This window comes from Mustela putorius, unplaced genomic scaffold (genome assembly GCF_011764305.1).
Source record: "Mustela putorius furo isolate JIRA1106 unplaced genomic scaffold, ASM1176430v1.1 tig00003834_pilon_pilon_pilon, whole genome shotgun sequence".
Taxonomy (NCBI): Eukaryota; Metazoa; Chordata; class Mammalia; order Carnivora; family Mustelidae; genus Mustela; species Mustela putorius.
Window position 1 is genome coordinate 67,641,352 of NW_025421987.1, and position 72,089 is coordinate 67,713,440.

The following is a 72,089-nucleotide window of genomic DNA, read 5'->3' on the forward strand; positions in this document are numbered from 1 at the left end:
TTTAAAATTTTTATGAGGATGACATACAGCTGATCTCCCTTTAATATTGATCTGGTTTTGTTTAGAAATGAAACATTTTACTTTGTTCTCCTTTCTAAATCTGATGAGAACTGCAATATGTGTCCATGAGAGGAGTGAAATGCATTATCTGTGGGACATGTGAAGTCTATATTTACTCTCCAGAACTTTTGTGAACTATTATTGAGCTTGGATCTCTGCCTGTGCTTCAAGTTGCCAGGAGTCTGAGCTCCAGATGGGGAGATCATGGGACATTACTATACTTTGGATTAGGATTTCAGAGCATTTTACAGTAGCTTAAAAAAAAAAAAAAACATGACACTGTAACCGTTGCACTCATAAAACATGATAGACAATGAATTTTTCAGAAGAATGCCCTGAAGCCTAGGAAGGTATAATTATTTGCACCATTTGGTACAAGTGTGGGTGAGAGAATTTACAGTGCTTTGTCTTCTGAGTATATTTGTTTATGTACCAAACTAAACTAGATATACTATTTTTAAGTACCTATAATTTGAACAGGAAAAAAGAAGGCCGTACATATCTGAGTGGGAAGAAGGATGGGTGCACAAGCGAGAAGCTTGCCTCCTGAGTTTGAGCCTAGAATTGCTAAGAATGGGACTATGTCTTAGAGAATTGCAAGGTGGAGTGTCTGGATGCAGATCAGGAGCAATTCTGCCATCTGGACGCTTTAATTCCCTGCAGCTAGACACTTTTAAAAAGCTGTTCATCCCTTACGGTAAACTTAGCATTTCTGCTGTTCTGGCAACAATGCACTTGGAGTCCAGGCTGCCTTTGGCTATTAAGTTATTCTTGTCAGATTACCTCTTGTCCCAGACAGGCTGGAGCCTGTGGAGTGGGGTTCATACTGGGTACAGCATGCAGGGATCCTTGCCAAGGTCAGATAGAGCTGGGTACCACTCACAGTTGCATTTTCTGGAGATGTGGGAGCAAGTAAAAAGTAACATCTTGGGGAGAAACCACAATTCTGTGCAAGAAAAAGTTTACAACCAAGCTTCTATGAATGGGGGAGTAAGAGAAGTAAAATTAGGGACAGAGATTGAAAATCTAATTATCAAGCAAAAGAATTGAGACTGGGAGAAAAATGAAAAGAGCATCTGGTGCTTAAACACAGATTGTGGAGCAAAACCTTCAGACTGAAAGAGTAGCATTGGGAGCTTTTAATAGGGCACTCATGGCCTCAGGGATGGAGGGAAAGGAAATCCTCTAAAGTAGAGATAATGTCTGGATAATTTGTACTTCAAAATATTTAATTTAAAAATATTTAAATAATCTCTTCTATTTTATGCTTATGGAAAACTATGATATACACATGCATATATATATGTGATAGTAATGACAAACATATATGATGATTATGAAATAAATAGATATGGAAAGATATTACAAATATGTTATCATAAAATCTCTGACTTAAAAAAGCATTGGTTTATTTAGGAAGTCGCATGAGTGAATGATTTCCAGCTGTGAATAGGCAGTTAGAATCTAATTAAAAACAAAAAAATAATTATAATGAACAGGAGACTTGAGATATTCCAAAATTTGCTAGCTCTACCATGAAGAATTGCATATGATAAGTATACAGCACATCTGTTTATCTAATTAATTAAGGATATTAAAAAAGTGCTTTGAATTATAGAGAAATTTTCATCTTTAAGACATACAATGTTTGAGTATTTTAATTGATTTGTTCCCTCTATCAGTCAAGATTTTTAATTGTCAACCTCAGATATTGGCTTTGGCTAATTTAAACAGAAAGGAAATTTAACAAAGGAAAACTTGGTAGCTCACGCAAACTTTGGTACATGTCCAGAATCAAGTTTGAATGCTATGTAGCCAGGAGTAATATCTAAAGTTGCATCACCTGGAGCACCTAACTGGCTCAGTTGGAGGAACATGGGACTCTTGATGTTGGGTCATGAGTTAGAGACTCATGTTTGCTGTAGAGAGTACTAAAACAAAACAAAACAAAACAAAACACTAAAAATAAAAGTTGTATCACCTAATAGTCCTTTACCATAAAGACATAAAGAGTCCTTTACCGGTGTTCTTGAGAACAGACCCTGCAAAGTGCACCTCTGTCATCAGTGCTCTGGATGTCGGGAGTGTTGCTAAAACCACTGCCAATACTGCCACCTGTGTGTGGTAGAGCTGCCTTCCCTAATGCAGTCCTCATGAGAATAGCTTCCTCCTGTCACTGCTTTTTGTATTTCTAAGTTATTAGGTACAATAATTGGTGAGGTCCAGGTCATGCATCAATATCTTGACAGCTGTTTTGCCTAAGAAAGCAAAAGATCAGCAGTTTACTAGTCAGTAGTGGAAGTGGTGGTGATTCAGTCAATGACTCTAAGGTCTCTTAATCATATACACAGATATGACTTAGCTATTTTAATATGGTAGAACTAAGAATCTAGTTCTTTTTATTAAATATATAATAAATGGATTCATTTTTTAATAAAAAAAGTAGTAACTATGTTATGATGACAGAAATTTTGAGTCTGGAATGGTGATCACCAGAGACTTTGAAATATAAATAATATGATGTGGGTACAATCTTAGAAGATTGACATGGTCCTCTAAATTTGTAAAAAAAAAAAAAAAAAGTCCATAATTAAAAGACATTCCTTCTTCCTGACACATATGGTTATTGGATTTCTCTAGACTCTCTAGACTCTTTGTAACTACATACATTACTGGCATAATGTTATATGTCTGAGAGCTGCAGGTCACTGAATGACCTCTAAAATAAAAAGACCCACACAGGCAGAAAAAACTTTCCTTCAAAGAGAAAGTTAAAAGTACTGATATTATCTTTTTATATTCTTTTTTGTACGTAAGATCTAGTAATATGATATAATAAAATAGAATGATATTCTATATAGAATGTATCCACATAAATAATATGTAATTTAATGTATAATATTGTATATTAAAATAATACAATGAATTTTAATGTAAAAATCCCATATATTCATACTAAATAAATAAACAAAACATCAAAATTTGCTATAGTCAACCAAGAAAAGGTTTTCTCTTGATATCAGACTATCCACACTTAACTTTTCTGACTCAACTTATGGACACATCTGAATTTAATTTTTTTTTAATTTTTAATTTTTTATGAACTAGGTAATATATTTTTATCCCCCAGGGTACAGGTATGTGAATCACCAGGTTTACACACTTCACAGCACTCACCATAGCACATACCCCGCAGTGCCCATAACCCCACCCCCCTTCTCCCAACCCCCCTCCCCTCAGCAACCCTCAGTTTGTTTTGTGAGATTAAGAGTCGCTTATGTTTTGTCTCCCTCCCAATCTTATCTTGTTTCATTTATTCTTCTCCTACCCCCTTAACCCCCCCATGTTGCATCTCCACTCAACAGATGAATGGATAAAGAAGTTGTGGTACATATACACAATGGAATACTATGCAACCATCAAAATAAATGAAATCTTGCCATCTGTGATGACGTGGATGGAACTAGAGGGTATAATGCTTAGTGAAATAAGTCAAGCGGAGAAAGACAGCTATCATATGATCTACCTTATATGAGGAAGTGGAGATGCAACATGGGGGGTTAAATTTTTTTTTAAAGATTTTATTTATTTATTTGACAGATAGATATCACAAGTAGGCAGAGAAGCAGGCAGAGAGAGGAGGAAGCAGGCTCCCTGCCGAGCACAGAGCCGGATGCGGGGCTTGATCCCAGGACCCTGAGATCATGACCTGAGGTCAAGGCAGAGGCTTTAACACACTGTGCCACCCAGGTGCCCCTGATTTTAATTTTTTAAAATGTTTTGAGATAGTTTGTTCTTATTAATGATAGAGCAGGATAAATGATAAATGTCATGAGCTTTATAAAATTAGTACTTATTTTCTTCCCAGAGTCTATGTACTTCCCTAGGATAAGCAGAAATGTTATTTATCTTGACAACTCAGGGTATTGAGTCTCACACATAAATACCTAGCTAATTTTTGTATAAAAAATAAACCTTAAGGTTATCTGGGTGGCTCAGTCATTAAGTATCTGCCTTTAGTTCAGGTCATGATTCCACGGTCCTGGGTTTGAGCTCCACATCAGGCTCTCTGCTCAGCATGAAGCCTGCTTCTCCCTCTCCCACTCCTCATGCTTGTGTTCCCTTTCTCGTTGACTCTCTGTCAAATAAATCTTTAAAAAAATATTAAAAATAAAAATAAATAAATAAACCTTAATTTATACTTAATTTAGGAGTTAATATAAAGTTTGATAGGGAAACATTAATTAATTCATTATATTAATATCAATAAACTTATGCATTAAATATCTCAATATTTAATTTTAATCAAGAGATTAAAATATTAAAATTATAACTTCTAGAACCATTAACCTCAATTATTAAAAAAAGAAAAACAGTGTTACCTATCAGGAAATTACAGGATTTAAAATGTAACATCAACTACTTGATTCAAACTATAATCATTTAAAACCTGTAAATTTAACCCAGAAACAAAGGATCATGTATTCATGGAGCATTGTCTCACTCTGCTTGTAACTTATATTACAAGGAAAAAGGAAACAGGAAAAAGAAACAAACAAACAAACATATTTTAAAGGTTATTACTGGAAAGCAATGCCAACAAACATCAGTGTTGATTTAGAAATTTATGCACTCAACATGGGAGTACCCAATACATAAACAATTAATAAAATATTAATAATGAACATAAAGGAACTAATTGATAATAATACAATAGTAGTAGGGGATATTAACACCCCACTTATATCAATGGATAAATCACCTAAACAGAAAATAAACAAGGAAACAATGGCTTTGAATGACACACTGGACCAGATGGATGTTACAGATATATTCAGAACATTTCATACTAAATCAGCAGAATACACATTCTTTTCAAGTGTGCACAAAACATTCTCCAGAATAGATCGCATATTAGGTCACAAAACAGGCCTCAACAAGTACAAAAACATTGAGGTCATACCATGCACTTTTTTTGACCACAACACTGTGAAACTAAAAGTCAACCACAAGGAGAAGTCTGAAAAGATTACAAAAAAATGAAGATTAAGCAATATGCCACTGAACAATGAGTGGGTCACCAGGAAATCACAGAAGAAATAAAAAACACATGGAAACAAATGAAAATGAAAACATAATGGTCCAAAATATTTGGGAGGCAGCGAAAACAGTCCTAAGAGGGAAATATATAGTAATGCAGGCCTACTTCAAAATGCAAGAAAAATCTCTAACACCTAAAGGATCTAGAAAAAGCTTAACACTTAAGGGAGCTAGAAAAAGTATAAAAAACAAAGTCTAAATCTAGTAGAAAGAAGGAAATAATAAAGATTAGAGCAGAAATAAGTGATCTAGCAATAAAAAAAAATATGGATCAATGATGTCAGGAGCTGGTTCTTAAAAAAAAAAATGATAAAAATGATAAACCTCTAGCCAGACTTATCAAAAAGAAAAAGACCCAAGTAAATAAAAGCACAAATGAGAGAGGAGAAAAAATAGCCAAAATCACAGATACACAAACAATTGTAAGTGAATATCATAAAAAATTATATGCCAACAAATTAGACAGCCTTTAAGAAATGGACAAATTCCTAGATATATATATAAGTTACCGAAAATGAAATGAGAAAAAAATAGAACACTTGAACAGACTGACTGCCAGAAAAGAGATTGAATCACTAATCAAAAGTCTCCCCAAAAAACAAAAATTCAGAGCCAGATGTCTTCATGGGAAAATTCTACCAAACATTTAGAGTTAATACTTATTCTGAAACTATTCTAAGTCATAGAAAAGGAAGGAAATCTTCAAATACATTCTACAAGGTCAGTAATACCCTGATATTAAAACAAGATAAGGACACCATCTAGGGGTGCCTGGGTAGCTCAGTGGGTTAAAGCTTCTGCCTTCAGCTCAGGTCATGATCTCAGGGTCCTGGGATAGATCCCCACATTGGGCTGTCGGCTCAGCCGTCTTCCTCCTCCTCTCTCCCTCTCTGCCTGCTTCTCTGCCTACTTGTTATCTCTGTTTGTCAAATAAATAAATAAAATCTTTAAACAACAACAACAAAACAAAACAAACAAACAAAAAAAGACACCATCTATGGGTGCCTGGGTGGCTCAGTTGGTTAAGTGACTGCCTTCAGCTCAGGTCATGATCCTGGAGTCCTGGGATTGAGACCCCCATTGGGCTCCCTGCTCAGCAGAGTCTGCTTCTCCTTCTGACCATCCCCCTTCCCATCCTCTCTCTATCTCTCATTCTCCCTCTCTTTCAAATAAATAAATAAAATCTTAAGTAAAAAAGACATCATCTGGAAAGGAGAATTACAGGCCAATATCTCTGATAAACATGGGTAGAAAAATTCTCAACAAGATACTAGCAAATTGAATTCAATAGCACATTAAAAGAATTATTCACAGTGATCAAGTGGGATTTATTCTGGGCTACAGGAGTGGTTCAGTATTTACAAATCAATCACCATGATACAGCACATTAATAAAAGAAAGGATAAGAACGCTCTGGTCCTCTCAATAGATGCAGAAAAAGCATTTGACAAACTATAGCATCAATTTTTGATAAAAACTCTCAACCAAGTATTCTTATAGGGAATATACCTCAACGATGAAAAACCCACAGCTAATATCATCCTTAACATTGAAAAACTGAAAGCTTTTCCTCTCAGGTCAGGACAAGTTAGAGATGTCCACTCTCACCACTGTTATTTAACATAGTACTAGAAGCCCTATCCTCAGCAATCAGAAAACAAAAAGTTATGAATGGTATCCAACTCCACACTAAAGCACCAGAATTTCACTATTTGCAGAAGACATGATTTTCTCAGAAAACATAATCCCACCAAAGAACAGCTAGAACTGACACATGAATTCAGTAAGGTCTCAGGATAGAAAATCAATGTACAGAAATATGTTGTATTTCTATATGGCAATAATGAAGCAGCAGAAAGAGAAATTAAGGAACCAATCCCATTTACAATTTCACCAAAGACAGTAAGATACCTAGGAATAAACCTAACCAAAGAGGTGAAAGACCTGTACTCTGAAAAGTATAAAACACTGATGAAAGAAATTGAAGATGACAGAAAGAAATAGAAAGACATTTCATGGTCATGGATTGGAAGAATAAATATTGTTAAAATGTCTGTACTGCCTTAAGCAATCTACATGTTTAAAGCAATCCCTATCAAAACATCAGCACTATTTTTCACAGAAACAGAGCAAATAATCCTAAATTTTTGTGGAACCACAAAGGATGCCAAATAGCCAAAGCAAACTTGAAAAAAAAAAAAAAAGAGCACAGCTAGAGACATCACAATTTTGGACTTTAAATTATATTACAAAGCTGTAGTCTTCAAAACAGTATGGTACTGGCACAAAAAGAGACACAAAGATCAATGGAACAGAATAGAAAACCCAGAAATGAACCCACAATTATTTGGTCAATTAATCTTTGACAAAGCAGGAAAAGAATATCCAATGGGAAAAAGCTTATTCAACAAATGATTTTTGGAAAACTGAACAACAACATGCAAAAGAATGAAACTGGACCATTTTCTAACACTAAACACAAAAATAAATTCAAAATGCATTTAAAGACCTAAATGTGAGACCTGAAACCATAAAAAGCCTGGAGGAGGACACAGATCATAACCTCTTTGACACTGGCCATAGCAACTTTTTTCTAGGTTTGTCTTTTGAGGCAAGGGAGACAATAGCAAATAAACTCTTGGGACTTCCTCAAAATAAAAAGCTTCTGCATATGAAGGTAACAATCAACAAAACTAAAAGTCACCCTATGAAATGGGAGAAAATATTTTCAACATCTCTTATAGAGGGTTAGTATCAAAAATATATAAAGAATTTATAAAACTCAAAATGCCCCCAAAATAATCCCATTAAAAATGGGCAGAAGACATTTTAAATATTTTTCTAAAAAAGACATACAGGGGGCGCCTGGGTGGCTCAGTGGGTTAAGCCGCTGCCTTCGGCTCAGGTCATGATCTCAGGGTCCTGGGATTGAGTCCCTCTCTCTCTCTCTCTGCCTGCCTCTCCATCTACTTGTGATTTCTCTCTGTCAAATAAATAAATAAAATCTTTAAAAAAAAAAAAGACATACAGATGGCTAACAGGCATGTGAAAAGACGCTCAACATCACTCATCATCAGGGAAATACAAATCAAAACTACAATGTGCTTATCACCTTACACCTGTCAGATGGCTAAAATCAACAACACAAGAAACAACAGGGGTTGGTGAGGATGTGGAGAAAAGAGAACCTTCTTTCACTGTTAGTAGGGATGCAAATTGGTGCAAACACTCTGGGAAACAGTATGGAGGTTGCTCAAAAGTTAAAAATAGAACTACCCTATTATCTATCAATTGCATTACTAGGTATTTACCCAAAGAATACAAAAATAATAATTCAAAGGGAAAAGTACACCCCAATGCTTGTAGCAGCATTAACTACAATGGCCAAATCATAGAAACAGCGTCCATCCACTGATGAATGGGATAAGGAAGTTGTGTGTAGGGGAGCCTGGGTGGCTTAGTCAGTTAAATGTCTGCCTTCAGGTCAGGTTATGATACCAGGGTCCTGGGATCCAGTCCTGCATTGGGCTGCCTGCTCAGCAGAGAAACTGCTTATCCTTCTCCCTCCCCCCCACTTCTGTCCTCTCTCTCTCTCTCACTCTCTCTCTCAAAGTAATAATAAAATCTTTGAAAAAAGATATATACATATATATATCCATATATATATGTATTCCATCATATATATATATATATATATATATATATATAGAGAGAGAGAGAGAGAGAAAGAGATAAAATAGAATATTACTCAGCTGTTAAAAAAAATGAAGTCTTGATATTTGCCAAGATTTAGATGGAGCTAGAGAGTAATATGTTAAGTCAAATAAGTCAGTCGGGAAAGACAAATCCATAATTTCACTCATATGTGGAATTTAAGAAAAAAAAATAAAGAAAGGAAAAACAAAACAAAATGGGGAGCAGACTCTTCACTCTAGAGAATAAACTCATGGTTAGAAGAGTGGAGTGGGTGGGGGGATGAGTTAAATAGGAAATGGAGATTAAAGAGGGTACTTACTATGATGAATGCAGGTGTCATATGACGTATTGAATCTCTATATTGTACACCTAAAACTAACATAACACTGTATGTTAACTAACTGGAAATTAAATAAAAAATTTAAAAAATAAGATAATCTCAGGATTTAGAATGTCACAGCAATTACTTGATTCAAACCATAATCATTCCTACCTCAAAATTTAACCCAGAAACAAAGGACCAATGTATTCATGAACATTGTCTTTCTCAGCTTGCCTCAGGGCTTCTCTGCTCCATTCGCACCTTATAGAATTACATTTAAATGAATAGAAATGAAAGAGAAAAAAACATATTTTAAAGGTCATTAGCAGAAAACAATGCCAACAAACATCACTATTGATATATGCTTCTGGTGACCAAAATCCTATATTCTTGCAAGGCATAACTAAACTCTATCCATCTTGGAAGATTATTCAGCCCATTTTATAATGTGAATAGGAAATGTTGGGTACTCAAATAAACTCTACTGACAAAAAAAAAAAAAAAGGTTGAAATCTATAAATAATATTTAGTTTTTAACTTTGGCTTAAAATAGACATATTTATTTATTTTGATAAAGTATTTTTTTCCCTTTCTTTCTTTCTTTCTTTCTTTCTTTCTTTCTAGATAAGCATTATGCCCAACTTGGGATTTGAATTCATGACCCTGAGATCTAATAGAACAGTCTACCAAGTAAGCCAGGCAGATGTCCCTAAAATTTAACTTTTTTAAAAATTTTTAAAGATTTTATTTATTTATTTGACAGATAGTGATCACAAGTAGTAGGCAGAGAGGCAGGCAGAGAGAGAGGGGAAATTAGGATCCCTGCTGAGCAGAGACCCTGATGTGGGGCTCGATCCCAGGACCCTGGGATCATGACCTGAGCTGAAGAAGCTTTAACCCACTGAGCCACTTAGGCGCCCCTAAAATTTAACTTTTTAAACTAAATTGTCTTGTTCTTTTTTAAAATTATGTTAGTCACCATAAAGTACATCATTAATTTTTGATGTAGTGTTACATAATTCATTGTTTGCATATAATACGCAGTGCTCCATGCAATGAGTGCCGTCCTTAATACCCATCACTGGGCTAACCCATCCCCTTACCCTCCTCCCCTCTAAAACCCTCAGTTTATTTCCTGGAGTCCATAGTCTCTCATGGTTCATCTCCCCCTTTGTTCCCCCCCTTAATTTTTCCCTTCCTTCTTCTAATATGCTCCATGTTAACCAAATTGTCTTCTTTATATATTACACATTTTATATGTTATGTATATATATATATATATATATATATATATATTCTTTTGTATATTACAACTATGCTTAGAATATTCCAAAGTATAACTGAAATGTTCACAATGGATTAATATCATACATTTAAATAATTAAAAGTATGATATTCTATTGGAGCCAAACATATTATTTTGGCTTGATGGAAGACATTTACAACCCTCGTTCAGGGTATTCTATTAAATCCCATTCTATGATTTCATAACTATGATGCTTCAAAGCATGGTGATATATGTGGATATAAACATGGTGATATAAACACTTCAGGGGGGTTCACTACTGTCAATTTAATTCCTACACCAGAAACCTCTTGTTAGTAGTTGTGATTCTTCTAATGGGTGTGATTAGTTTACTTAAAAAATAAAGTTTAAAAATCGGATTGTTCTATCTGAGGTGGATCTTCTCTCTTACTTGAGTTCATAACTAACAGTTTTAGCGGGTGACAAATGACAGCATTGTTTTAGCAAATATTTGCATTCATATCAGGGACACAAAGTCTCATAATTGGCTGATACATATATACTATTAAATTGGGTTCTTCATCAAAACATGAAATTTATCTTAATAGTATAGTGCAAAAGTGCCATTTGGATTTAAGAAAGGTAGAAGCTAAAAGTAGACGGATTAATATCTTTAGTTAGCAACATTCAGATACCTGAAGAAACTGAATCAACTATCCAACACATTACAGTGAGGCAGAAACAGGTTTTGTTTTTTTTATTTTTAGTTTTTTTTAAAGATTTTATTTATTTATTTGCCAGAGAGAGAGAGAGAGATAGCGAGCGAGCACAGGCAGGCAGCGTGGCAGCAGAGACAGAAGGAGAAGCAGGCTCCCCGCCAATGTGGGACTCCATCCCAGGACGCTGGGATCATGACATGAGCCGAAGGCAGCCGCTTAACCAACTGAGCCACCCAGGCATCCCCAGAAACAGGTTTTAAATAATTCCTGTCACCAAAACAAGAGTAACATTTGAACAAGATTGAGGTAAATGGTTTAAAATTTTAATGAAAAGTAAAGTTACACAGCAGTAATGATTTTGTAGCCCATAGATTTTAGTCTTAGATCAGTTCTCTATACAGACAGGTGAAAGGGACCCTTATTGTGGACCCCATGCTTTAAAGGCATTGTATGTCACAAACACATTTGCAAAAATAAATGATGTCAAATATGGACGACACTTGAATTCAGATCAGCTCTAGCATATCGTGTATTAAAATCATAAACATCTCCTCTCATTACCAACATCATTACACCCCAGGAAAATGTGGATCCACAACTTCAGAGCAAAAAGTGATAGAACTAATGCATCAAAGTATGTAGGTTGTGCTGCTACTGAGTTTGGAATCAGACACTCCTTGTGAGTGTAGAGGGTTTGAACTACAGAAGCATTTAGGTAAGAGAAAAGACAAATTTATTATCCAATTTTTCTTCTCAGCAGGATGAAATTGATTCTTATGAAACAAAACAAAACAAAATGTCACTTTTCAGTTAAACTTAATGTTCATATTCCTGCTTTCTTTTGTGTTTGCAGTTTGTTGGTCTGGAGAGACTCAGAATCATGTGTGCAAAGTGACTGAGAAACATTTTGCCTTATTGTACAAATTGCACAATACTGAAAATTGAGTTGATAGATGGATCAATCTAGATAAAGGATTGAAGAACTATGATACTGATTCTTAATATAATCATCTACTGCACATTGAGCATTAGAGTTGTGAGTAGTTTCATTTCTTACCAAAACATGTAGTAAGACTTATAATTGGATTTTCGAAAAGTAAATTTTAAATATTCAATTTTAATGATTTTTACTTTAAAATGCATACTCATTAAAAATCTGAATTTTGAAATTTAATTTGGATAGCTTGTTTTGAAGAAAAATCTGAAGAACATATAATTTTATTTTTAAAATTCTTAAGCTTACTTTATATTCAATTTATATATTTTAAAACACAATTATATTTTATTTTCAACTCATTAAGATCATTATTGTTAATCGTGCTTTAGTCAGCTTTTCTCTTGTCTTTAGGGTCCTAACCTCTTTTTCATACTTGCTGTTATAGAATCCAAACTACAGAGACCTCTCCCTCTCCTTTTTCTTAAAACGTTTATTTTTTTTTATTTTTTTAAAGATTTTATTTATTTATTTGACAGACAGAGATCACAAGTAGGCAGAGAGGCAGGCAGAGAGAGAGGGGGGAGCAGGCTTCCCTGCTGAGCAGGGAGCCCGATGTGGGACTCGATCCCAGGACCCTGAGATCATGACCTGAGCCGAAGGCAGAGGCTTAACCACTGAGCCACCCAGGTTCCCCTTAAAACGTTTATTTAAGAAAACTTGCAATTGTGAATTTTTCTCTGTCACAGTTGAGATGTAAATCTCTTTTAAAAAATCTCTTGCCAATATCACAACCTATGACTTTCTCAAGGACCTGGGAACCACATCTTTGAAATGTAATCATCAAGGAAGTTAACACCCTATCTTCCAGTCTCTGTGGGAGGATAGGGGCCCACTTCCTTTGGCATCAAGCTGTAGAACTACCTCTTAGTGTGAATATATGCAAGAGTTTACTTCTCTTTTGGGTAAGGATAATTAGCACACACAGTTAGCCAAGATCTCCTTTCCCTTACCCTCAGCTCTTTAGGACTCTCTAGCTCTTTGTTTTAGTGAAGTTGAGTACAGACTTTGTTTTCCTCTTACCAATTGTAAAAGCCTTGAATAAAATTTTCCTTGCCTGTTTAACTGTGCAGTGCAGTTTTTGCTTTGACATAATCATTATGAGCCCATACATGAACCACAATAATTAATTTTAATTGTATTTGATAAATTTGATGATTACAACCTCATTATTTTATTTTTCATTTTGTCATAATGAAGTTCTATTCACCAAGATAGAAAGCACATTTTACTTAAACTTGTTAGCATGATTTATGTTTTTAAAAATTTACACATGTAAAATGAAGTCCTCATGCAATCTGAAAATACTAGATATGACTCCTTCAGAAAACATCTATGATCTTTTATGTATGTTAATCTATGGATTTGTTGGTAACAGTGTCATTAGAAAAGCCTGATCTTGAAGGATAATTTAAGAGCCATATGTACAATTTATGTAAGGGGATAAGTTTTGATTTATCCAGAAGTTATGGACAGGTGTGTAGCTTTATTGCTGAGGAGGACACCTACAATGGACTGCTTCCCTGATCTTCACAAAATGAGCACATTAAGAAATAAAGCTCTTTTTTTTATTCAAAAAAAAAAAAACCTGTGGTTTCAGCACAAAAGATGCACACTACAGTACATAAGTTAATTTGAATAGTTTGAATATTAAGATTTGTCCCATTCTATTTTTTTTTTTTTTTTTTTTTTTTTTTTTTAATTTTTTATTTTTTATAAACATATATTTTAATCCCCAGGGGTACAGGTCTGTGAATCACCAGGTTTACACACTTCACAATAGCCAAACTATGGAAAGAACCTAGATGTCCATCAACAGATGAATGGATCAAGAAGATGTGGTATATATACACAATGGAATACTATGCAGCCATCAAAAGAAATGAAATCTTGCCATTTGTCCCATTCTATTCTTATCAAAACGGAAATATTATATACTTTGTTCAAGTCAATTCTCCCCATCTATTGGTATTATCTGGATTTCCTCCTAAAATAGTATCAATATTATTCCAATGTCCTACCCAGAGAACTTTTTTGGATGTAAGGAAGATTAAAAAAAAGAACAAGGAGATCTTATAGACATTCAAGCAACTCAAAAAATGGAATATGACATATCATATAATGGAGGGAGTTATTACATCATTCCTTTCATATAGTTAGCCTTTGAAAATTACTCATAATAACCATTGCTCAAGAATGCATATTTTTTGTTAAAATTGAAGCTCATTAGTGTGATTCACAAATGTTAAGATATTAGGTTGTGCTCTAGTGACTAACATACATCACCGCATAGGTATAAAACAGAAACAAGGAAAACCAGGCTGTCTTTCTGGTATATTATGGAAAGGATTCCACTTCCAATACAGATATTAGTAATTTTGATGTGGGGTCATTGAGCACAACAGTCAAGAAAGAATTCTTGAGACATTTTACAGTACAAAAGTGTGCTTTTTGTTATAGCACAGGGACAGGACGTATGTCCAAAAAGTGTGGTGCTTTGATTGTGAAGAGTTACTGATACCGTAGTTTTTAAGTTCATGGGGGGCTAGAGATAATGGAAGTCTCTCAAGAGATTTCCGTATGTTAAAAGTTATAGCATCCTGAAGGTCTGGCTATTGTCAAGGTAAGGTTCCTTTTAGTCTCTAGTAAAGCGTTAATATTAAGACAGCTGTGAGTTTCTTGGAGAATATCACACTATGCATTTCTCCAGTGTTTGTCAGTGGGCTACAAGTTGTAAGGAAATTTAATTTGATCTACCTCTGTTATTATTTTCATAGTATTTAGCTATAAGAATCATTTTTATACTATTAATGATACATTCCTTAGATATGACTGGTTAAGTATATTGCACATTTATACAGAACTTCTGGTCCATAGAATAACTTATAAAACAATCTAACACACTGCATTTCAAATATTTTCTATGTGGATAATGTGTTTCAGAGTCAGTTCTAACAAGAAAATCATGCATTTTATAGAAACTTTCTTTAGATCACCATATTAAAAATGGTTTCTTGGTCCCAGAATATTTTTCTAAAATTGTGGTCCCTCAGGGTCTTAACATAGATTTCAAAAATTTGCATAAACTTGGAATATTTTATTATTAAGCATAAGATGCCTGATGACATCATGGAAGTGGTATCAGCTTCAACCAAACTTATATTCAGAGGGAAACCTTTGTAAAAAAAATAAAATAAGATGCCATTAAAATCACAAAAATGTCTTCAAGTTCCTTTTAATTTAATTGTCTTCCTATCAGTGAGCCTTTGTGAGTATCTAACTCTTTGCAAATTCCTGGCTAGGCCACAGGAAAAGAGAAAGAGGTGTAGATCTTCTGTACTGTTCTGTCGTTCACCAATTTTCTGTTAGAATGTTAAGCCTCCCTGGGTTAACAGAAGATGTTTTAGCATTAAACCTCTGTATGTTTGGAGTTCATCCTCTTTGTATTCACAACATCTTCAAAATCATGTGAGAATTAATGCCCATGTTATACCACAGAATTCTAAAATAAAAATTATAATGACAAATATATGTGTCAATGCAGTAATCACTTCAGAAGGAAAATATAAGTAGACATCAAATAGCTGCTATTATGCCTGTTGAAAGATTTACATATATAGAAAAAAAAGGAATATAGTGTGAGAGTTGAGCACATTTAATATAGTGTGGTCTAGCTTATATGAATTCTCCCTGCCTGTTCCCTGATCTGTAATATGGAAATAACAGTAATTTTGTTTTGGTAGTTTTGTTGTGAGGATTAAAGTAAGTAATACATGAAAAATAGTAGCAAAACGGCCTGGTGAAGCTATTATGTTATGGGTATTTCATAATGTGTTGTAATATTAATGAAACTGTGGCAAGTTATTCAAAGTAGAAAATAAAAAATAATTATGTCTATTACGTATGATATTCTTTGTTGATAGATGTTGTTGTTGATAGATGTTGTTGTTGTAGATAGATGATGCTCCCATTGTTAAGCATCATCTTAAGTACGGTCTGTGGTCTCAAAATGAAGCTATGAAAAATTTTATTCTGTATGTCTTTAATTGTGACTTTTTTTTAAGATTTTATTTATTTATTTGACAGACAGAGATCACAAGTAGACAGAGAGGCAGGCAGAGAGAGAGAGAGAGAGGGAAGCAGGCTCCCTGTCGAGCAGAGAGACTGATGCGAGACTCAATCCCAGGACCGTGAGATCATGACCTGAGCTGAAGGCAGCGGCTTAACCCACTGAGACCCCAGGCACCCTAATTGTGACTTTTTGATATAAGCATTTTAATTCATGGCATTTTGAATTGTTCTCCACTTCCTTTAACTGCAATTGAAACTAAATTAATATAGAATTCTTCCTAATGGTGTCACCTTACCAAAAGGGTTCTCCCATAAATAAAATACAGGAACACATGCCACATCTGCACAAAGGAAAGGAGTTAAAGGAAGTAGAAACTGTACATGACTTACTGAAGCTGAAAGTCCCCTCAATTTCATGACTATTTGAGCATGAAAATTGCTTAAAAATATTTATGGTTTCAAATGAATAGATTCTACTTGGGGATGTAAGTTGAGGCCTAGGGAACCTTAAAACTTACTGAAGTTTATAACTAGCAGGATCTGTACTAGAAGAAAAATAAGGTTCTATGTATTTATTCTGAAAGTTTGATTTAATAAACAATGCAGAAATTTGAGAATAAGTGTTAAAAATATTTAGGTTTGAAAGAGCTATCTTATATTTACATTTGGCATGCATTAAGTTTATTTTGTAAAGAGGCACCTGGGTGGTTCACTTGGTTGAGCATCTGCCTTCAGCTCAGGTCATGATCCCAGGGTCCTGGGATCAACTCCCACATCGGGATCCTTGTTTGGTAAGGAAACTATTTCTCCCTCTGCCTGATGCTCCCCCTGCTTGTGCTCTCTGTCTCTCTGTCTCTGTCAAATAAATAAATAAAATCTTTAAAAAGTAATTTTGTAAATATCATTCTTCAAGACAGTGACACTGAAAATGTATTACACACACAGACACACACACACAGAAAGACACATATTCTCTTCATAAATAATTGCCAAACATATAACTAGAGTTAATAACAATGAAATAAAAACATGGGAGATTACGAGAGGCAGGAAATATAAATACAAAATATTTTAAGATTGTTTCCAAAATATGAAAGTCATTGGAAAATGCATAATGTAAGGCCTTATTACCAGTGATAATTACCCAGTGAAGAGTGTCATTATTAAGCAAATAAAGTATCTAAAGACAAAAGGCAGTTGGTTTGAGTACTATCACATGATCTCTCACAATAACAACATAAAACATCTAAACAGAGAGAAGCAAAATCGGTATGCAGAATGTCTATTATGTAAGCATGGTATACATGCATTAACTTGTATACAAGGAGTCTTTAATTCATAAATATTGTTGTACTGGTGGTCAGGAGAGGAGAGAAAATATCCCTATTGAATTTCTCTATAATTAACCTCTTATTAATGGTGCTGATATAACAACTCTATAATGCTAGACATGGAAGAAAACCAAGCAATACATTTGGCTTCAACCAGTCAAACAAGAGAGGGAAAAATCACCAAAAGAAATAAATTATAATTCTTTGGGTGGCATAGAAAACATGGTTATAAATCCTTATACAATAAAGATAGCATACTATGATACCTTTGTTTAAAAATGTGTATGTCTCCATTACCTTTAAGGGGTAACTTTGCTGGACATAGAATTCTAGAGTTTCTTCTTCTTCTTCTTCTTCTTTTTTTAACTTTATTTATGCTACTTGCTTCTTGTGTGTATGGCTTTTTTTTTTTTTTAATTAACTTACAGTGTATTATTTGTTTCAGGGGTACAGGTCTGTGATTCATCAGTCTTATACAATTCACAGCACTCACTATAGCACATATCCTCACCAATGTCCATCAACCTAGCCACCTCATCCCTCACAACCTCTTCTACTACAGCAACCCTCAGTTGGTTTCCTGAGATTGAGTCTCTTATGTTTGTCTCCCTCTCTGGTTTCATCTTGTTTCATTTTTCCCTACCTTCCCCTATGACCCTCTGTCTTGTTTCTCAAATTTCTCATATCACTGAGATCATATGATGATTGTATTTCTCTGATTGACTCATTTCGCTTAGCATAATACCCTCTAGTTCCATCCACATCATAGCAAATGGCAAGATTTCATTTTTGGTGGCTGCATAATATTCCTGTGTGTGTGTGTGTGTGTGTGTGTGTGTGTGTATCTCACATCTTCTTTATCCATTTATCTGTTGATGGACATCCAGGTTCTTTCCATAGTTTGGCTATTGTGGACACTGCTGCTAGAAACATTGGGGGTCATGCCCCTTTGGATCACTACATTTGTATCTTTGGGGTAAATACCCAGTAAGGCAGTTGCTGGGCCATAGGGTAACTCTATCTTCAACTTTTTGAGGAACTTCCATACTATTTTCCAGAGTAGCTGCACCAACTTGCTTTCCCACCAACAGCGTAAGAGGATTCCCCTTTCTCCACATCCTTGCCAACACTTATCATTTCCTGACTTGTTAATTTTAGCCATTCTGACTGGTGTGAGGTGGCATCTCCTTGAGGTTTTAATTTGTATTTCCCTGATGTTGAGTGATCTTGTCTCCTAGCAAGAAGTCTGCCATAATTCTTATTCTTGTTTCTCTATAGGAAAATATCTAGATTATTTAAAAAATGTTCTCTTTGACTTTGGTTTACCTGGTGAATTCTTTTTTCCTGGAGGGTAGACTTTTAATATGAAAGCTCTGGATTTATTTTTCAGTGATTGCTTTTCCTCTTTTCCTGCCAAAGACATGAAGGGATCTTTCTCAAATTTTCCCAGTGAGAAAATGGTAAGCGTCCTGGAGATAAATCTCACTAAACTGTGGCAAAACCCCTAAAAGTTTTCTTCCAGAAAACTAAAAGTCTTCTTCAAGAAGACTGGAAGTTACATCTCAATGGGCAAAGAAAAATTAAAATTGTAAGTTACTAAAATAAATGTCCTAACAAAGGGATATCAGAAGTATATTGTCAGGAAGGCTCTTTAAAGTTAGTCAAGCTGCAGGGAAATTTATCTTGGTCAAGGGCTAGACGTAAAAAGGAGTTCTGGTGCTTGAAGTCAGAGAAATCCTGAGTTCAAGAGTGAGGGAAAGGAGAGAAGGTCTTTTAAGGATACTATGGAATTTTATTGGGTCGCCTTCAGAAGTCTTCTAGAAAGGCAAATAAAAAAATGAACATTCAACATGGATGGAACTAGAGCGTATCATGCTTAGTGAAATAAGTCAAGCAGAGAAAGACAACTATCATATGATCTCCCTGATATGAGGAAGTGGTGATGCAACATGGGGGCTTAAGTGGGTAGGGGAAGAATAAATGAAACAAGATGGGATTGGGAGGGAGACAAACCATAAGTGACTCTTAATCTCACAAAACAAACTGAGGGTTGCTGGGGGGAGGGGAGCTGAGTGAAGAGGGGTGGGGTTATGGACATTGGGGAGGGTATGTGCTTTGGTGAGTGCTGTGAAGTGTGTAGGCCTGGCGATTCACAGACCTGTACCCCTGGGGATAAAAATATATGTTTATTAAAAAAAATAAACATTCTTTATTACTTTAAAGACAGTTTGTTGATTTTTATTATTTAAATGTGAGTTCATTTAAGGACTAAGTCACAAGGACTCAGATACTTATTCCTTATTTGTCTATTTCAGAATCTGTGGCAGATTTTGAAATGAAAAGAGAGACAGAGATTGATTGATTGATTGATTGATTGTTTTGTGGGTATGCTGACTAACCTTCCCATAAACCCACCAGGATTCTCTTTCTTTTGTTATCTGAGCTACTTTACCATTCCTAAATTGTAGATTGTTGATAGCAATAATGATATCTGAATTATTCTTTCTGACATGCATACAAGTTATTTATTTCTGTTTTAGGGAAATTATTTCTACCTCAACCTAATTTTGCATCTATGCATAAGTTCTTTTTAGCATCCTTTATCTCTCTCACTGTGTGTGCATTTGTGTGTGTGTGTTTGTGTATGAAAACTTTGGATTCTTTGAACCAGCTTTGACATCTTACTAGTCTCCTCAATAATTAATTAGTTAAATAAAATCTTTGACGAGTTTTTTTTTTAATTTTTATTTTTATCAGAGTCACAGTTATACCCTTTAAAATTAATGCTTTAAGAGTTTACAAGTAAAGAGACACAGGAAAATATCAGACAGCAAAAATCGAGAATATTCAAAAAGTTTCTCATGAGTTAAAGGAATATGAACTACATTAAAATCAAAATTCTTGTATTAGAGTTCTGGAAATCAAGGGGTACAGTATAAATTGTGAGAAATAATAATTATGAGCTAAAATTCTTTATGTTGAGAAAATCTTTCTTTGATTTAAAAATGTACAGGTTTTAAATGAAAATTAGTTAATAATTTTAATGTCATGATTCTTGAGAAAACATTGATACAGAAAGCTCAGACTACCCCAACACAAAGAATAAAATTTTAAATTCAAATTTTGACTTTTAAAAGTCATAAGAAAAAAATTGGATGAATAAATTTAGCCTTATGTCTTAAATACTTTAAATAAATTTGTCCTGGTGTTTTGGTATTTTGGTATTTTCATCATAATTCTTTATTGTTTCAACTTCAAATGTAGATGTGGATGAAGAAACTTTTCAGAAAAAGATCGTAAGTGAATTTTTAAATTGATCAATAGATTATTATATGATTTTTAAAATATCATCATTAAATGTTAACCTGTCAAAACCCACATAAATGAAACTAAAACTACTCTAAATAAAGTCTTAATATAAAAATCCACATAGGGCTCCTGGGTGGCTCAGTGGGTTAAGCCGCTGCCTTCGGCTCAGGTCATGATCTCAGGATCCTGGGATCGAGTCCCGCATAGGGCTCTCTGCTCAGCAGGGAGCCTGCTTCCTCCTCTCTCTCTCTGCCTGCCTCTCTGCCTACTTGTGATCTCTCTCTGTCAAATAAATAAATAAAATCTTTAAAAAAAAATCCACATAAAATATTGGCTATCTTAGTTGAAAGTACAACTTATAGTAAAATAACTGTACATGGTTGGGCTAGATGTTCACTTTTAAGTGAACAATAGCATACTAAAGAACCTAAAGATTATGAGGAATTAATAAAAATTAGAGTCTGGGCCAGAAGCAATAGTAACATAGCAACAGAAATATATTGTTCTTGGACAGATTTATAAATCTTGAAGTACCATTTAATTCACTAAGCTGATAATTATAGTGTGCTTCATGTAGTGACAATCTGAAGGAATTAATTTAGGAGAAACTAACATGTAGCCAAAATATCCTGAAAGTGTACTTAGTCATATGATTTTTCAACTAAGTTTAGCAAATTAAAACCATAATGCAATATAACTATATCCTTATTAAAATGACTAAAATAAAAAATATTAACTACACCAAATACCAGTAAGGCTTTAGGATTCAAATAGTGGCAAATAGCCTACATAGCATAAGGTGTTCATTTCTTCATATCATTTTTCAATAAAAGGACAAAGGCTTCTCAGGGAAATGACTAATTTAGGGCTGGAGTAGGAAAAATACAAGAGGAGCCTATAGCAAACTGAGGGCTAAAATGTAGGGAAATGCTAAATAAGTAAAGAATACTTAAAATGCCCCCGTAGCCAAAGCTGAAACAACTTAAGTATAAGATAAGAATAGTTTTGTATTAAAGCCCTTAGAGTAAAATAAATATCCATGAGTATATAATGATATAAATAAATGACTCAGCAAATATATATATATATATGTATATATATGTGTGTGTGTGTGTGTGTGTGTGTGTGGAAAATAACAAATTTTTCTTACAGAAAATTTTCAAATAAAATTGTAGAAGAGTTGAAGAAAATAGAAATTCACCATGAAAACACCATTGTAAGAACTGACAGACAGGCAAGATTCACTAGTAACTACTAAAATTAATGGAATAAACTTAAGGGAAGGTGGGATATTTACATAGCCTTAAGCTATCTCTCCCAGCATATTAATTTTTGTGATGATTTTAACACATGTCTGCAAATTCTTTGATACTCCTCCCTCTTGAAGATAGAGTTTAGTTCCCATTCTCTTGCATTTGGGCTGGATTTAGTGACTCTCTTCTGATGCACAGAGTATGGACAGGAAAACAATAGTAACTTTTACAGTGGAGAAATCTGACAGGTACAACCTTAACCAAGAGATCAAGGTTAATATTACCAATAGTCAAGATACAAGATATCATGTACTTTCTGATATGATGTCATGAGAATAGCATTTCACCTATGTGACATTATTCCCCCAAATCTACAAATCCATTTAATCATGAGAAGACATCAGCCAAGCCCAAACTGAGGGATATTCTGCATTTTTTCTGACTACTAAACTTCAATTATGAAAGAAATTGTCAAGTTCTGACTGAGTAGATTAAGGAAACCTGATGATGAAATGCAATATGGTATCCAGTTGGTTCATGGCTCAGAAAAGGACATTAGTAGAAATGTTGGTGAAATATGAATAAAGATTATAGTTTTGTTAATACTACTGTACCATTGTTAGTTTTAATAAGGAAATGCATATGTAAAATGCTACCTTCAGAGAAAGCTGGGTAAAGGGTATATAGCAAGTACCTGTACCCTCTTTGCAGCTTTTCTTTAAATGTAAAATGATTTCATAACAAAGAGTTCAAGAATATAAACAATCTAATTCATATCCTAAGACATTGAACAGGCATCTTTCTTTATATTTTGTTTGTCACCTCTGTTTATGACTAAATAATGCTTTATTAGTTAACACTCTACAAACATAGATGTCTTACTCAATTACCTAGCTCACATAGAATGTGTAATGGCCACATAGGGATAGATTTTGTTCATTCCCTCTTTATCTTGCCATTTTTCAGCATATATAAATTTGAAGTTTAGAAAAACTTCATCTGAGTAAATAACAGAATGTATTTTTGGCGCATAAGAGAAAGCAATACATCTACAGAATGTTCATGTTGGTTTGCATGGGTATGTGGTACTTTAGTGCATGCTGTGAAATTAGCTGAGTTACTACAAAAGGTCATCTATCATCATTCAATATGAAATGTGCAAATCTAGAATTAAAGAGTCTTACTTAAAATTTACATGGGAATATATGCAGGGATTGTGATGTTTTCTAAATAATTTCAGTAACATCTACTTACTATTTTAAATCAATTTTTCATGGTTATTGGTGAGATTATGAACATTTTCTGTCCAATGGGATTACCTCTGACAATAACATAAATGGAAAAAAAATGGACTGGCCTAATATTAATGTGACCAATACCATATAACTTAACATATTCTGAAATTTTCTAGTTACTCTTGAGAGAGGGTGTTTAATAAATGAGTATGCTTAGACAATAAATGAAAAGAAATCCTCTTTCAGGTAACATGATTTTTTTTCTCTAGTGTTTGATGTAGGATGATGAGCCTAATCATATGCTAAAAAAATATACACCTCTTTATAAAAGCACAAATGGTGAACAAATCAGTGTGGTCTTCCTTTCTGTAGAATTCATGTCTAGTGGACAATAGAGATGAAAGAGAAATTAAAAATTGTGTAATTGTAAAATTAATACAATTTTGGAAAGAGCTAGCAGAACAGGAGGAAAACAGGGCTATAATACTTTGAGGAAGTGGACCCGGGAAGCCTTTTCTATGAAGGTGTTAATTAAGCAAAAACATGAATAGTGAAGAAAACCCAGAATGCCAAAACTGCTCCAAACAGAGGTTAGAGTATGTGCAAAATTCTTCAGTGAAAAGAGCCTAGAGTATTTCAGGAAAAAAAAAAAAAAAAAAAAAAAAAAAGACAATGTATATAAATTGTAGTATGTAAAGGGAAAGTGTTGGTAAGGAGGTCTACTAATTAATTTATTTATTAGGTCTTTCATTCAACGGATATTCATTCACTAGTCACCCAATTTTTGGAAAAACATGTCTAATACACCCCTTTGAGGGGCACTTGGGTGGCTCAGTGAGTTAAGCTTCTGCCTTCAGCTCAGGTCATGATCTCAAGGTCCTGGGATTGAGCCCCGCATCAGGCTCTCTGCTTCTCGGGGAGCCTGCTTCCCCTCCTCTCTGCCTGCCTCTCTGCCTACTTGTGGCCTCTCTCTCTCCCTGTCAAATAAATAAATAAAAATCTTAAAGAAACAACAACAAAACAACAACAACAACACAAACAAAACACCCCTTTGAAGGACTTATGATATGGTGGGAAAGAAGAACAGTAATCACATAGTCACACAAACAATTAAAAACACAGCTAGTTGATGACCAGATCTTATGAAGGAAAGGCTGTTTTGGGACCTACAGTAGGAGTATTTGACAGAGGGACATTAGGAAAAGCTCTAGGGAAGTGGAAATTGTGCTGATATCTTAAAAATTAGTACACTTCATTTGGTGAAGCCAAAATAAAAGCTTTTTCCAAAGGGAAGAATAAAGATATATAATGAAGATACAGGAAATCCAATGAAATAAAATACAGGAAACTGAAAGATAGATAGAAAAGGCAGACATAAAGAGTAGAGTGAGGAGAGTTTGTATGACAGGAGTGAAGAGGAAGGTTGAAGCCAGGCCTTTATGGCTTTGTAGGCCTCAGCAAAGAGGTCCATTGTTATGGTAAGAGCAATAGGTAGTCTTTCTACAAGAGCAATTCATATGCCCTGATTAAAGTTTAATAAATTTTAGTGTATAGTACAGAGAAAAGGTAAAAAGGGTATATCATGGGTGCCAGTAGACCATCAGGGAATATTGAAATATCTTTTTGCAAGATGCAATGGACATGCTAAGGTTGCAACAGGGAATTTGGAGAAAGGTGGTAAGACTCAAGATAAATCTATTTGAGGGGGGTAGAATAGGTAAGCATAGAAGATGATCCTATGATTCTATTTTAAACTTAGTGAACAAAAAGACCCCATTCATCAAGAAGGGAAAGTCCGAGGGTGAGGGGAGTGTAAAGCAACATGTATAAAAAGCAAATTAAAAGTTCTGATTTGAGTTGACTGTGAGACAATACAGTTCAAAATTTCTCAGTTCACACCCTCTTTTTATTTCTCAGCTCAAATGCCACCTCCACAGAAAGTCTTCTGAAAATTCTATCTAAAATAATTCTGGCATCACTATAACTACTTAAAAGTCTATGACATTTCCTGATATCATGTTATAAACTTTATTGTCATTTTCCTCCAGTAGAGTTTAAACTCTGTGTGGTCAAGTACATTGTCTCCTTTTTAAAAAATATATAAAATACCTAGCACAGGTATAGTTAGTATACTTATACTAGTATAGGTAGTTATATGGTAGGTAATTGAAAATATGTGAGTGAATAAATGAATGAATGGATGGACAAATGCATAACAAGTAAGTGTAATTGGATAGCACAGTCTAACTTTCAGGTATAGAGAGATATCTTCTTTTACACAAAGGTAGAAAAATAGCCAACAACTCTGTAACCAGAACTATACCAACAGAACAGTTATTGCCTGTGTTTGAAAGGGACTTAGATCAAGTGAGTAAGCAAAGGTGAGAAATGTTGTTACTGTTCCTACAAATTAAATTCACAAGAAGAAGAAATGATGATTTAGTCCTAACTGTAATGGCATCACTATTTCTATAATTTGGGTTTGAGTTAAATTTCTGTAATTCAGTTTAGGTTAAAGTAATGTGTATGACTTGGTCTAAGACTCTAATGAGCCAAACAATCTTGTGGAAACCCAAATTCTGGGTTTCTATTGGATGGACTTTATAACTGGAAAGGGACCCCTTGTTTCTCTAAGAGTCCTAAAATGGAAAAAAAAATGTGATACAAATACAATACCAATATTTTACCCAATGAACAAGAGAACAGTAATCTGTACAGATAATTTGGGCCAAAATTCTGGCATTTGAAGGTAAGAATGCTTATTTATTAGTGGTAACAAAATTAAAACGGGCAAGCTTTCTGATGTTTTTTGGGGATCATGTAACTAAAAGAACTGATCGAACGGTATTGTTGTACTATACACTTGAACATAAAGGTCGAGCAAACAAAAATTTTAACAGAATTTTGTAAATTCTGTACCTGAGATGGCCTATGAAAGTAATCATTAGTGGAAAAAGAGGAGACCACACTTGGATCTTCTTGACCAACTTGGCAGGAGAGGTAAGATAATCAGAGTCTTGAAAGATCAATAGGAATCCACTGAAGGGAAACAGTGTAGAGCTTGCAAAAATTCATGGAGGCATAAAAATCTTACACACTCAGAAAGTCTTCAAATATTTGTCAGTGTAGATGTGTTTGAGGGATAGCTTGATGTGAGTCTAAAAAGATAGGAAAGCACTGCTTTGAAGGGTCCAGCATGCTCTGTTAAATACAATGGATTTACGCTTGACAAAATATGGTGTCATCATTCAAGGTTTCAAAATAGCCTGGCAGGATTAAAAAGTTCTTCTTAAATATTGCCATTGAAGCAGTCTTAATGGCAGAAGAATTAAATTAATCATACCTTAATCCTTAGGGATCTAGTAGGGGAATCCCAGAGTTTTGACTGGTTTTATGGGGGAATATGAAGTTCAACTTTAAAAAATAAATTCATGTAAATAGTAAATATTCCAATCTACTGCATAAACAGTATATTTGCAGATTTTTACAAATTATAACACTTAAACTCCCCTGTAAAAATTGTTCTGAAGAAGAGTTGAAAGCCCCAGGAAAAAAGGCCTCAGTTTATCACCTGGCACTCCAATATGTAACTACTGGGGGAAACAAAGACCAGTTTAAAACAGGACCACAGTATCAAACTGTATCAATTTTGTATCAGTAGTGCGTTTTGACATGTGAAGATTTTTTACTCCCAAAATATGGCTTCTAGAGTGCTGTCTATAGATTTGATGGTATTTTGTAAAATAATATGCTTTGGTATTTTCATTAACTCATAAAATATACCATATGATTGTAAAAAACAAACAAACAAACAAAAACCCCCTAAACAAACAAACAAACAAAAAAACAGAACCACACATTTAACTTGACAAACACAAAAAGAGGTATGCTTAGGATGTTGGTAAAAAAGCTATAAATAAGCATATGTAGGCAACTGAAACCAACATAAAACAAAACAGAAATAACAAAGACAAAAATGTTTTTGCTACCAAATTAACACAGGAGCTATTGTGTGTGAAAAAGCTACCTGATTTGAATATTGTATCTATATATCCCTATGCCATATGTGGAAAATTACATTTTAGAGATGCTTTCTTTAAAGTCTTTAATTTACTTAAAGCTATATTTTTTAAAATTGATGAAACAATATTTTTTAATTGTATGAAACAGTCTTTCTCTCTACTGATCCTATATTATATTACAAAATGTCTTTGAAATTTTAACTTGCCATGTTTACATTTCAAGTACTTCTAAATTCTTAACTTTGAGGAGCATGCAGTCATAGCTAATGGCTATGCCTCCATTTTTACTGCAAATACTAAAGTAAGGGGTGTCTAACAAAAGCCCTGTTATACTTCTTTTTGCAATTACATTTCTCTTTCCTGAGAAACAGAAAATGTATTGAAAAATAGTAATAAATACACAGTCTCATTTTTGCCACACTCTTCTTCTATACATGAAGAGTTTTTAAATTCTCCATAATATTTAATTCAAATTTAATATTTTATTCAAATTTATCTGATACTTGAGGTTCTATGTAGGTCTGAAGTCTTGTGATGTTAAGATATATCTATATTATATATAATGTGTTAAAACACCTTTGATTTAATGGCTGAGAAAGAAATCCCAAGCAGTGTAAATGAATATCACCAAGTATAAACAGATGTCTCACCCATCATCAACATTTTCTTTTGATTAGGGTAATGTCATGATCCTCATCTTCTAATCACCAAACACTATACTCTCCACATACCTCATACTGCTATCTACAGATTCTTGCATGATATTTTTGCAGATACCCTGCAAAGTTGCTCCAGACCAACCCTTACATACTCCAGAATAGTCCTCTCATCCCATCTGATTCACAGAAAACATACTTCTCACCTTCTTATTTCTAAGTTTAGTTTTTTGGGACAAGTTCCCTCCTTTGTATCATATCCCTTGTAGCAGAATTTCATGGAGGTATGCTTGTGTGTCTTCATGCATATGTACATGTGGAAACAGTGAGAGGGGGATTGTCGGGTGCAGCCTCACTTTGCTTCCAAAGCAACATCAAGATCAAAAAGTCTACCCACCATCTGACTTTTCCACATTTGAATCACTCATGCTAATTTCCATTTCAGGAACCTCTTTTCTTTCTAGGAGTCCAGGATCATTCACAGACACCCTTGAGGAATCAGGAGCCTAAGACAAGTTCAGATCTAGCAGGGTGTATTAGTTATATAAACAAACAATTGCATCTGAGATCATGAACATTATGTCAAAAGTATTTGTTGAAGGAAAAAAAAAAAGATTCATTTGTTAAGAACCCAAGTAAAGGAGAAACAAATTTTGCCCACAAGAATTAAGATTTATTTTTAAAGCATCATTTGACATTTTATAAAATGAAACAGTAAAGGGAAAGAAATGAGGGTGGTGGGAGGGATAAGGTGGCTGGGTGGCGGACGTGGGGGAGGGTATATGCTATGGTGAATGCTGTGAATTGTGTAAGACTGATGAATTACAGACCTGTACCCCTGAAACATATAATAAATTATATGTTAATAAAAATTTTTTAAAAAATCAGACTCTCAAAAAAAAAAAAAAAGGAAAGAAAGGAATACTAAACAAATAGAAGAGCAAAGACACAAACAGGGAAATTTGTAAGTTTAGAGAAATGGTTCTCAAATTGGTCCACAGCCATCAACATCACATAGTAATTTAGAAAGGCACATTATCAAACCAGTCCAGATTTCTTGATTCAAAAACTCCAGGAACAAGGATTAGTAATTTGTGAATTAATGTGATCCCCAGATGATTTTGAATCATGGGGAAATTTGAGAACTACAGAGTCAGCCTAAAAACAGTCACAACTTCATATATAGTAGTCTCCCCTCCTGAAAGCGGGATACGTTCCAAGACCCCCTGCAAATGCCTGAAGCCATGGGTAGTACAAAACCTTATGAGTACTATGTATTGTTTTGTTCTTTTTCCTATACATACATACCTATGGTAAAGTTTACTTTATAAATTAAGCACAAGAAGAGATTAACAACAATATTAATTGAATAGAACTATTATAATATACTGCAATAAACTGCAATAAAAGTTATGTGAATGTGTTTTTCTCACTCAAAATATTTCATTTTATTATACTCACCCTTGTTGTAATGATGTGAGATGGTAAAATGTCTATGTGATGAGATGAAGTGAAGTGAATGACATAGGTATTGGGAGAAGACATTAGATAACTATTGACTGTCTGAAGATGAATTAAAAGGAGAATCAATCATCTATTCCTGACTGAGGTTGACCAAAACTAACAAAAACATGGAAAGTGGGACTTTGGATAAGAGGGGGCAACTGCAGCTTAAATGTAGGCTATAAGGATGTACTTTGAAGACAGGTGTGGATTTTACCCAGCAGGCAATTAGAAGATATTTGATGTCTTAAGCATAAGACTGACATGTTTGTAACAGTTTCAAACTCATAACCTTGATGACATCATAGATGTTTAGTTAGGCTGGTGAAGAAACAAGAGCACCCATTGGGGAATGAATAAAGCTTGAACAAGAACAAAGGCAGAAATGATGAAGGGTACAGGATAGACAAAAGAGAAACTAGAGATGTAGAATTTCCCAGAAAATGTGTAGTCTTTCAACAGGATTTTCTGGAGACAGCTATAAATTAAAGAAAATCAAATACAGGAAATTATAAGAACCTGAGCATGTCTGATGGAGGGATAAGTTTGCTTGAAGGAGTTTTGTGCTACCCTACAAAGCAAAACTGACAACTTCCACTAATAGCAATGTGCAATGTGTAATATGGAGAAAACAAACCAGAATCGCTGTCTTGCGCTCTGACATTTTCCAATCTGGACTGATGATATATGGAGCTTCCTTTCCATGATGTCACATCTTGCTTTCTGTCCATGCAATTCTAAATGTAGTATCATTGTTTTCTTTTAGTGGGAACCAATATTTATGCATCTATTTGACCAAGAAAGATAAAGTACTCAAACATGTTCTCCGATGCAGTAATGTAAGTGCCAATTATTAAATTGAGGTAGGTGAGAAGAAAAATATAACTAAGTTATTCTACTATCTAATAGACCATTGTGTTACTGAAATGTCTTTTTTAAAAACTGTGACTTGTTTGGTCATCATTTAACTCTAAAAAGACAAAAAGTTTCATTTTACCCTCATTTCAATTTTCTCATGCAGTGTGAATCATTGACAAGACATTTTGGTGCCATCCAAATAAATTCATTGTCAGTATTTGGACCATATAATCTAAGGATGCACTTGCATTTCATGAGTGTAACTATTTTTGTCACAAAAAGATTGAGATTTCGTTTATTTTTTCCTACCCACTTCACAAACATTTGCTCACATTAGAAGCTTCAGGAAGATTCTTTAAAAGTCATTGCCTTGCCCACAAGTTGCGTCCCTTTTCCTTTTCCCTTCTGTTTCTAGCTGAAATGTGGACAAGACAACTGGAGCTTCAGAAACTATATGGTAAATGAGACTACATTGAAGATGAAAATCATAATGATGAAAAGTAAAGATAAAAATGAAGTGGACCCTAATTATTATGATGCTTCCTCAACAGATCTGGATTGTCTAAGCAGCCCTCTTCTTACAAGAGCAAAAAAATCTTATTTTAGTCATAGTTATTGGGGTTTTCAATTATGGGCAGGAATGCAGACTGGGGATACATTCAAATTAGCCATAAGATGGTCTAGTGTATTTGTTTCCACTATTTCTTCTTCCCTTTTTTTTTTCCTTTTTTAAGATTTTTTAAAATTTATTTTAAAGAGAGAGAGATTGAGGAAGCATGAGTATAGAGAGGGGCAGAGGGAGAAAGAAGGAGACTCTCAAGCAGACTCCCTACTGAGAGAGCCCAGTGGGTGGGTCTGGATCCCACCAGTGAGATCATGACCTGAGTCAAAATCAAGAGTCTGCAGCTTACCCAACTGAGCCACTCAGGTGCCCCTCCACATTCTTTTTTTTTTTTTTTTTTTTAATCATACTCAGTCAGGTATTCTGGTATCTAAGTACTTTATAGTATCTTTCTTTATCATTAAACATTATATCATAGGTATCTTTCTATGTCAGATTATTCCATATCACTGTTTACAGTTTCACATATTCATTGTAGTTTATTAAACAACTCATCCATTGCAGAATATTTCTCCCTTTTTGTCACTATTGTTAGAAACAGCACCTGAATGTATCAGATTTTCAAATTCTAGTCAGCACTGTGTACTATGAAAAAATAACAGTAACTAATTGATTTAAAGCAATTCAATCAAATGACGGTAATGAAGTGAATGTCAGATAACTTTTTCTATACAGAAATGCAGTATCTTGAGTGAGTCCTCTAAAACCTGGCCAAATATACCTGGGACAGTAAGAGTGGTAAGCACAAAAAACGGATGACCATGATTGTGTGATATGAAGACTCAATCATGATTTTGATGGTACAAAAGCTCATTTTTACGCTTGTAGGATTCCACCAAATACTGGAAAACAAAAAAAGAAATATTTAGGTGAGACTGTTCAGACACAAATTTATTATCTTGTGTTATTGCTTACCATATTATGTATGTTTTGAAGCTAAAATAGCCTTAATTTGCACAGGATGTATTAAATCTTTTGTTTGTTTTGATAGTTTAAATGTAATGGATAAATCACTTTGCCAATCGTTCTTGGTTTCAGATTTTTTTCATCACTACACTGGCTGCCTCATACACATAATGTGATGCTGCAAAATGAGAAAACTGACAAGCGAGTAGAACAGACATAATTGCTTGAAATTTAACTTCAGAAAGCAGAAAAATTTCCCCAAACTTCAAAAATGTCGACTTCTTTTGGTACATCATTTGTTGTTATACTTGCTTTGTTTTGTTTGAAAAAAGTAATGTGTTTTATTTGTGCCAGTATCATTTTTTTCTGCCATTGCAGTGTGCACATCCAGACAGATGCAAACACCTTTCAGTAAGGCTATTTTAACCACTCCAAAAAAAAAAAAAAAAAAAAAAAAAAAAAAAAAAACGGATCTTTCTCTGATAACACCATACTACTAATAACTAATGCCACTGATGTGGTCATCAGACAACATTGCTTTATGTTATTTATTTTATGTTAGTTTATTATATGGATTCCTTTTATTATTATTTACCCTTTGTGTTGTTATTTAACATTCTGTTATTTTTTTTTATATAGAAGTGTGTTATATTTATATTTCAAGCATTCAGGGAAAGTCTTGATGACCAGAGGGTTGTATATGATGAAGAACTTAGGGCTTATAGTGGATATAATTTCTCTAAAGTTTGCTTAGATCTGAATACAATCCCTAATTCTTAATGCTTTGCTCTTTCTCTTCAATGCATTTAAAATTGTTAAAATAATTTTTAATGTTGAATTATGTGCCTCCATCTGATTGTAAACTCCATAAAGTTACAGATTTTGTTTTCTACATATTAATTATCATAACCCAGTAATTAGCATAACATTTGATACAAAGCAGGCAATAAGTATATATTTTTTTCAAATAAATGTATAAATGATGGGAAAATAAGGGGCAAAACTATAAGGAACTAATGCAAAAGATAAGAAATAAAACAAATGTCATAGAATACAGATGAGATAAAGTTTGTCTTTATGTCTATCTTAGTGGAATGTGATAATAAAATTTCCCAAAGCTGGAAATTTAGAAATACTAGTTTTGTATTACTGGACTTCTAATTTACCCTTTAAGTTGAGCGTTCATAGGAACACAATAAAATAGCTTCTTTTTCTTCCAACCAAAGCATACATTTATTAAATAGGGTCCTGTTTGATTTTATATTTCAATAGTATGCAGAGCCATATGGAGATACAGATTCAGAGAAGTTTGGCAGTAAATGTTTATTAATAAGTAGATGAATTTGGGGGTACCCAGGTGACACATTAGGCATCTGACTTAGTTTCAGGTCAGTTCATGATCTCAGGGTTGTGAAATCGATCCCCATGTCAGGCTCCACATTCAGCTCCGAGTCTGCTTGACACTCTCTCTTCCTCTCCTTCTCTCCCTTCCCCCGTGTGCACACTTGCTCTTTCTCTCTCTAAAATAAATGTCTTTAAAAAAAATAAGTAGATTGGGATGGCAGGGTGCCTCTGTCAGTTAAGTGGCTGCCTTCAGCTAAGGTTATGATCCCACAGTGCTGTGATCCAGTCCCACATCGTGTTCCTTGCTCAGCAGGGAACCTGCTTCTCCCTCTCCCTCTACCTGCAGCACCTCCTGCTTCTGCATGTGCATGCGTGCCCTCTCTCTCAATCTCTAGCAAATGAATAAATAAAATCTTAAAATAAAGTAAAATAAAATAATAAAAAAATAAGTAGATGCATTTTCTTTCTGATTGAATTAGTAAACTGCTGCAATCTTCATTATAAAAGTACTACTGTATGCCCTATTTATATATATAATTTCTACTGCTTCTGATGGTGTTTTACCTTTAAATTTATTTGAGAAATCACAGTTTGGTATTTACATATTTTCATTGGATCCATACTAGTGTTGTCTTAGGCACCTTATTGTTTTTGTAAACAAAGTTGCCAATAGTGGAGTGAATGGCACATCCTGAAGAAGCATTTGCAATTTAAAATTATTTAATAATGAATGATAAAATATCTTTTCATGGGGATTATATTATTGTGATCATGCTGTCTCCAGCAACACAGTATTAGTTCTGATAACCTAATCAATCTCTGCTGTGAAAGTTAATATACTTAAGTGTTACAAGGATATATCCTCTTTGTGCCTTCTTTTCTTGTATTTACAAAGCACAAATCTGAAAACATAAAAGAAACTATTTATGCCAAATTGATATCTGGAAACTTCTAATGGTTTCCAACATTGCCTTTCAAAGTTGACTCGGTAGTCTTTTTTTAGTCACAAGTACTAAGTTGTATTATAGTATTCATACACAGCTGTCTAGGCATCGTTTGGCCCCATAGCATACCCTGGTATGAATAAGCAAATTTTTCCAAACTCTGAATTTCTCTTCAATAACTAGCTGGATGGTCTTGTGGAAACCGAATTTGTGATCTTGGTCTAATGAGCACAAGATTGTAATCCAATGAGCCAAAGAGTCTTAATCATCACTTTCCATTCTTACATGGATTTCTCTAATGCATTTACTCTAGATAGGGCTGGCCACATTGAACTTCCTATGGAAATAATTGGCTGTTAAAAAAGGAAACACTGACTGATATGTTCCTTACATGTTTAAGACACTATTTGTAAATCTTTCGTGGAGTTTGACAAGTCTTCAAATAATAAAAATGAATCAGTTTATCATGGAGTCTCTATGTATTGACATATTAATGGTGTAAAATACACAGACAGAAATAAAAGTTATTATTCATAGTCTCATGATTCAGTTTTACCATACGAACCAAAATAATAATGGTGATGAAAAGCATACAGATCTCACAACTAGAGAAACAGTGAAAAATGAAACTGACATAAAATCACTCTACTCTTAAGATCTATAGCAGCAGTTTAAGGCAGTATTATGAGTGAGTATGGTACTTCAGATATTAAAGTATTCTAAAACGTCTTCATGATAGTGTAGGCAAACATAAAGAGGGAAAATGAAACAACAATAAGACAATGATAAAACAAGAAAAGTTATTTTCTCCACAGTCACTTGATTTTTTGTTCCCACACATGATAAAATCAAAGCATATATCTATTGAATTTTATAAAACCAAATTTTGAGTAACATAATTGTCCAAACATTTGAAAAGTGAAGTAGGAGTTTAGGACTTCAGGGAAAATTTGGGTTGAGGAGCTAAATAATTCTAATGGGACAAAAATTTGAGTTGAGAAAATTTCATTTTAAGTTTACCCTATTCGAGAAACAAATCAAGCACTAAAAAGTCTTCTTAAAGTAATAAAGTGAAGAGACTTAGACATTTCCCAAATATGTCATAGGAATGCCATTCATAATGTGTGAACTAAGGTCAGAGGCAAGCTCCATTTCAACTGGCTTTAGTGATATCAAAGTCAGTGTTTTCTGAAACAACTATTTTATGGGGGCGCCTGGGTGGCTCAGTGGGTTAAGGTCATGCCAGGGTCCTGCAATAGAGCCCCACGTCGGGATCTCTGCTCAGCGGGGAGCCTGCTTCCTCCTCTCTCTCTGCCTGCTTCTCTGCCTACTTGTGATCTCTGTCTGTCAAATAAATAAATAAAATCTTAAAAAAGAAATGAAACAACTATTTTATGAATGAACCAACATTTTGTGCTACTGATGTTTCTTTCACTGCATGTGACCCAGATTCCCAAGAGAAATATCAAGAATTAAAGAGGTTTTTTTCCCAGATTATGAAGAAAATGAAACCAATTTATTTGTGCTGGTGACCAATACTCAGATGACATCAATAATGGGGTGACCCCAGAGATAGAAGACATTTATGAAAAGTTTTGTTTGAAATCAGAGTGTAAGCAAAACAGTAAAGCTAAAGTGTGACATGTAAGTTTTATAAAGCAGTTTAGGTTATGTCAATTTATCAAAACATAAGAAAGCAAGAAAATGTGTCACACTTATACCAAATTAAGGATGTTGAGTTATGTTACTAATGTATGCAATTTTTAATTCTATTTAATCCTATCTGAAATATAAACTTTATTCCCTATAAGTTAAAATGATTACATATATAATGGTTTGTACATATATGATGGTTTGTTACAGTTAATTCTTCTTTTGACTGTAATAAAATTGATTTCAAAATTTTATTGTTTTTCTGTGTAGAAAGCATTTTTTTAATTTAAATTCAATTAACCAATATAAAATACATCATTAGTTTCAGACGTAGTGTTCAATGATTCATCAGTTGGGTATAACACCCATTGTGATTTTGAAATTTCTGAAGACTGCCTAGCAGCCTGGACACCGGAGTAAACTAACTAGAGTCTCATAACTGTTTTATTGCAAATGGTACAATGTCCTCCAACTATTTAAGTCTCAGTTTCTTTTTCTGTATTGGGGAAAAGATTAAAAATATGAACAATAACAAAAACTAATTATTAGATTTTTCTATTCATTAGACAAATAATAAATTGAATGCCCATTTAGTGTCAGATATTCTTTTTTTTTTTCTTAAAGATTTTATTTATTTGACAGACAGAGATCACAAGTAGGCAGAGAGGCAGGCAGAGAGAGAGGAAGGGAAGCAGGTTCCCTGCTGAGCAGAGAGCCTGCCCAGTGTGGGGCTCTATCCCAGGACCCTAAAAATCATGACCCGAGCTGAAGGTAGAGGCTTAACCCACTGAGCCACTCAGACACCCCGGAAGTTAACTCCATTTTAAATAAAGAATGACTTACATAGTCTTGGAATTATATTTTGGGGATACAACTGCTGGCAAATTGAACTTAATGATGTATCAATGACAGGGAGAGTGAAAAATAGCACTTATTATTAGAATTCTAAATTCTTGCTCACTTGATTCTATTAACTTAATATTCTCTTTAATTGCATTTTGTCATTTATTCTTCTCAACTTTTTTTTTAAGTATCTACATAAAGAAATACACATTTGTATAGGTATGTGTTATTTTTCTGGCTGCTATAACAAACTACCACAAACTTTTTACAGTCTAAAACAGCAGCTTGTTATCTTACAGTTCTACAGAAGTTAGAAACCTGACTTGGGCTACACTGAGCTAGAATCAAGGTGTTTGCAAGGCTACACTCCTTCTAGAGGCTCTAGGGCAGAATCTGTTCTTGCTTTTGTTAAAAGTTACATGTCAAATGTGTCAGAATTAAATGTGGGAAAAATACCTGATACCCTTTGAAATAGCTGGTATTGGTAGCAATTTGTACGTAATAAAATACTCACAATTTTACTTGTGTGTGTGTGTGTGTGTGTGAGAGAGAGAGAGAGAGAGAGAGAGTGAGTTCAGGACCATCTTGTCAGGATAGCTGATAGATATTTCCCCATAAGTCAATGTACTTTCAGATAACGCAAAAGTCTTCTCAAAAGTAAACAGGAAATGGTAGCACTAACCATTTTAAACTCTCAATTCCACTTCTTTCTCCCTTGATTGCATTACATCCACAGAATGTAAGCCCTTCTCTTTCCTTGTCAAAACATACACCTAGGCTAGGACAATTAACACTCTTCAGCCTGTTTTCCTGCTTAACTGCAATTAACAATTCTTTTTTTTTTTTTAAGATTTTATTTATTTATTTGAGAAAGAGAGAGAGAGAGTGAAAGAAAGCATGAGAGGGGAAAAGATCAGAGGAAGAAACAGACTCCCCATGGAGCTGGGACAGTACCCGTAATAGGCTCTATCCCAGAGGTTTTATGGCAGTTATATAAGTAATCATTCACTTATGAAGTTCGAAGAAACTTTTTGAATAGATTGTTTTTGGAGGGGGGAGTTACATTTTTGAGAGATATAACAGGCAAGTGTGAGACACTTCTTGCAATAATTTAAGAATGAACACTTTGGCCAATGCAGACTCTGCACTGACATTTTCTTATTTATTCAAAATTCAAGAATTTAAGAGCTTCCTATGGTAAAAAGTCATTTAAAATTTTTAGGGAAGAGAAAAGATTTCTATCACTACTGAAAACAGAGACCCAAGTCCTGTTTTCTATCACTACAGTTACACTTTTCTTTTTCTCTGACATTTTAATGAAAGTGTACAGAAAATAGTATTCAATGCAATTGCTTTGTAATGCTTAGGATTTGGGGGAAATTAAATTTTACAGGTTTCTTTATGTTTCTGTCATATTCATCTTCCTTCTTCATAATTAATTCAGACTTGCCCGTAAGCTCTCTGTTATTTTGCCTCTCTTGAAAGGTTTTTGTAATGATAAAATGGAAAATTTCTCAAGGTAAGCATATGCAATTCAAAAAAAATCATCTTGGAAAATTAGCATTATATCATGTATTATTTTAAGAGTTTTCTTAGGAATGACCTTCCATTTAGAAAGAAGAGATCACGTATTAAACATTTACTGAGAAATTAAGTTTAAGCAGAGAGGAAAAGGAAAAAAAAATAAAATCTAGATTTAGACATAGAGCCTGGATTCGATGAGCATGACAATGACTAGTTATTTCAATGTCGGGTTTTTGTATCTCATATAATTTATAAATGCATATAATTAACAGAAATCAATCTGTTTTATGAAATAAAACAAAATAATTATAACAGAAAATGGAAAATTAATTATTTCACTAAAGAAGTTATTTTAAATTGGACAATCAAGTATTATATTATTATAGGGGAAACGTTATTTATTTAATGTCTATTTCTGAGTCACAAAATATTTACTTAATATCCAATTTCACCATATCTAAAAATAAACAAAAATCTACACAATATTTGATTACCTCCTAATCTTTCAAAAAGAAAAATATGTGCCTTTCTGAGATTCCTAATGCCCCAGAAGGAGAGGAGTCCTTGCAATTTGGGATGTTTTCACCTTCACTCTCATGGCACATAATAAGATTTTTTTTTTTTATCCCAAGTAGCTGTATACAAAGTTAGGAAGTGATAAGGCAGAAGACTGGTCCCAAATGTCATATTTTAAAATTAAAAGGTCTCCTTCAAATTTAGGTTAAAGTTTTTGTGATTTGAGTCTCTCATGGAAAATTTTACATATGATATTACAAAAAGGTTGAAGGTCTGCAATTATAGCCAAAGCAAAGGTTAGCCTAAGGCTAAATTGTATTAAAATTTTTTTCTTGCATAAAGTCATGACACACTTTGTAAGTTGCATTATGGTATAATGGTGTCACATTTGGACCAAGAAATTTCAAATTGAAATCAATGGCATCTAAACTTAAAGCTAACATTTGTGTGAGTGCCTTCATTTAAAAATAAATTGTAACATCTTACCTTATTATAAAAGATGAGGAATATTGACTGAGGTCCACCAAATAGTTTTCAGATTTCAACCATAATCTAAGTAATTTTACAATTCCACTGAAAGAATGTGTCTTAAATCTTTTGTGTCCAAAATTATATGAGGCATCACCATGGGAACACAATTCTAAGAAAAAGATATTTCAGAGCTTAAGAAGTCTGAAGAGTAAATGTCAGAAAACAATAATTTTGGGATTCTTCCTTTTTGAAGAATTCCATATATTTACATGAATATTTACACATATTACATAATAAGTTACAAATATTTGCAAAAGTACTTTTATTTATAAGTAAACTTACTTGCTTCATCCCAATAATACATATAAAATATATCTTCACTGTTGAGTACTTCTGAAATACATATAAATAAAACTTGCATTTGTATAGTGCTTTTAAATTTTCAAATAACTTTGAAATATATCACAAATATTTTTAGAATTGTTTATCTTATATATGGAATGTTAGACATCATATACTCATGCTACCTTTGATCACATACCTGTTTGCTTGTTAAAGAGACACAAAAGCCACTTCAAAGTAGAATCTTAGTGCTTGGACCTGTACTCAATAATTTTATTTTAAGGCAAAACACAAAAGGGTTCTCTGTAATGTAATTCTAACCCTAACAAATACTTCAGTTCTCTAAAATGGATTATGATTACTGTCCTACATGTACAAAATTCATTCATTTCAATAAACTGACAGTCTTTGGAAGTATAAATTCATATTCATAACCTTTCAGCAGACCTTTGTTATTGCATTTTTTTAAGATTTTATTTATTTATTTACAGAGAGAGAGAGATCACAAGTAGGCAGAGACAGACAGAGAGAGGAAGGGAAGCAGGCTCCCTGCTGAGCAGAGAGTCCGATGCAGGGCTTGATTCCAGGACCCTGGGATCATGACCTGAGCTGAAGGCAGAGGCTTGAACCCACTGAGCCACCCAGGCTCCCCTGTTACTGCATTTAAAAAAAACAAAAAAACAAAAAAACTTTGTTTTATAGTAATGGAGAAATTTATATTGAAGTACCCTGGGAATTGCATTAATACAAAAACCTAAAATACAGATTAATTCACTTGAACACACCTTAAATATAGAATAATATAAAGTTTACATATCAGTGTAGGGAAAACATATTTTCTAAAATTTTAAGAATCTAGCAGAATGACTTTCTAATTTTTTTTTTAAGATTTTATTGATCCATTTGACACAGAGAGAGAGATCACAAGTAGGCAGAGAGGCAGGCAGAGAGAGAGGGGGAAGCAGGATCCCTGCCAAGCAGAGAGCCTGATGTGAGGCTAGATCCCAGGACCCCGAGACCATGACCCCCACCAAAGGCAGAGGCCTAACCCTCTCAGCCACCCAGGCGCCCCCTTGCTAAATTTCTTTTAGTGAATATGTGTTAATAAGAACATAAACAAAGGACTTACATTATGCATCTTTACCTATTTAGAATTTTAATACTTTTAGAAAGTGTTCAGCACAGTTCTACTAAATTTTTTGTTTGTAAAAATACCATTGGATGGGCATTATATTTTTGTTAACAGCAATATATAAAGACTATTATGTCAAAGTACATGCTTTTAGTCATGTCACTTAATATTCACAGACACTTTAATTCTTTAGATTTTGAAATAGTATCCTTTCCTTGGACATGCTAAGTGAACTCTATTAAGATAAAATGAAAAAAAAAAATCTCTGATAGTCCTCTAGGTAGACATGATTCTCAGATTACTTCTTCTCTCTCTCAAATAAGTAAATACAAACTTTGGGGCTCCTGGGTGGCTCAGTGGATTAAAGCCTCTGCCTTCAGCTCAGGTCATGATCCCAGGTCCTGGGATGGAGCCCAGCATCTGGCTTTCTGCTCAGCAGGGAGCCTGCTTCCCAACCCACCCCCCATCTGCCTCTCTGCCTACTTGTGATTTCTGTGTGTCAAATAAATAAATAAAATATTTTTAAAAAACAATAAATAAATAAATAAATACAATCTTTAAAAAATAAAATTAAAAAATTAGTAACCTAGAAAAACACGTTAATTAAAGCAACAAGAATGTTAAATGAGAGAGGCTATTACATGAGAACTCTTCAGTCTAGCAGGATACAGAGGAGAGAAATTTCAGATGACTCTACATGGAAAAATAGCAACAAGTAAAGCCATAGTATGAACCTGGGTTTGACTTATCAAATCTCTGACCTCGAAACCTAAAATAATGTTTTGAATGAGATGTTACAAAAGAAAAACAAAATAAAACTGATTTGTGTGTGTGTGTGTGTGTGTGTGTGTGTGTGTGTAAAGCAACTTTTTTTTGAGGAATATGTTTCTTATGCTTAGGAGAATAATGTGAAACATTCTTTGTGTTTTAACTCAGGTTGGACATTGTCTTTGGTGAAATCACAGATTTTTCAAAACACGCTCAATTTATATTGTTTTTATTTTTCACTGGGCAAATCTACTATAAAACATTCATAGGAAAAGTAGATGAGATTAAATCAAACAACCTATTTATAACACATAAATTATCATAATTTGTTGATTTAAAAAAATTGAAGATTTTATTTATTTATTTGACAGACAGAGATTACAAGTAAGTGGAGAGGCAGGCAGAAAGAGAGGAAGAAACAGGATCCCTGCTGAGCAGAGAGCCCGATACCATGGGGATGCAGGGCTTGATCCTAGGACACTGAGACCATGACAGAGACCTTAACCCACTGAGCCACCCAGGTGCCCCATGATTTGTTGATTTAGAAAAGTTATTGCACCCTGGGGATAAAAATACATGTTTACTTAAAAATAAATAAATAAATAAATAAATAAATAAGTCAAAAATCAATCAATCAATCAATCAATCAATAAAATATTTTTATTTGTGTAGCTCAAAAAAAAGAAAAGTTATTGCATTCTTATTAGTTTCTTGTTTATAAAACGTAAAAGATTAAACAAGGCTTAATTTGAAAGAGTCAAATGAAATGAATACTTCCTATAATTATTCACATCACACATTTATTCAATAAATATTTGAGAGCTTACTATGTATAACATACTACAATTCTTTAGGGAAATGAAGATCACAACTCAGTCCCCTTAAGAATTCTTAATGAGAAATTTTGTGTTCTTCAATTACTAAACACTTTTCTTTAATCTGAATGATCTGGAAAAAAAAATGCCTCCAGTCTTGACTTTACATTGCTTATGTAGATACAGTTTCTGTGTCCTGTGTTTTTCTAAAAGTCTAAATTCCTCCCTGGTAGTATTTCGGCATCTAGGGCAGCAAATCTCTTCAGTTCACAAGGGAACACTTGGAACGTTATTGCTGCAGTTCATTAAGTATTACCCTATTGGTTTGGAGTTAATAGGCTTTCTAAGCGTCTAAGTCACTACCACTGAGGAACTCTGCCCATAGAAACGTTTACACATGGATAATGAGGTTGACTGTTAAAAGGTCAGTTTGTCTTCTGATCACAGGTAAAAAGGAACAACTAAGCATTGGTTCGAAGGAACAAATTGTGGATTTTTAACTTGTCATTTGAGGAGTGGAACTGTTTTGATTCATTCAGGACTGTACAGATAATAGGAATGTTAATAATAAGAATAAAAGGAATAATACAAATATTGACTGTTTGCAAACTTATTATTTACATTTGTTATCAAAGTATATTGTATTAAAAGTCACTGTTATTGAAATAGGTTAAAATATGTTAACGGCTGGTAAAATCTACGCTATTTTAACTCTTGTTGATGTTTATCCTTTTAATGTTTACCCTAAAATATTGGATTATATGGTAAACAAAAGCTAAGCTAAAGGTGGCTTTAATACTATGTAAACACAGTTCTCTACCTAGTTTTTTATGAAAGAGTACAGAAGGAAGGATGGAGAGAAAATACATAATATTGCTTTGCTTGCCTAATAACAGGCAGAAATTATTATTTGAATTGAAACTTTTTAAAAAAAGTTTAAATCAAAACAAAATGCTCATATTTGGTTTTTGAAGTATAATATTGCATAAGGTTTCTTATAAAATATACTTCAAAATATTTACTTTAGAGAGAAGTTCGAAAAGGTTGCCTCTCCGTAATTACTATAACCCATCTACTTATCCATTTGCTCATTCAGTCAACAAATATTTATTAAACATCTACTATATGCCAGAAAGTATTTTTGTTTTATTAATATTAGAGATGTAGTTGTGATCTTGAAAGACAGTTTCCTGCTATCTTGCTACCTACATCCTAATGGAGAACCTGAGAAGCAAAATGATATGAAAGCACGAGTGAATAATTAATGAACAAAGTTGGAGGAAACAAAGTAATATGATAAAGAATCATGGCATGTTAATAGTGAATGGGAAGGGAGGGTCTCTGAGAAGGTGATGTTTTCACTGGACTTAACGATGAATAGGAGGTAACTATACTCAAATCTAAGGCAAGGACATAGTAGGCAGTTAGGCTTAGTAAGTCCAAAGACCTTCAATTAAAACAAGCTTGGGGCTTCTCAGAAACAAAACAAAGAGAAGTCTAGTTTGAACATAGGAAAGAGAGCAGGCCAGTGTCCTAATAATGGAGGTTACAAATAGGCATAAAGTTACAGTTATGCAAGAAGAATTAACTCTAGGTATCTGCTGCAAAACACTGTACTGTAGTCAAAATAATGTGTTGTATACTTAAAATTTTGTGAAAAGGTAAGTCTCATAGTAAATGTTCTTACCACAATAAGATTAAATTAAATTAACTTGGGGAAAAAAAAAAAAAAAAGGTTGAAAAGTAAGGCAACTCCTGCAGAGTCCTGAAAGTCAAGGTAAAGAGTCTGGATGATACTTAAATGCAATAGGAATCACTTGAAGATTTTAACTTAGAAGTGACATAATTTGGTTAGAATTTTTAATAAACCTTTCTGACTGCTGGGGAATGGATTACAAGGGAAAGATGGATAGAAGCCAAAATACTAAAGACAAGAGTCAAAGAGATCATTTAGGACTTTAGCTCAACCACCTGTGACCATTTCCTGAAATAATCAATATTTAAATAGCTGCCTTGATTGAGTTTGAATGCTAACACTATCAAATTTGGAGCAATTACTTTGAAAAATAATATAAAGAGGACAAATAAAGGAGTTCAGTGGCAATGGAAGCTTAAAATCATGTAATAATAATCACTTTTGCACTTTTACCAGCGTAAAATCTTAAAGATTTAAGTGGTAAGCCCCAAACACATTTTTTTAAAATTCTATCTTTAAAAATTAATATATTGTGGATGCAAAATCCAAATTCAGAACACCCTAATCTAATATATCTTTAACTGCTTGGATGGAATTTATTCAAGAATAAAGTTTGGCTTCAAATATTCCATAAAGAAATAATGGTTCCTAATATCTAATGATATATCACTTGATCTCTGAGGATTTCATGCTTCTAAAAGTTTTACAGGAAAATTACCAGCTGGGAACTAATGCCCTTCAAAGGACATATTCTGATCGTCAGAAGGCACTCAACTTTTGTGCTGAACCAACCTCATTTAAAATATTCTCTTCCTAGGAGGTGTCCAAAAACAGCTTTGGAAATAAAGAGTACGGTTGTCAACTTACCCAGGTTAATTTTCAAAATACTCAACATTTGAGAAATATTGTTCTGATTCACATTGAACCTTTTAAAAAAAAGGCTATTTAATTATTTGAACAAACTGGAAATACTGTATTTCATCAGCCTTGTAATGAAAGCTAAATTTCACTTGGCAGTTCTACAATGCAATTTTGCCACTTCCTTTTTTTCCCCCCAAAGATAATTTCTTCCATCTTAAAGCTAAAAGTTCAAAATTTGAATAAATTTTCACTTTGACAATAGGAATTCTTTTTAATTTCCCCCCAGCTTCTAAAGACCCAGACCACTAACTTTTCATGATGTACCTCTTCACATCAAAGTGGCAAATTATTCAAATGTGATTCAATCTGAAAGCAGGAGTTATTTTGTTAATGAAGTTTATTGAAATTGCAGTTTTAAGATTGTTACAAATATTAATATGTTTCAAATCAGACTGTTCATTTTAGCTTGAAATCATAAATGTGGCATTATTGTCTTTTATTGCAGGGAACCAACTAGTATAGTTAGGGTGTACACCCAATCTTTCAGAGCTAGCCCACAATATGACCAGTCTTCACCCAAAGGCTAATGTTTAAGAGGTTCACTGTATATAGCATTCTCTTCCTAGGTATCGGAGACCATGCCTGGCCCGGCCATCCTTCTGCTTGCATAGAAAGGCTAATTAGATAGAGCTTCATGGAGAAGAGGGAAAGAAGAAGAAAAAATAATCTAGAAGGTGTGGTAGTAACCATAGAAACCCAAGTTACAAGTAGTAGTATCCCTAAGAGAAAGAGGTACCAAACAAAAATGAATTCAAGCCCATTTCACTATTCCTAACCTTTATATAGCATAGTGCTGAGGTTGGGATAATGTTTGGATAGCCCTCATGCTTTCATCTGCCTGGGTGAATTTTCTATTCTTCGATTTTAATTCATTCAATTTAAGGTCTTATGCCTTGTTAAAATGAAAAAAAAAAAAAAACACAGGGATGGTTGGCTACCAATCATTTTTTTCCATAGAATTTCTGTTAAATACTTACTTTCCTACAGATGCTTACAAGGGGAGACAAGCAGACATAAATTTGAACCTCTGTTCTTATTCTTACTAACTATAGCATCCTATAGGATTGATCTTTAGCTGAGTTTAAGTTTCATGATATACATCAGAGACAGAATATTTATTTATAGAATGAATCAAACAATTAAATGTTATCATACAGAAGATCCAGAAGAACTCGTTTAACATAGTAGATGGTCAACATATATTAGTTGAGTTTGTTTGACGAATGCTGGTGATATTTAGAGCATGGAGCTCTGGGAAGAGGCCTTTAGAGGGCATATGAAGTGAGCATGATGAAACCAGGTGGAGTCTGTGGATTATATAATACAAATACAGAAGTCCATGATGAGCATTATAGCACAAAGAAGATGAAAAGTACTGAATAAACTCAGTTCAAATTTTGTCTTGGGGCCATGGAAAAAATTAATATTAGACAAGAAAAGACAGACTTTCTTTGTTTTGTTTAAATTGAAGCCTGGCCCATAATTATTGGAGCCATCTCCTAATTTTAGAGGTTGTACAAGTATTTTTTAGGCTTAAATTTTGGTCTGCAAATAGGAAATTACTTTCAGTATTCATTCTGTTGAGTGATGATGTCCTCTTTTGTCTGAGATCCCTTGGTGCCTTGAATAGCAGCAACGCAGCCTCTATGCTATCCTTGAAGCTTGAGATATTTGTTTTCTATTACTGACATAACAAAGCATCACAAGTGAAACGCAAAATAATGTGTATGTATTGTCTCACAATTCTGTAGGTCAGCACTCCAGTTTGGCTTGGCTGGTTTTCTTACTCCAAGTTTCAAAAGACTGAAAATACAGGGCATCAGTAGGCTAGACTTCCAGAATGTTCAGTAATAGCATGTCCAAACACATTCAGGTTATTGGCAAAATCCAGCACTCTGTGGTTGTAAGACTGAGGGCTATTTTCCTTGCTGGCTATCAGCAGGTGGATTCCCTTAGCTCCTAGGGCAGTCTCTCAGGTACTTGAACACAGCCCTGAATCTGAAAGCCAACTAAGTTTGGCTTTGTTCTTTTTTCTTTTAAGGTCTCACTAGATAGGACTCATCCAGTTAACCCAGAAACAATCTCCCTATTTTAAGATAGGTACCTTAATTACATCTGCAAAGTCAAAAATAAAAAAAAAAAATACATCTGCAAAGTCACTTTATAGCAGTACCTGAAAGAGTCATTTGGTTGTTAAGTAACCAGGGAACAAGAATTTTCCTGGACATCTTTAGAATTCTTCCTATCACATATGAATACCTTGAATGAGGTTGGGAACGTTTCTGTCTAGGGTTTACTTAACCCACTCACCTGCACAACTAGTTGTTTTTGCCCTCCTCAGGAGCTCTTCAAGGAGATCAAAGTCTCTGATATTCTGCTAACCATAAACTTCTTTATTCTCCCCAGTCTGTAGGAATCTATCCCTTCTCTCTTCTTTTCTTTCCTCTCTGGCTTATTAGGCATAATCTTTTCATTTTGATAAGGCTACTATAATCACTATTAGTGATGTACTATAATCACTATTAGTGATGTATCTTTAGTTAGTTTGTGTTTTATATCTTCTTAAACCCTATACCAACCATTTCCTTGAGACATGAAAATACAAAATTTCTGGCTCTAGTCCTATAATAAGAAATTAGAAATAGAACCAATACAAGTTAATATGGCATTATCAATTTATATTGAAATTGATTTGAAGTGATTGTTATATTGACAGCATGTTAATAGTTAAAGAAATACGTGGCATAACTAGGATCAACAAAACAGGTACATTCAAAAAGTTAATGGTAAGATTAGGGAAGAGTTAGGTGCCTGTTTTAGCTTACTATAGCTACCATAATAAAGTATCACAGACTGAGTGGCTTAAAAAAAAGAAATTCGGGGTGCCTGGGTGGCTAAGTAGCGTCTGCCTTTGGGTGGTGTTATGATCCCAGGGTTCTGGGATTAAGCCCAGCAAAGGGCTCCCTGTTCAGTGGGAAGCCTGCTTCTTCTCCCTCTCCCACTCCCCTTGCTTGTGTTCCCTCTATCACTGTGTCTCTGTCAAATAAATAAAGAAAATCTTGAAAAAAAAATAAAAGAAGTTCATCAACTCCTAGTTCAAGAGGCTAGAAATCTGAGATAAATTCTCTCGAAGGCACTACAGAAAGATCTGTTGCAAGCCTTTCTTCTAGCCATGTGGTAGCTCCTTGGCTGTACCTTCAGATGGTGTTCTCCCTGCATGACTGTCAGTCTCTGCAGCCAAATTGCCCCTTTCTGTAAGAACACAGGTCATACTGGACTAAGGCTTACCTGCATGACCTTATTTCAGCTTGCTTATCTCTGTAATGACCTTTTTTCAAAATGAGGTCTATTCTAAGGTATTGAGGGTTAGAACGCAAACATATCTTTATCTAGGGGGATTAAAATTCAACCCTTAACAGTGGCTTTCTTTACACTTAACACAATATGCTATTATTTACATATTTGCTTTTATATCACTCTAGGTATTTCACAGAGAGTATGTGTTCGCAGATGAAAAAATTGAGCTTTCTTTTAAGTTCTGCTCCTTACCTGCAGGAGTCAAGCTATCTTACTATTGGGAGTAAGGTAGGAATGGAGAGACAATTTGAGGAAGGCTGGGCATAAAGCAGTCTAATGGCAAGCTCCTGGCTTGCTCTCCCTGACAACATTCTTCTGGGATGATAAGACAACTCAATAACATTGCCCTACTATTGCAGTTTGGAGGGGAGCCCAGAGAGAGCTGGCAGCCAAAATAAATATTCATACCAAGTTCCCTAAAAGAAGGGATAGTAATGGGGTCTCCTTTATTTGTGTGCGTGATGGTCTTAGAATAAGTAAAAGTCTCACTGATTAGAATGATGGTTTTCTCTTCAAAGCGAAGTGAAATAATTATAAAAATAATTTCTGTGACAGACATTTTCGAGAGGCAGTGAATAGAACTTGCTTTCATGAGACTCAGGTAAATCCGCTGTGGGTAGAAAAGTGAACTGCTCCCGGCTGCTTGCTCCTGGCTAAATGGAAGGTGCTAACTGTCCCAGATTTTGAATCCAAATGTTCTGAATGCAATAACTCTACCATCCCCACTGGTACTCCTTCCATCATCACTCATCTCCTACTTAGAGTACAGAGAATATGTGTTTATTGTCCTTCTTTCCTCCAAATGTATTCCTCCTGAAAATGATATACAGGGAAGTCAGAATAAGCTGCTCAAAACACAGGCATGAGGACCTCTCAACCTCATAATCATTTTTTAGTAAGTAGTCATAGACCTACCATTTTGCAACCTTGTTCATATCACTCTTCTCTCTAGAATACTCTACTTCCTTTTCTGTTAACATACATCTATGCAATATTAAAAATTCAACTCAAAAGCCAGCTCCTTTCTTTGAATTCCATAGACAAATTTACGAATTCACTTCTCAGGTGTTGCCAGAAAACCACTTAATTGTTAACAATACCTTGGCTAAGCTAGACAGGAACTTGGATTAGAGAGGCATGTGGGTTTACATGGTGTCTAGGAACCATTTGGGAACTGATTCAAATCTAACCCACAGTTGGAGTTTAGAAATGCATATACCTACCTAATTTATTTGAAGAACACAAGGAGCAAAAGACAGTGACTCTGTGTGTGTGTGTGTGTGTTTCCCTCCATGGTGCATATTGCACATTGCTATAAGTAAAAGAAGGTCAGTTCTATTTGTAAAGTAGTACAAAGTTCCTTCAAGTGACCTTATTCCCCCTATCAAAATGTCTGGTGCTTACAATTTCTTGTGTTGGAATTGCTTTGCCAAAACTTTGTCTCCAGAAAATCCTTTGGAAGAAATACAAGTTATATGAAGAAATTCTACATCTGCAGTTTCTCTTATATGTGTCCCCTCCTTTACGTTCTTCCTGCCACTATGGATGCTAACTAAAGCTTTACTCTTATCCTACTGATGGTCTCCAGACTCCATCAAACAGATTAAATGTCAACAATACTGTCAGAGCCATTATTTTAAAACTCTCATGAATGTGTCAATCTTATGCTTAGGACAACACATGTCTCCCAATTGCCTACTGAATAAAACCTAAACCTGTTTTCAACTTACAGCTGTAGGACCTACATTGGAACCATACCAAATAGTTACTCTTTTTCAGTCTTGCTCTGTAATTCTCAAAGGATACTTCAAAAACATGTGGAAGCCGTGCTTATTGGTCAGATTACTGTTCCCCACGGCTAGAGTTTTTCATTCAGTAGGTCTGGGGGGGGGCTAAGAATTTGTATTCTCAACAATTTACTATATACTGTTGATGTTTCTGATCCTGGGGGCACAATTTGAGAATAGTTTCTTTAAACATTTATGTCTCCATGTTCCTTGCTGCTTCCATTACCTAGCCTCGCTTTTTTATCTACTTTTTAATTTTTTTTTTTTTTTTTAAAGATTTTATTTATTAATTTGACAGAGAGAAATCACAAGTAGACGGAGAGGCAGCCAGAGAGAGAGAGAGAGAGAGAAGCAGGCTCTCCGCTGAGCAGAGAGCCCGATGCGGGACTCGATCCCAGGACTCTGAGATCATGACCTGAGCCGAAGGCAGCAGCTTAACCCACTGAGCCACCCAGGCGCCCCAATTTTTTTTAATGTCAAATGGCACTTCCCTGAAAAAAGAAACTCCAATTGTTTCCAAATAAATTTTTTTTTTAAAGATTTTATTTATTTATTTGACAGAGAGAAATCACAAGTAGATGGAGAGGCAGGCAGAGAGAGAGAGAGAGGAGGAAGCAGGCTCTCCGCTGAGCAGAGAGCCCGATGCGGGACTCGATCCCAGGACCCCGAGATCATGACCTGAGCCGAAGGCAGCGGCTTAACCCACTGAGCCACCCAGGTGCCCTCCAAATAAATTTTTTTCCTTTGTTTCCATAACCAATAAACCTTTTTCTCCTAAAACACTTTGATACGTACCTTGATCATAATAATCATTTGCTCATATTCCAATTATTTGTTTACATGTAACTACTGCATTTTACTAGATTTGAACTTCTCTTCTAGGCAACTAAATCCCTAGAGTATGTCCTGCATATTGCACAAACCATGCATTAAGTGTATGGTTAAATAATTTGGTGGGAGACTAAATGAAAGAGAGAGAAAGAGATATCATACTAGTACTGTAGCATCAATTAGGATGGGTTAATTTATCAAAACTGCTTAGTAGAGAATGAAAAAATTGAAGGAAAAATCCATCTGATTTTGGAACAAGATAGAAGAATAATTCTGAAACAAAAAAGGTTTTAGGTAGAGATGGCCTGAGTAATCCCTGACATATAGAAGTCAGAAAGATAGTGATAGAATCTGAGTCCACTAGGACAATTAAAAAGAGGGTAAAGAAGGGTGCCTGGATGGTGCAGTCAGTTAAAAAAAACATGCAACTGTGTCCAACTCTTGGTTTCGCACAGATCATGTTCTCAAGGTGGTGAGATTGAGCCTTGCATTGGGCTCCGCTGCTGGAGATTCTCTCTCCCTCTCCTTATGCCCTTTTGCTCATGCTCTCTCTCTTTTTTCTTAAATAAATAAATAAATAGAAAACACATAAATAAAATATAGATAGATGGTAGATAAAAAGAGGGTTAGAAGATAAGTAAAGATGCACCTTGCACTACTTCTAAATAACATGTACCTGCAGAGAGTTAAGCAGTCTGTGCAAATATTGTTAAAAGTTAGTCAGATTCTCCTCAGATCTGAGTTCCCAGATCTTCTTATTGCAAGTTGAACTACCGCTACTATACTTTTTCATTATGTACCCAGCTCTCACCATCAATATCCATTGCTCCAGATTCAATGTGAGACTTCAAACAGACTAACTTGAATGACCCAGCAGTGAAAGTGAAAGTGATCCTTACTTGAACTATTTTCTAGGCTTACCATGCATAGTAGATAGGCAAATTTGCAGAATTTGAAAACTGATCATTTAGGGAAAACTACTTTGGAAAAGAAAAATATATTTTTTTATCTTAAAGTTAAACTTGGAATAATTGGTTGCTTATGATTTACAGTTAGAATGTTTATCAATAAATTATTAAGAAATATTATCCTGGCAAAATATAATTTTGTTACATCAAATGATGTGGTACAAAAACAATCATTGTGTTTTTCTCAGTCAGTGTTGTCAGTTATTCTAATGTTTTTCTTCATTCATCTCTAATGATACAATAAAGCTGAAGCCAATGATACAATAAAATTGTGGAGAACGTATTCCACTGCCAGCAGCATTTTTTACTTGATCACTGGACTTAGACAATCTTTTAAACATTTTTAAATAAAATTGTAGATTTCTTTTGCACCTATTCCAGAATGGATCAGTTCAGCAATAGCTAGTCACTTTAAATTTCCTAGGAATCACAGCCAAAATCTAGGTTATTGTCTGAGCTTAAGTTTTAAAAATAGAAAAAGCTAAAAAAGATCAAAATCAGAACACAATTCTGCCCCAAAACACCAGTTTCTATAAAGGGTCTACTTTCTTATTTAAACAGAATTCTTTCTTGACTGTATCAGGATAAAAGATAAAACCTGTTTTCCCCACTTTCAATGCAAAGAGTTAATGTCTTCAAACATAATTTATTGTTTATTCTAAGAGAGAAAGATATCTGACAAACAAATGTGACTGCAGTATTTTGGGTGCATGCATGTGTGTGGGCTAAGGGAAAGCAATGACATTTCTGAAACTCCTTTAGAAGTTACAAATCAAAGTGGATTCAGGAAAACAGTGAGTGTGAAGTCTATTCTCTACATATATTTCCTGTGTGAATTTGAGAAATCTTAAATTTTCTGCACATCCATTTCTTCATCCATGAGATGGGATTAAAAATGCCTACTTTGCCTGTCTCATTTGTGGAAATAATAATGTAAGTAATGCATCTGACAAAAATATTAAGAAGAAATTTTATAATCACTAGTATTGTAGTTGTTGTTATAATACACTTTTTTTTTGTGACTCCTCTAGTATTTCTGCTAAGCCCAGCACCAAAAAGGTTAATTGGAGTTCTTCTTAATCATGCTATCTATTAGCTAATGCTTGACTTGAGAGACTTGAGCGTAAGAACTGCAAAAAAGAACATAAGCCATATGAGATATCAGCTATTTTAAAAGTGCCAATGGTCAGTTTCCAAATTCAAGGGTCCAGTTGTTTGGTAATTTCTAAAGATGGAGAGAACTGGATGGAAACAATGTCTTAGCAGTAATAAGAAATCAGAGCTATCACTAAGCTGTATCTATTTTAGGGCACATGCATGAAGACAATAATTGGGGGACCTCTATCTTGTTAAGCCAACCAACAAGCAAAGAAAGAATGTAGCTGAGTGAGACTTGCAAACATTTAAACTCATCATGTGTTTTACACATTCCAGAAATTTCCCCTTCCTAGCTTAACTCTTTTGGATATACATTTGATATTTATTTACGCCTGAATTTATTTGGCTGAAAATAATTTCTGGAAAAAATGGTAAAAATTTAACTATGATATAGGTTGCCATGAGACATATCCATAGATACAATTTTTCCTTTTTCTTCATTAGCTTCATTTTCATATAAATAAAGTACTTGCTGAAATAGCAGCAAAGTTAGAATGAGCATATAAGGAATACCACTGCATCCTTTTAAATCTCACCTACACTATCAGAATAGTGAGTTAGGACACTAACAGGAGCTGCTTGCTTGGGTTTACTAACCAATTAGGCATACCATTATAATTTGGCTTCTATGTTCCTTTAATTAGTTGGAAGAGATTCTTACAATAACAATTATCTTTTTTTTCTTTTTTCTTTTCTTTTTTTTTAATTTTGAAGAGAATGGAATTCAAATATTCAACACATATTAACTGGACTTTGCTATAGCTATTATGTAAATCATCTTTTACTCTCTAAATAAACATGATGAATGGGATTTTCATTATTTGTACATGGTAGGCTCCTGGATGAAAATACAGGGTCAATAGTGTATAAAACCAGAAAGAACAGTAGTAATTTTGTTTTATTTATTTATTTATTTTTCTATCTATCTATTTTTTAGATTTTTAAATTTTTATTTATTTGACAGACAGAAATCACAAGTAGGCAAAGAGGCAGGCAGAGAAAGAGGAGGAAGCAGGCTCCCCACTGAGCAGAGAGCCCAATGTGGGGCTTGATGCAGGCCCCCATCCTAGGACCCCGGGATCATGACTTGAGTTGAAGGCAGAAGGTTTAACACACTGAGCCACCCAGGTGGCCCAATTTTGATTTATTTTTATTTAGTTATCTGATAGGTATTTTGCCTATGGTTTGGACACATTTTTTATTATTAAAATGTGCCTTTTAATTAAATGTGCCTTTTAATTAAAATGTGATTTTTAAATCACATTTAGCTAAATTCATAATGATTTATTTTAATTTTTAAAATATTTCGTTTATTTATTTGACAGACAGATAGAGAGCACAAGTGGGCAGAGCTTCAGGCAGAGGGAGAGGGAGAAGCAGACTTCCCGACAAACAGGGAGCCTGATGTGGGACTTGGCACTGGGATCATGACCTGAGGTGGATGCTTAATTGACTGAGCCACGCAGGTACCCCCAATTCATAAGGATTTCAATCCAGACAAAAAAACCACTCCTTTGTAACAGCAGTATCAACAAATCCCTCTAATTTAATTGCTCCATTCTCTGTTTCTAATGATATAACACAGAGTAATTCTAAAATGGGAAAAGTAATTTGGTCTATAGGAATGAGGGGATTAAGAAAACAGATTTTTTAAAAATTTTGCTTTCCATATGTCAGTCCTTTACATTTTAAAGCTATTTCTAAAATAGCTATTTTTTTCCTGTCCCAGGAAAAATCAGTCTTACAAACTATCTCCTTGACTTTTTCCCTTAAACAAAAAAAGGCTTTATTGAGATATATTTTACATACCACAAACCTCAAATATTTAAAGTACATTTATGCAGTTGTTCAACCATTACCATTACAAACTCAATAATATATGATTATGAGTACTGTTCCATGAAATCTTAGGTCTTTTTTTAAAGCTAAGAGAATAAAGGAGAGCAAATATATATTTACAGAGTTTATATGCTAATCTTTGTATTTACCATTTCAGATTTTCTTCATTTTTTTTCCCCTATGGACTTGATTTACCATGTAATGTTATTTCCTTATTCCAATGTAGCCTCATTCTCATCTTCTCTTGTTGTTAAGAATAGCACAGTTTTATAATATATAGGTCCAACAATACAATCTCATAGCTACTTTTTATGTAATTAATTTCTAAATCACATAGGAGAGGGAAGGAGAAGAAATACATAATTTTACCGTGCTTCATATATCACCTATATAATTGCCTTTATCAATTTTTGGTATTTCTTGTGGATTTGAATTAGTCATTGGTGTCACTTTTTTTCCTGCCTGAATAATTTGTTTGGTGTATTTGTTAATACACATGTATAACACCAAAAAATACCTTGAGACTTTTCATCTAGAGTGTCCTTATTTCATTTTCATTTTTGAAGAAAGATTTGCTGGACATATTTTCTTGGTTAACAGGGTTTTTTTGGTTGGTTGGTTTTTTTTTTTTAATATTTTATTTATTTATTTGACAGAGGAGAGAGATCACAAGTAGGCAGAGCAGCAGGCAGAGGGAGAGGGGGAAGCAGGCTCCCTGCTGAGCCAAGAGCCTGATGTGGGGCTGGATCCCAGGACCCTGAGATCATGACCTGGGCCGAAAGCAGAGGCTTAACCCACTGAGCCATCCAGGTGCCCCGGTTGGTTGTTTTTGTTTGTTTGTTTGTTTCAGCACTTTGAAAATGGCATTCTGATGCCTTTTTACATTCATCGTTTATAATTATAAACCATGCCTTTATTCTATTGAGGTGACCTTGTTTGTGTCAAGTCATTATTTTCTTGATGCTTTCAAGATTTTGTCTATATTTGGCTTTCAACCCTTGCACTCTGACGTGTCTAAGTAGTTCACCCTTTGCACGTATGCATTATGGAGTTTCTGGGAAATGTAGATTAATGTTCTTTGTAATGTAATGAAATTTGTGATGTTTTAGCCATTATTTTAGTGTATTTTCTCTTACTTTTTCTTCTCTCTTCCTAATAATAATCCCATTATGTGTTTGCTGGTACACTTAATGGTGTCCCACATTTCTCTGAGGTTCTGTTTGTTCTCATTCTTTTCCTTTGTATATTTCAGATCGCTTAAATTCTAATTCCAAGTTTGCTGATTCTTCCTTCTGCCAGCTCCAACATACTATTAGCCATTCCAGTGATTTTTTACTTTCCATTATTGTAATTTTCTGGTTTGGAATTGCTATTTGGTTCCTTTTTATTATTTTTCTCTTTATTAAAATGCTTATGTTCACACATAGTTTTCCGGTTTTCTTTCATCCTTTGTCCATGGTCTTTTCTATTGGATCTCAAGTAAGATTTAAGAAAGTTTATTTAAAGTATTTGTATTTAAAGTACTTTTGGGGAAGTTTTTGTAAACTCATTTTTGAAAACAGGATATTTTTGATATTATAATGTAGTAAATCATGAAATCAGATGCTCTCCCTTCCCCAGGATATACTATTGTTGATTTTTAAGACTGGAGTTGTACCTTTGTTTAGTGACTTTTCCAAACTGTTTTTCAAAAGTAACATTCCTTGCCATGTAAGATCACTGAAGTGTGTTGTGCTATCTCAGCAGTCACCCAGTCATGTGTCATGGTCTTACTTAAATGCCTGGAGACAAAAGAAAAAGAAAAAAAGAAAAATACTGCTTTCCCACTATTTGCAGCTTGGCTTTGGATTGGGAGTTCTTCAGTGCTAAGCCAGACAGCTGAAAACTCTGTGTTTGTCTTTCCCGCCTGTCCTTGTAGTTACCACAGATCCACCGGCGATACCTCAGGGTTATTTCTGAGCCTGCATCCACACTGGGCATGCACACTGCACTCTGTGCACTGTTTTATGTGTTGCCCCTTTTCAGCCCTTACCACTGCAAGAGACTCCTTCCTCAGACTCCACATTTCCTGGGCTTTTGGATCTCTCTGCTGCTTGCTTCATCTGCTGTCCCCTTCCTTAAGTAGGCACGAGCAGAATAGGTCTTTAAATTTTTCACCAGAGGCTGTCACAAACACCAAGAAATCCACAGCAATCCAAGGTGGGGGGTTGGGAGAGGATAATAAACGAAAGATCAGCCTTTGTGCCTATCTCTCAGGAAACCAGACAGGTCACAACACACAATCACAGAATTTTAAGAACAAGGTCCATACTAATCTTACGGCACCAGCAAACTACACCTAGAAGTGAGGGCCACTATCTGGATAGCCACCAGTACGTGGGGGAATGGGAAGGCAAGCTGTTGAGTGAAAATGCCACAATACTCTCTGACTGAAATTCAACTGTCCTTCTCTTCATTAGGCAATCATTTGGTTGCTCTGTGCTTTGAAAGAGATGTCAGAAATCCAAAAAGTCGATTTTGTCAGTCTTTGACTGCTTATGCCCCCCCCCCACCGTGGAAGGACTGATTCTTTGAACACCTTACTCAGTTATTTTCTCTGATGTCACTTTCCCAAATTAGCATTTACCAATTTTTGCTGGCATTAAAAATTCAGCTGATATTTTTGCATTGATCTTATGTCTAGGAACTTGCTAAAGTTGCTGTGAATTTTAATATTTTTTTCTGTGTATTTTCGTTTCATAATATCATCTGGGAGTAGTTACAAGGTTTTTGTTGTTGTTGTTATTTGTATACTTATTATTTTTTTAAATAATGTAAATATGGGCAAATTATATTATATTCAATTGTATTTTCTCTTTGGAATGGGAAGTGAGTTATATACCTATAAGAAGTGTGAGAAAGGGCTGATAGGACCATAGTTTTAAGATAATTAGAGACCTAGAGAATGTGCTAAGTTGTCACTATGAAAAATCACCAAAAGAAATGAGTAAAGAAATGTAAAAGGATTTCAAGGAAGAATTTAAAGTCTAGTAGAAGAAAAAGATCATGAACTTATTTTACTACTGAAATGTATACTTATGAAAATTTTCCAGCAATGTTCAGTTGCCCCCAAATATAGACTAGGACAAAGTTGGACCAACATTAATTCAAACTTTATTTTGTGTATGTGGTATCGGGAAATAAAATGAAATATAAAATGCATTCAGTGAGGTATATAAAGTGAACAAATCTCAAATGTGCAACTCAGTGTTTTTTACATGGGTTTATTCCTATGAACCGTTACCTAGGTAAACATAAAGCATATCTTTATAACCCAGAAATGTCTGATGTGCTTCTTTCAAGTTTACTCCCAGTCCATCAGTAATCATTATTCTAGTTTCTCTCACCATTGATTAGATTTGCCATTTCTTTTTTCTTACCAATGTTTTATAATTTCAGTTTATATAAACTTTATATTAATGGAGTTACACATTATGTATTCTTCTGTGTCTGATTGTTTTTAGTCATGAAAATATCTGTAAGATTCATCCATGTTGGCTTGTGTATTAGTGGTTTGTTTTTAGTGCTGTGGAGTATTCCATTATGTGAATGAATTACTATCTATTTATCATTTACTAACTGATGGATGAATTTGTAGTTGGCAAGTTCTCTGGGAAACAAGTACTGAGACAGAATTGATGTGCAAAAAATATATTGTGGGGCGCCTGGGTGGCTCAGTGGGTTAAGCCGCTGCCTTCGGCTCAGGTCATGATCTCAGAGTCCTGGGATCGAGTCCCGCGTCGGGCTCTCTGCTCGGCGGAGAGCCTGCTTCCCTCTCTCTCTCTGCCTGCCTCTCCATCTACTTGTGATTTCTCTCTGTCAAATAAATAAATAAAATCTTTAAAAAAAATATATATATATATATATTGTGGACTAACCCTGAAAGAAAAGAGATGGAAAAATCATTGGACTGTGATCTCAACCAGCACAAAAGGGAAGTTCCAAACAGAGACAATCCATTTAGTAGAACCCTGCATTGCCAAGAGACAGGTAGTTCCTTAGTAGTTCATCAGTTGGGGGCTGCTCCCAAAAGATTGAAACCTCGACGACTACTGCCTTGCTCATATATTGGATGGATATTGCTCAAAAGAGACTTCAGAGACTAGAACTTTGCTCAGCTAATTGCTAGGGCTACCCTGCGAAGACCATGGCATCAGTGTAAAAGCTGAGACATATTCTGAAGGCCCGGCAGCAAGTTTTTGTTTGAAGTTGAATCTAAGCAAGTGTAGGTTATTTCACTCCTCCCCTCCCCACCCCCAGTTTTGACTTTGATAAATAAAGCTGAAATGAGCATTATTATAAAACATTTTGATACTAATCAATGATTTATCTTGGATAAATGTGTGGTTTATAGAGTAGCTGTATATTTATCTTAAAGAAATATTGTCTGTGCCAACTATAATAATTGAAAAATAAGGAAAGGAAAAGAAAAGAAAAAAAGAAAGGAAAGAAAAAAAAAGAAAAGAAAAGGAAAGAAAGGAGAAGAAAAGAAAAGAAGTACCATCAGTTTTTTAAAAGTGGTTGGACCAAGTTTTCTAACCATAAGAAGTGTATTTGCTCTCCATCTTCAGCAACTCTTTGTTTTGTCAGTCTTTCAATTTGTTCCTTTGTACTACAATTTGCTTATCCATTCATCAGTAAGTATTTGGATTTCCTGTTTTTAAGAAGTAACTTTGCTACAAATATCCTTCTATAAGTCTGCTGGTTTGTATGACAAATATATGTTTAGATTTTTAAGACAGTACAAAACTGTTTTAATCATATTACTTGTATATTTTACATTCCTTCTAGAAATATGTAGAAGTTCCAGTTCTTTCATACTCCTTTCAAAATTTGGTATGATTTTTTTAAAATTTTTTATTTTTTATAAACATATATTTTTATCCCCAGGGGTACAGGTCTGTGAATCACCAGGTTACACACTTCACAGCACTCACCAAAGCACATACCCTAATCTTTATAACTTCATCTATTCTGGTGGGTGTGTTATGGTATCACAGTGTAATTTACATTTATATTTCTTAATAACTAGTGATGTTGAACATCGTCTCATGTACTTATCATTTATATTTATTCTTCATTAAAATGTTCATCAAAATCTAGACCATTTGTAATTGGGAATCTTAGTTTTTTTATTATTAAATTGTAAAAATGTTTTAAGTATGTTGGACACAAGTCTTTTGCTAGATATATTCTCTATATATTCTCTATATATATATTATTTTATATATATATATGTATATATATACATATATATATATCAAGTATTTTCTCCCAGATCTTTGTCTTGCCTTGTCATTATCATAGCAGTGTATTATGAAGAATAATTTTAAAAATTTTGATAAAGTATAATTTACTGACTTTTATATTTTATACGTTCTTTGTTATATATCTTTGTGAAGTCCAAGGAACTAAGATTTTTACCAATGTATAATGTTTTATAATTTCAAATCTTACATTTATATTCAAGGTTCATTTTGAGTACATTTTTGTGTATTGTATGAGGTTAGGGACAGAAATTATTTTTCTTTATTTTTAAAGATATTACTATGCGATTTTTCTCCCCCTTCTTATTTAGAAGATTATCCTTTCCTAGTTAACCTGTTTTGAGGGTTTTAAAAGCAATCAATAGACCATATAGGTAGGGTGTATTTTCCTTTGCTCCATTGATCTGCTTATCTTTATTTATAACAATATTCGAGTGTCTAAATTATATGGCTTTATAATAAATCTTAAAATCAGGCAGTGTAAGTCCTGGACACTTGTTTTTCTTTCCTGTCATTTTGGTTATTGGGGACCTTTTAGTTTCCATACCAATTTTAGAATTGTCTTGACTTTTCGTATGAAAATAGAGCCTCCTAGAAAAAAAGAATAGAGGTTGTTAGGATTTTAATAGGGATTATGTGAATCAATATATCTGTTCATTTAGGATATTGACAATTTAGCAATATGAAATATTTTTACCTATGGACAAGATATATTTATTTCTTTAGGTCTTATTTAATTTTTCTTACCAATGTTTTATAATTTCAGTTTATAGGTATTTAACATTTTCATGAGATTTATCCATAGTTAATTAATATTTTGATGCAATTATAAATGGTATTTTTAATAAATAGTATTTTAAAACATCAACTTCCAATTGTTTATTGCTAGTATACAGAAATATAATTGTTTTGTAATTGATCTTGTATCCTGCAACATTGCTAAATTCATATATTACATTACATATATACATATATTAGTAGCTGTGTTTGTAGATTCTCTCTGTATTAATGACGAAGCCACCTATAAATAAGGAGTATCAGTTTGTCCTTTCTGACATAGATAACTTGTATTTATGTCTCTTGTTTTATTGCCCTGGCTAGATTGTTCAATAGAAGTGGTAGAGTGGAAATCATTGCTGTGTTCCTAATCTTAGGGGGAAAGTATTTAATCCTTCACCGTGACACATGATGTTTTATGCTTTTCTTTGATCATATTGAGAAAGATTTCTTCTATTTTAAGTTTATGAAGAGATCTTATTTTAAATGAATTTTAATTTTCTCAAATGTTTTTTCTGAACCTATTGACATCCTCATGTGGTTTTTCTTGTTTTGTCTGATAACATGGAAAAATTCACTAATTAGTTTTCAAATGTTAGACCAGCTGCACATGGCATAAACCCTTGGGATAAACCCCAGTTGGTCATGCTGCATTATTCTCTTTATACATTTTACAGCCGAATGGTGAGATACCATGATGTAACAGGCCAAACATTGAAAGGGAAATGAGGTCATATTAAAATTTCAAAACTTGTGCCAAACTCAAAATTAGTTACATGTAACTTAGGAAACGAGTAAATCATCTTGAAAATGACATATTACTTCTTACTTGCAAGATGTTTGAAAGTGCAAGTATAAGTCTTGCACAAATAAATATAATGATAATAAGTAGAGCTTCGAAGCAAAAGCCATTTCAGTATCCTGTTGCATAGCATACAAATGCGCATGCTCTAGCCCCTGAATTCCACCATTCCTATACGTTGGCTAGACTAAATGTCATTGTATAGATAACATTTTGATGGGAAGTGGTATTTGGTGACCAGAAGCCCTGGGAAAATAATTCTTTAAATTATATCATCTAAATATTTATATGTAGCCTATTCTAAACAAGTTTGAACGAAAAAGCAACAAATGTGAAAAAAATACTAAAAATGTCTCAGACAATAAGCAAAGCAAAGAATTAAAGACCTAGTGATCATGTAGTGTGAGAGAAAGAGAGAGTGAGAGTGAACAATCTCTCTCATCACGCTGTAATCAGTTTCTATAATAAAAATTATTTTTTTTTTTTTTGGTCTATCGAAGTGTTTTTCCCCTCTCATGTTATTTGTCCCCAGATACACATCTTTGAACATTTTATTAAGTACCCTGCCTGTAATCTCCCTCTTTATGCTTCTGAACAACCAAGCACCTATATTTTGAAAACGTACACTTGACTCACCACTTATCAGCTTCTCCAGTGAAGTCAGCACGCGAGCAGTCGCCCCGCGGATCCCACGGTTATTGTTATGTCCTGTGCAGACAGCCTCTCCGCGGGGGCTGCCGTATCCCTGCCAGTTCCATGCCTCTGCCATTTACTTCTACTGATTTTACTGCCAAGTTCAGCGCTCTGAAGAGAGAATAACCAGCCATGAGCAACATGTACTTTTTCTGCAGACTGACAGGGCTGCGTTTTAATCTCCTCTTGTGTCTCATAACAGAAGCTTTTTTAATGGTTTTTGCTGACTGTCAGACTATTCTAAGCCACTGCTCACTATCAGTGAGGGGGAGAAGACTTCAGAATTATTTACATTTGCTTGACAAGAAAGATGTTGAGAATGAAATGTACATATGGTAAGAAGCGAGGGTATGCTTTAGAATTGGTATTCCAATTCCAAGGGATTTTTTTTTTTCCCTTAAAACGTTGTACACATATGGAAGGTTTTTTTCAGTACTGAAGGAACACAAATATGGTATACCCATGACGTGGATGGTTTTTAAATTGCTAATTGTGAATTTTTCAAATCTTACATAAAAGTTTAAATAAATCATCCTTCTGCTACTCTAGGCCTGACTCCAGCAACTCACCAGCCATCTTTCTTCTTCTGACCTTTTTACACAACCAGCCAAGAAACCCATTCTCTTAAATGTGTAGAATTGGATATTGGGAAGAATACTGAAAATGATTTCGTATGGTATATGATACTGTGAAATAACTGTTTATATCATGTTTAAAGATTTTATTTACTTGACAGAGAGAGAGAGCTTGCATGCACGAGAGAGACAGAGAGAGAAAGAGCACACACGCAGGGGGAGCAGCAGGCAGAGGGAGAAGGGGGTTCCCCATTGAGCAAGAAGTCCCTGCTGAGCAGGGAACCCCAGGTGGGACTGGATCCCGGGACCCTAAGATCATAACCTGATCAAAGTCAGAGGCCTAACTGACTGGACCACTCAGACGTCCCTATGTATTTTTTAACTTTACCATATTTTCTTAGAAGACCGATCTGTGAATCCATCTTGTTTAAATATGGTATCAAACCTCCTCTAAGCACTGACTTACTTGTTGAGACTAGTACTATAACCTGGTTCTGCCACTAATTTTGAGAACCTACAATTTGACCTTTAGGTCAGCAGTTTCTTTAGGAAAATGGGAAGTTTGAAGTAGATTAAAAGTTATAAATTCTTGGGCGCCTGGGTGGCTCAGTGGGTTAAGCCGCTGCCTTCGGCTCAGGTCATGATCCCAGCGTCCTGGGATCGAGTCCCGCATCGGGCTCTCTGCTCAGCAGGGAGTCTGCTTCCTCCTCTCTCTCTGCCTGCCTCTCTGTCTACTTGTGATTTCTGTCTGTCAAATAAATAAAATCTTTAAAAAAAAAAAGTTATAAATTCTGTATTTATCCTGCCTATCACTCATATTATGAAAATAAAGTATTTTTTAAAGTAAAAGTACATATAGAATCTGAACTAAAGTGTGTCTCGATTACATCTTTTTGTGTAATAAACCACCCCAAAGTTCAGTGAATTCAAACAATTTGTTATATCTGATAAATCTGTGGTTGCATAGGTGGTGGTTCTAGTAGGGGTGTAGGCTGAGAGGCCGAGTCTAGAGGTATGATTGGGAGCTCTAATGGGGGCTATTGATTGGGTGTCTTGTTTTCTGTGTGTGAACCTCTCCTCTTGGCTGTTTGGGCTGCTTCATGTTATGATGGTGGGTTCCCAAAAGGAAACATCATAAGAGAATTGTCCCTAAGTACAAGAATTTGTTAGTTATCAATACTCTACTTGTGAAACACTTAGAAATATCCCATTCGGCAAAGCTACTCACATGGTAAATTCCAGAGTTATTATGGAAGATTATTTCATAATGACATGAATAACAGTGTGATTAATTGGAGGACATCAAAGTAATGGTGTATAAGAAGTCTTTGGGATAACTGGAAACCCTACTTAGACTACATAGAAGCTGATCCATTTAAATGGCCCTACATTCTCTAAAATCTGTTATCACCCAGCCCTCTTCATTGATATATATACTTACTTGTTTTTGTCAATTTTTGAGTTGTCTAAACGACCACTGTACTAAATGATTGTAAGAATGTTGATAATTCCTGGAGTATACATTGTTAAATTTACCTTTTTAAAAATTTGACATGTAATGTATTCAGATACTTTATAGGTACTTTATACTTATTTTTATCAAAACATTTGTAATACCAATAAAGGATAATTAAAGCCTTAAAAGAGCTCAATTTTCTTGATTCTTTACCAACATATTACTTGTACATGAACTAAAACAACCTACTTTTTTTCTGGCAGTCACGATTTCCAGTGACTTATTTTTTTTAAATTTGACCTATCCATCTATGTATGCCAAGAGGACAAAATCAAAATGTGAAGCTCAATAGAAAATGTATTTTTCCAATGTGTAGAATTTGCAAACATATTTTATATTTAATTTACTCAGTCTTTATTTTTGCTATGTAGTGAACTCTACATAGTTTTGTACTATATGGGATAGAACAAAATATATTGATATTAAAATAATCATTTAAGTTTACATAATTTCCCTTGTAAGTAAGCCAAACCATGAATCAGGTTCACTTAAAATATAATAATAGTCTATTGTATCACTTGATGGGAAGTCCAGGGTTATGGTTATGATCCAAAGCTGGCTTAAGTGACGAGCTAGTAATGTTATCAAAAGTATATAGACTCAATTTCTCAATTGTGCTATCTTTATTGTTTGCTTTTGCACTTTGTTAAGCCTTCTCTTCTTTTAACTTGTTGATCAGAGAGGCATTACATATGCCTTAATGATTTTCAAGTGGAAAAAAAAAAAAAAAACATGGTTCTCTTTTTCTTGTATTTCTTATTTTGCAGCAAAGAAAATTTTCCCAGAAGACAACCAGTACACTTTGTTTCCATTTTGATTGTCAAGAAATGGCTTTTATTGATATTCCTAAGCCATGTAGTAGCAAAAGGAAAGAGAAAGAACACCATGAGTGACTTAGACTATCATTTGGGATGAAGTGGATCTTAGAATCAACTACTATGGCTATTACCATAAAATAGCTATTTTTTTTCCAATTAACCATGTAAAAATTTTAATTTTATGATTGGATGCATTTTTTAATAGGAGATAGCCTTTGTAATAGAGTCTGGGTGGTGTAGTCAGTTGAGTGTCCAGCTATCAGTTTCAGCTCAGGTCATGAACTCAGGGTCATGAGATCCAATCCCCCAACCCCCAAGGGCTCCTTGATCACCATGGGATTCTCGTTCCCTCTCCCTCTGTCCCCCCTGCTTGTGTTCTACCTCTGAAATAAATAAATAAATAAATAAATGTTTTTTTTAAAATCAAAAATACTCTATTCTAATCATTCTGCCTCAAGTTCAGAATCTTTTATTCAAAACCTTTAGTGAGATGTTTTCTTAATTCATGTATTTTTTAACCTATATATATATATATATATATATATATATATATATATCTCCTAACACATCCAATAGGAAGAGGGCAACTCTCTATAATCCATAATCAAATATATGAATATTTGGGTGGATAACTAAGGATAATAGAGAGTGGTGCCACTTCCTCCATTTCCAGCCCTTGATCCCTGGATCTGTAAATCATGGCTATCAGAGAAATAGCTACATATAATGGATGCTGAGTCAGAGCACATAAGGTTGTGGAGAAATTTGTCTCAGCCCTGTGAGGCATTGCCCCTAGCTGGTACTATAACTGAGCCTTTAAAAAGTCATTTCACTTTTCTATCAATCCAACTGCTTCAGAATGGTGGGAAACATGGCAAAACCAGTGAATTCCATGAGCACAGGTCCATGGTTACATTTAATTTGCTATAACAGTTGGTAGTTTTGGTAGAAGTGTTGAATGCAGGAAAGCAAATCCATATCCCAGGGTAATTGTCTATTCCAATGTAATCAACCTATTACCAGGTAGTTGGGTAATCACCCAGGAACTGGTATAATTTCAGGGGTCAGATCATACTTGGTGAATGAAAGTCCATATTGCTGAGCCCATGCATAACCTCTATCCCTGCCACCATAGCCGTTTTTCCATGAGCCCACTGAATGATAACAGGAGTGACTGGGAAAAGAGTCTGGTATTCAGAGGGCTGATCATTCCATTGAATTGGTAATTAAAACCCTCTCCTGCTGAGGTCACCCTTTTGTGAGCACTCACATGGAGCTCACACTTCTTAACACTTTTTTGCCTACTCAGAGAAGTTGATTCACATTCCTCTTCCCCAGATTTCTTTGTCATCAATTTTCATGCTCTTTCCAATTCTCTGACCATCCAGTTAAACCATTGGCCACAGCTCATGAACTGATATTTAATGGCATATTGGGCCATTTCTCCTTCCAAGTATAGAGAACAACCAAGTGCACTGCCTGGATTTCTGTTCAGTAGGAGGTTTTCCCTTTACTATTTCCTACCTAGATTGCCCCAGAAAGGAGCTATAGTGCTGTAGCTGTCCATTTTCAGGCAGTGTTTGTATATCATGCAGAATCATCTTTAAATCAGAGGTCTTTTCTCCCTTTGTCACCTGATTATATGCAACTCCCCATGAGGCCATAAGTATGGGCTGGTGGGGGGTGGGTAAGAAAGAAGTGTAACAAGAGTAGGGACTCTGGGTTTTGGGGCCACCTTTTCATGTCACCTCCCATGCCTTCAGAGCCTACTCAACCCAATTATGCATGTATCATTTCATTTTGATCACAGAGTCTTACTTTTCACACCCAACTTTGTGGTCTTGTGAGTCAGACAATGTCCAGTTAATGATGAGTAACTCAAGTCTCATAGTAACTTGCTGGTGTATAGTCAAGCAATCAATCTCTACTAAAGACTGGTAGAGGCCAAGAGCTGTTTCTCAGGAGAAAAGTATTTATCTGCATGATGAGGTGGGGGGGGTGCTGGTTCTAAAATCTTATAGACCTATACTAAAATTCAATGATAGAGACTGCCCAAAGGCTCCAAGCAGCTTCTCTGTCACTGATTCTTCAAGTATCATTAGGCCTGATGGATCATAAGACTCAAGTGACAGAGCAGCATGCACAGCAGCCTGAATCTGTTGCAGAGCCATCTCTTCTCTGGGAACCATTTAAAACTAGCAGCTTTTCAGGTTTCTTTGTAAATGAGCTGCATGACTCACCTAAATGAGTAATAGTTTGGCTCCAAAATCCAAAAAGGCCTGCTAGGTATTATGCCGCCTCTTTCTTGGTTGTTCAAGGATTTGATGTAATAACTTTTCCTTCACATTAGAAAGGATATTTCCAACATGCTCAACGCCACAAGACCCTTAGAAATTTCACTGCAGTAGAAGGCCCCTGAATTTTAGCTGTATTTTTATCCCACCCTCTGATAAATTTCTTACCAATGACAGTAGAATAGTAGAATAGTTGCTACTTCTCCCTTACCAGGTCAAATCAATATAATGTCATCAACGTAATGGATCAATGTGTTATTTTACAGAAGAGAAAGACAATCAAAATCCCCAAACTAAATTATGACACAGGAGTCAAGAGTTGATATATCCCCAAAGTTGTATAGTGAAGATAAATTACCGGGCTTACCAACAGCAAGTAAACTGCTTCTAGTAGACCTTATGGACAGGTATGGAGGAAAAATGACAGATCATTAACTACATGCCCAGGCACCAAGGGATGTATTAATTTGCTCAATCAATGAAACCACATCTGGCATAGCAGATGCAGGTGGAGTCACCACCTGGTCAAACTTATGGTAGTCTACTGTCATTCTCCAGGATCCATCTGTCTTCTGAACATGCCATATTGGTGATCTGAATAGAAATGTGGAAGGAATCATCACCCCTGCAGTATTCGAGTATTTAATGGTAGCACTAATCTCTACAATCCCATCAGGAAGATGGTGTTGCTTTTGATTTATTATTTCCCTAGGTAGAGGCAGTTATAATGGCTCTACTTGGCCTTTCCCATTATAACAACTTTCTCTCCACAGGTCAGGGAACCAATGTAGGAATTCTGCCAGCTGCTAAATATGTTGGCACCGTTTATGCTCTCTAGAACTGAGGAGATAACCACAGAATGGGTTCAGAGACCCACTGAGTCCACTGTGAGATGGACCTGAGCTTAAACACCATTGATCACATGACACACAACTGCTACTCTGATTGGAGGTCCACAGTAACATTTCCTGGAATCAGTTATCAGATCAGAGCCAATGTTCAGTATTCCCCTAAAAGTCAAATTATTTCCTTTTCCCCAATGTATAGTTACCTTGGTCCAAGGCCATAAGTCCCTTTGGGGAAGGCTGGGAAAAAGATTAATGGTGTATATTTTCTGTCGTATACTGCGGTCTTTCTTCAAGGGAACCTGGCCTCCCCCATCATACAAGGGGTAAACTGATTCAAGTTTAAGAACTGATTGAGGGGACATGACTCTCTGTTTTTAAGATTCAAGTTGGATTTTGTTCATTTGACCTAGAACTTTTCTGCCTATACAGATTAAGTAAGAATTTAGTAGGCTTCCTATCCATTTTACTTCTAGGAACAATATGATTAACTAGTGCAAGCTGTAGGTCTGAACGTGTCAGAGTACTTGATTGTGCTTTGACTTTGCTGCCCTTTATGGTAACCATGCCCACCTTGCTTTTGGTGATTGAATGTCTCCACTTGGCCCCTGACATTCTGAGATGAACTTAACTTCCACTGCATTGAGGTTTTCCAACTCAGTGATTACAGTTTCCACTCTAAGGTCTGGCTTACAGAGAAAAATGGATCACAGAGCACTTTAAGGATACTGGGACCACCAATTATAATCTTAAGACACTTTAAGTTGTAAAACCTCTTTTGATTTTAAAGTAGGAAAAATACTGATTTTAGCATCAATGAAACATTGTAAATGATTTATCCTATTATTTTTCCATGTAAAATATCTTCTCTAAGATTCTGGTATTGACTAAAACAAGAAATTTTTCATCATAACAATCTAATTGAGGAAAAGAATCTAAATGTCTTTATATTTAATTTAGTTCATATAAAAAATGTAGTACAGTCTCTAAGTCAGGGTACAAAGAAAAGCATTAAAATTCCTACTCCGTAGACATAGAAAATTTGAAGCTATACAGTTTTCATGAAGGGTATTTTGCTTTGTTTTCAGAGTATTAACAGTGGTGGTATTAAAGTAGTTGTAATTTTTAAAATTCCTGATTAAAAATAGCTGTTAATTTGGTTATTAGTTTTTTTTAAATTTTTTATTTTTTATAAACATATATTTTTATCCCCAGGGGTACAGGTCTGTGAATCACCAGGTTTACACACTTCACAGCACTCACCAAAGCACATATCCTCCCCACTGTCCATAACCTAGCCATCCGTAGGAAAGCTGATCTGTGATGAGACACTAAACCTTGTGGTACTGTCAGGTACAAGGGACAAACCTGGTAGAAAATTAGAATGGGAAAAAAAACCACAGCTTTGCTGTCCTAAGATAGCAGTCACAGTTGGGGTAAGCAGTCCCAGTTGGGGTAGGACAGACGAAAAAAAAAAAATAGCAGGAAGTTTCTGGAAATGAGAGCTACAGAAGGGATGAAAATGTTGGAACACAAGCTCTGCACAAACCACTGGTTTCTAATCTATGCAACCACTAGAAAGCCAGGCTAAAAGGCAATAATAATATAAAGAAGAAGAAAAGAAAAAACAATACTAAGCTGAGACATCAGCAAGTATATACCATAAGGAAGACACATTCTGCAGTTCCAGTAATAAATAAAAAATAAACCAAACAAACAATGACAACAATAACAATAAGAACAAACCAGAATACAGATATATTATATGCACTATAGTATCTAAGATTTCCAGTTTTCAATTAAGAATTATATCACATGCAGGGAAATACAAAAATATGACCCATACTCAAATTCAGATGTTGAATTTGGTTGTCAAGGACCTCAAAGAAGTTATTATAAATATGATCAAAGAATCAAAGAAAGTTATAATGATAATAAGTCAAAATATAGGAAATTTCAACAAGGAAGAAAGCTTCAAAGAAAACCAAATGGGATTTCTGGAGTTAAAAAGAACAAAAACAAAAATGAAAAATTCAGAAGATTGACTCAGCAGTAGACATGATACTAAAGAAGAAAAATCAGTGTACTTATAGACTGATCAATAGAAATTAGTTCATAAAACAGAGAGAAAAAAGATAGAAGGAAAATCAACAAAGTTTCAGTGACTCCTGTAACAATCATTAAGCATGATGATACAGATGTAATGGGAGGTCTAAAAGGACAGGAAAGAGAAAGAAAGGGACTGAAGCTATTTGGCTTCAACAATGGCTAAAGACTTCCTGAAGTTGATTTCGAAAGCACATTATTCCAAATAATTCCAGGTAGTGGAAAATAACCCCTTCTGCCTTACGTGCAGGCTACCTGTAGGATTGTTCTTCTGAAGCATACAGAGAGAGCAGGGGAAGAGTAAATTTACAGTGGGGAAACTTTGCAAACATTACCTCAAGCCAGGTGATCAAGGTTCATTAATATAAATAGTGACAATCATACTGATAATTTATACCCTTAATATAAAGTGGTAAGAATGGTAATTTACCTCTGTACTCTTTCAAGTCTCATCATGGGAAAAGCACCAGACAAGTCTCAGAACTAAAGGACATTATACAGAATATCTGATCAGTAACTCTTGAAAATGTTAGTCATCAAAAACAAGACCAACCTAAGAAATTATCAAAATCAAAAATTCTGAAGGAGACACAGCTGCTAAATATAATATAGTATCTTGAATAGGAGATAACCAAAGAACATTAAAGAAAAACTGAGGAAATCTGAGTAAAGTTTGGATTTTAGTTAATAATAATAATGTGTCAATATTGGTCATTAATTGTGAAAAATGTATCATATAAGATACGTATAATAAGAGAAACTGAATGTGGACTGAAGCGAAAGAGAAATTCTTCCTCTCTCCCTGGAGGTCTTCCAACTGGACTAACAATTACATTTAAATGAGACAGATTAACAGAAGAAAAAACCCCAATGTTTTATTATGTGCACATAGAGGCCCAAAAATGAAATTGAGGCCTAAAGAAATGAGCAAGGCAGGCATTTCTTACAGAGTTTAGGCAATGCAACAATAAATTCATGAGAAATCGCCAGGGTAAAGAAAATAGGTGTTGGGGAGCTTTAATTAGTAGGGAATTCTAGGCAGAATTTCAGCTGAGGTATAAAAAAATAAGGTTTTGTTTCTACAGCTTTCTTGGCTTTAAAGTTTCTATCTCTGATACCAGATCCTTATCACAAGGATCTCTTTTTACTTCTTAGAGCATGAGAGATATTTTTCTTATGAGAGATTTATTTCCTGCTTTCACAGGGACAGAGGAAGGTCTGAGTGTTCTTGCATTGATGGTTTCTTAAGTAACTTTTATTAAAATAATCGATATGACAAGGTGGTACATTTTGGAGCGGCCTGTCCTTGGCCCCTATAGTGCTATTTGAGAATTCTCTGTACTATCTTCCCAATATTTATTTTTTTCAATCTAAAACTGGTCTAAAATTAAAAGTCCATTTTAAAATGGAGGAAAAAATTGATCTACAGATCCAAGCATCTCAAAAACTTACAGATAGGACACAGTGATCTACATTATGACAATTATATTCAAACTGCTGGATGACAAAGATAAAATTTTGATACCAGCAAAAGGAAAAAGAAAA